Source organism: Lithobates pipiens, unplaced genomic scaffold (assembly GCF_037356315.1).
Source record: "Lithobates pipiens isolate NorthernLeopardFrog02 unplaced genomic scaffold, aLitPip1_a1.2 Scaffold_8, whole genome shotgun sequence".
NCBI classification, from domain to species: Eukaryota; Metazoa; Chordata; class Amphibia; order Anura; family Ranidae; genus Lithobates; species Lithobates pipiens.
In genome coordinates this window covers 254,815,529-254,887,617 of record NW_027507903.1, presented here as the reverse complement: position 1 = coordinate 254,887,617, position 72,089 = coordinate 254,815,529, and the positions used below count along the sequence as shown (strand labels likewise).

The 72,089-nt window shown below is 42.9% G+C and overlaps 1 protein-coding gene across 3 annotated transcripts; it reads left to right on the top strand.

Annotated features, from left to right (window-relative positions):
* Positions 1–16,987: 16,987 nt before the first annotated feature.
* NUDT4 (nudix hydrolase 4) lies at positions 16,988–61,332 on the top strand. Of its 3 annotated transcripts, none has more exons than XM_077470749.1 (5): positions 16,988–17,497; positions 39,549–39,659; positions 50,576–50,620; positions 53,472–53,559; positions 57,680–61,332. In XM_077470749.1, exons 1-5 carry the CDS (start codon positions 17,036–17,038, stop codon positions 57,880–57,882), a joined length of 909 nt encoding a protein of 302 aa, XP_077326875.1. In that variant the 5' UTR covers positions 16,988–17,035; the 3' UTR covers positions 57,883–61,332. The 3 variants fall into 3 exon arrangements, with proteins under 3 accessions (XP_077326875.1, XP_077326876.1, XP_077326877.1); XM_077470750.1 differs by having other exon boundaries at positions 16,997–17,497; positions 53,475–53,559; XM_077470751.1 differs by lacking the exon at positions 16,988–17,497 and adding an exon at positions 18,254–18,400.
* Positions 61,333–72,089: the final 10,757 nt, after the last annotated feature.

Here is a 72,089-nt window from a genome sequence, read left to right as displayed (position 1 = left end):
AATAACACTTTTGTGTATCCGCTAAAGGACCGTATGTTTCTGTGGAAGCTATTTTGCATGTATTCATGACACACACAAATGTGAACACAGGCTAAATGTCTCATTTACACTGGTGGTCAGTGTAAATCTTCTCATTACATTGGGGCTTGGTGTACATTCCTTTCATTCACACTAGTGGCCAGTGTGAAGGTCCCCCTTACATTGGTAGTCAGTGTAAATTCCTCTTTACATTGGTGGTTACTGTGAATGCTCCTATTACATTAGTAGTCAGCAGTGGCGTAACTAGAACCTTCAGGGCCCCGGTGCAAAAAATGATGGAGGGCCCCCTTGACCTCTGGGCCAGGGCCCTTCCCACTGATCTCAGAGGCAGCAGGACCTGGATAGAAGGGGGAACAAATCCCCTCCATTTTCCTCATGCAGCCACTGAATGCCTATCAGAGGGAGAGGAGGAGAAGCAGAATTTTAGTGGCTGCAGGAGAAAAATGGAGGGGGATTTGTTCCTCTAAATGCCCCCCCCCCCCATCCAGGTGGTCAGGGGCAACATGTGTGCTATTGCAATTGTAACCCCTGTAGTTACGCCCCTGGAATGAGTGGGTGGCAGCGGTGTTGGTGGGGGATGGGATCAGTGGCGGTTGGGGAGGGATAGGATCAGTGTCATCGGTGGTGGGGGGTGGGATGCGTGGCAGCGGCGAGGGAGAGATGGGATGAGTGGCAGCGGTGGGGGGATGGGATCAGTGGCAGCAGTGGTGGTTGGGTAGGGATGGGATCAGTGACAACGGTGGTGGTGGGGGGATGGGATAAGTGGCAGCGGTGAGGGGGATGGGATCAGTGGCAAGGGTTGTGGTGGGGGGGTGGGATCAGTGGTAGGGGGGATTGAATGGGATGAGTGGCAGAGGTGGTGGGGGAATGAGATCAGTGCCAAGGGTGATGGTTGGGGGAGGGTGGGATGGGTGGTAGTGGAAGGGGGGATTGGATGGGATGAGTGGCAGCTGTGGTGGGAGGATGGAATCCATGGCAAGGATGGTGGTTGGGGGCGGTGGGTGGGATTGAGTGGTGGAGAGGGGAATGGTATCAGTGGCAAGGATGGGGTCAGTGGCAGTAGTGGTCATGGTGGATCAGTGGCAGCAGTGGCAGTAGTGGTGGTGTGGGGGGTATCAGGGTATCAGTGGCAGTAGTGGTGGTGGTGTGGGGGATCAGTGGCAGTAGTGGTGGTGGTATCAGGGTATCAGTCGCAGTAGTGGTGGTGGTATCAGTGGCAGTAGTGGTGGTGGTATCAGGGTATCAGTGGCAGTAGTGGTGGTGGTATCCGTGGCAGTAGTGGTGGTGGTGGTGTGGGGGGTATCAGTGGCAGTAGTGGTGGTGTGGGGGGATCAGTGGCAGTAGTGGTGGTGTGGGGGGATCAGTGGCAGTAGTGGTGTGGGGCGGGGGGATCAGTACAGTAGTGGTGGTGTGGGGGGTATCAGTGGCAGTAGTGGGGGTGTGGTGGGTATCAGTACAGTAGTGGTGGTGTGGGGGGATCAGTACAGTAGTGGTGGTGTGGGGATCAGTGGCAGTAGTGGTGGTGTGGGGATCAGTGGCAGTAGTGGTGGTGTGGGGGGAATCAGTGGCAGTAGTGGTGTGGGGCGGGGGGATCAGTACAGTAGTGGTGGTGTGGGGATCAGTGGCAGTAATGGTGTGGGGGGATCAGTGCAGTAGTGGTGGTGGTGTGGGGGTATCAGTGCAGTAGTGGGGGTGGTGTGGGGGTATCAGTGCAGTAGTGGGGGGGGGTGTGGGGGTATCAGTGCAGTAGTGGGGGTGGTGTGGGGGTATCAGTGCAGTAGTGGGGGTGGTGTGGGGGTATCAGTGCAGTAGTGGGGGTGGTGTGGGGGTATCAGTGCAGTAGTGGGGGTGGTGTGGGGGTATCAGTGCAGTAGTGGGGGTGGTGTGGGGGTATCAGTGCAGTAGTGGTGGTGGTGTGGGGGTATCAGTGCAGTAGTGGGGGTGGTGTGGGGGTATCAGTGCAGTAGTGGTGGTGGTGTGGGGGTATCAGTGCAGTAGTGGGGGTGGTGTGGGGGTATCAGTGCAGTAGTGGTGGTGGTGTGGGGGTATCAGTGCAGTAGTGGGGGTGGTGTGGGGGTATCAGTGCAGTAGTGGGTGTGGTGTGGGGGATCAGTGCAGTAGTGGGTGTGGTGTGGGGGATCAGTGCAGTAGTGGTGGTGGTGTGGGGGTATCAGTGCAGTAGTGGGGGTGGTGTGGGGGTATCAGTGCAGTAGTGGTGGTGGTGTGGGGGTATCAGTGCAGTAGTGGGTGTGGTGTGGGGGATCAGTACAGTAGTGGGTGTGGTGTGGGGGTATCAGTGCAGTAGTGGTGGTGGTGTGGGGGTATCAGTGCAGTAGTGGTGGTGGTGTGGGGGTATCAGTGCAGTAGTGGGGGTGGTGTGGGGGTATCAGTGCAGTAGTGGTGGTGGTGTGGAGGTATCAGTGCAGTAGTGGGTGTGGTGTGGGGGATCAGTGCAGTAGTGGGTGTGGTGTGGGGTATCAGTGCAGTAGTGGTGGTGGTGTGGGGTATCAGTGCAGTAGTGGGGGTGGTGTGGGGGTATCAGTGGCAATGGTGGTGGTGTGGGGATCAGTGGCAGTGTTGATATTGAGGGATGGGTGCCACTCGCTTGCAGATCACTCTGTTCCCCTTCCTTGCTGGGTCTTGCTTGGATGAGCAGTAGCACTTAGCAGAGGGGATAGGCGGGGCCTGTGAGTGCAGGCAGGGCCAAAGAAGATGGGCGGAGCGGGCGGGGACTGTGCCCGTGAGTTCAGGCAGAGAGTATGGGTGGAGAGGATGGGCGAAGTGGGCGGGGACTGTGCCCCTAAGTGTGGGATGAGAGGATGGGTGGAGAGGATGGGCGGAGCCTTGCAGTGTGCCCGTGAATGCGCTCGGTAAGGATGGGCGGATCGGCAGGAGAGGATGGGCAGAGCGGACTCCCCGTGAATGACTGTACACCGTGAGTGTACTGTACTTTCTCCCAGGAGGCGGCGGCGGGCCCCCCTACAGTGGCGGAACCAGAGGGCCCAGTCGCCAATGCGACTGGTGCGATCCTGGTAATTCTGCCACTGGTAGTCAGTGTAAATCCCTATTACATTGGTAGTCAGTGTAGAAACTCCTCTTTATATTGGTAATTGTTAAAAAAATATCCAAACTTGCATTTGTGGTCAGTTTCGAATCCTCCCTTACATTGGTGGTCCATGTAGAAGCCCCCTTTAAATTGGTGGTGAGCGGAAATCCCCCTTACGTTGCTGGTCAGTGTAGAAATCCCCCTTTATTGTCTGTTAATGTAAAATCCCCCATTACAGTGGTTGTCAGTGCAAATTATTCATAACATTGGTGACCAGTGTACATTTCTCTCTACATTGTTGCTAAGTGCAGAAATCCCCTTACACTGGTGGTCAGTGTAAATCCCCCTTTACACTGGTGGTCTGTGTTAATTACCCCTAACATTGGTGGTCGTGTAGACCTCTTATATTAGGAGGGCGGGGCCACCCGTCACCTGACCCCGCCCCTCTGACGCTGGAGAGGGAAGCCAGGGGTTCCCCAGTGACGCGTGGGTGACCCCGCCCCCTCTGATGTAACGCAGGTTTCCGTTACATCAGAGGGGGCGGGGTCACCCATACATCACTGGGGAACCCCTGGCTCCCTTCTCCAGCGTCAGAGGGGCGGGGTCAGGTGACGGGTGGCCCCGCCCTCCTAATATAAGAAACGTCAGCGCTGGGATCTCTGCAGTGTCTCCGGAGTGGAGACAGAAGAAGGATGTATGGACAGCGCTGGACTGAGAGATCCCCCGTCGCTGGATATGATCATCCATCGCTGGACCCCGGAGACCCGTCGCTGGATAGCAAGAGTGGATTAGCACCGCTGGAATCTTTTTTTTATTTTTTTTATTTTTAATAAAGGAATTTTTCAAAAGTGTGTTTGTCTTATTTAACCATTTTGACACTTTCTTTGTGAAATGGTAGGGGTACTTTTGTACCCCCTTACCATTTCAAACAGGGGGGGGCTGGGATCTGGGGGTCCCCTTGTTAAAGGGGGCTTCCAGATTATGATAAGCCCCCCGCCCGCAGACCCTCACAACCAACGGCCAGGGTTGTGAGGATGAGGCCCTTGTCCTCATCAACATGGGGACAAGGTGCTTTGAGGGGTCACAGACCCCCAAAGCATCCTCCCAATGTTGAGGGTATGTGGCCTGGTACGGTTCAGGAGGGAGGGGGGGCCGCTCTCTTGTCCCCCCTCTTTTCCTGCGGCCTGCCAGGTTGCGTGCTCGGATAAAGGGTCTGATATGGATTTTTAGGGGGACCCCCACGTCAATTTTTTTTAAAATTTGATGCGGGGTTCCCCTTAATATCCATATCAGACCTGAAGGGTCTGGTTATGGATATTTAGGGGGTCCCCCACGTCAATTTTTTTTTTTAATTTGACACGGGGTTCCCCTTAATATCCATGTCAGACCTGAAGGGCCTGGTAATTGAATTTAGGGGAACCCCCTCGCTTTTTTTTTTTTAATCAATGAATGAATGAATTGTCGGCTAATGCAGAGAACACTCATTGAGTGTTCTCTGTATTACGGGACCCGACAATAGCCGCAAGTGATTTTAAAAGACTTTTTTTCCTGCACAAATGACACTTTGTGCAGGGACAGTTCTAAGCACCAGAAACATGCGCCCCTTCACAGACATACTATAGATACCCCCCAGCTACGAAATTTAAAAGAATATTACACTTTTATTGTTTCACTTTAATCATTATTAAAATCACTGCTCCTGAAAAAACGGCAGTTTTTTAAACTTTTTTTTGCATTGATCCATATCCCCTGGGGCAGGACCCGGGTCCCCAAACACTTTTTAGGACAGTAACCTGCATATTACCCTTTAAAATTAGCACTTTAGATTTCTCCCATAGACTTGTATAGGGTGTTCCGGCTTTTCGAATTTGCTGCGAACAGCCCAAATTGTTCACTGTTCGCTGAACAGGCGAACAGGCAATGTTCGAGTAGAACATGAGTTCGACTCGAACTCGAAGCTCATCCCTAGTGGAGAGTGACATTTCATTGAAGTGGGGGCCCAAGGAAATGTTTGCCCAGGGTCCAGTCAATATTAAATACGGCCCTGACAATTGACTTCAAGCAAAGTCCACCCAGGCTCTCAACCCAAACACAGCTGAGGCCTCTAGAGCAGCTGTACAGTCCATGGGCTGCTTGAAGGCACCAACCCTTCTGGCTTTGGAACCCTTCTGGGGAAATGGAACCCAGCTCTCCAGTGCTTCAGACTATTTATCAACATTCCAGCCCCCTTCAGAACATTCTTCCCCAGGGACTGTCTGGAACCTGATAAATATTCAGGCCGGTTGTTTTCGACGGAGCAATCCCCACTGAGCAAGCAGATGTCCACGAGGCGGATCATCACTGATCCATCTCGTGTGAAAGAGCCCTTAGGCCCCTTTCACACGTGCAGATCCAAGGAGGATCCATATCCAGCCATCCGCTTGCTCAGCGAGGATCGCTCCGTTGATCCCCACGGAGCCAGCGGATGACTAGTCCGACTCTGCACACTGTGCAGAGAAGGACCGGTCAGATCTCTGCTTTCCTCTAGGAGGGAATCAGATAAAAACAGACATGTGTGTGTCCCAGAAAACAACGGGGCCATTCACAAAGCGCCACGCTACTCGCGCATGCGCAGTAGGACACGGGCAGTGAAGCCACAAGGCTCCACTGCCTGTTTCCCTTTGTTAAGATGGAGGTGCCAGCAGCCGATCTGATGGACGGATCAGCCTCAGGGAAGCCGACATCGCTGGACAGGTAAGTGTCCTTATTAAAAGTTTTAAGAAAATTATTCTTGGCCGGAACACACCTTTAAGAAAACACTACTTCTATGGGAGTTTTGCATTTTTTTTCTCCTGCCTGTAGAAGCAGCCCAATGTTAAACGTGGTATTTAGGAGCTTTGGCTTTTTCAAGTGCACATTGAAAAATGAGCAGAGGGGAATGTTTTGGGCAAAAAAAAATCGCTTGTAAAAGCAAATGCCCATAAACTCTCCTAAACTCTTGTGCAATATGAGCCACTACAAGCATTTTTTCTGCTCCTAGTGTGCATGAACCCTGAATGTTCCAGGGCGGCATCTAGACTTTTCACTTCCACATTCTGCTTTGAGGATGTTGCTTTTTTCTTGTATTGCAATAATACAATGTACATCTAAAAAAAATACACAACAAAGCAGAAGTGATTAGTAATAACAATATATGTATAAACACAGAATCAGTTGGTTAAATAAATACAGCAGTGAAGGAGTGTACCGTGTGCGGTCACTATCTACTGACAAATTATTTATTTAAGCTGCACTTCCCAGTATGCCTGCACTAGTACAATATTAACGGACCTGCAGGGGTAGTAAAGAAAGTGTTAATAAAAGGTAAGGATTACCCATATCAAATAGATCATTTGGAACTTGAGTCCTTTGTCTCATTTGTTTATTTTGTGGTGATCAGTGTATTGTTGTGCACATTTTACTTGCATCCAAATGGCAAAAGGTATTTAAAATCTCCTGTGCAGACCATACATGTGATTTTCTGTCAATTTTCTCCCCTTTTAATTAAAATTAGAACAATACATCTGCTACCATTAGTTTCTACCTAAACCATGCCATGTTTGGTTGGTTTGATCTATTTGGCCATTTCATGCAATTAGCTCATAAAAGCCACTGGTTTCATTTGCAAAAGATTGTTGTGTGTTTTATAGCAAGAAGTAGGCTATAAGGAAATAACACAAAAGGTAAAGGATCTTAAAACCTATAACAAATATGTTAAAATCCGATTGTACAATTGACTTGAGGTCTACTAAGGCTCTGTTTCCACTACTGCGAGTTGTTGTGCGACCTGACAACATGTGAAGTTGCATAACAAGTCAAAATCCATGTATTTCAATGGTCCCCATTCTAATTGGTGCGACTCAAGTCCGAGCTAATCCAAAAAAAAAAATTGCACTACTTTGTTCTGATTTCTGTGTGACTTGTTCGCCATAGAAAGTAATTGAGTCGCAATTAAGTCGCAGTACATGTATGTCACCGCAACTTTAAAGTGGTTGTAAACCCTTACAGGCCACTTTGACCTACAGGTAAGCCTACATTAAAGCGGAGGTCCACCCTAAAGTGGACCTTCCGCTCATTGGATTCCTCCCCCCTCTGGCGCCACAATTGGCACCTTTCAGGGGGGAGGGGGGTGCAGGTGCCTGTACAGTACAGGTATCTGCACCCACTTCCGGGATAGCTCTCTGCGGAAAGGGTCCATCCTTATTGCGCAGCGCGACTCGCGCATGCGCAGTAGGGAACCGGGAAATGAAGCCGAAAGGCTCCACTTCCTGACTCCCATACCCAAGATGGCGGCGGCAGCACCCGAGAGACGATCGAGAGATCGGCTTCGGGTGCCGACATCGCGGGCGCGCTGGACAGGTAAGTGTCACTATTTTAAAAGTCAGCAGCTGCAGTATTTGTAGCTGCTGGCTTTTAAAAAAAAAAAAAACACGGACTCCCGGCGGACTCCCGCTTTAAGGCGTACCTGTAGGTCCAAGAAATATCTCCTTAACCTACATGGTTTAGGAGATATTTGCCAAAAGACAGGCACCTCTGTCTACGGCACATGCGCCGTAGACAGCGGCGCACAGGCACACTGAGCATGCCGCTGCTAACAGTGATATGCTGTTAGTGGCGGCTCCCGTGCGCATGCGCGGGAGTGACGTCATCGCGGCTCCGGCCAATCACAGCGCTGGAGCCACGATACCTGGAAAGAAAATGCACGCTCTGTGGAAGAGGGGACAGCAGTGACATCGCTGGCTCCGGTGTCAGGTAAGTGACACATAATGGGCTACTATGCGATGCACAGTGGCCCATTATGCTTTACCTTTGCAAGGAAACAAAGAGGAAGTAAACCCATCAGGGTTTACTTCCTCTTTAACAGTCTAAAGCTGGCCATAGACAATTCAAACCTTGGCCGCTTCAGCAGGAATCAGATGTAATCCTGCGTGTGGGCAGGCTGAATGTACCAAGTTGATTGATTGATCGACGGAGCGATCCCCGCTGAGCAAGCGTATATGTCCATGGGGCGGATCAGCATGGATCCGCCCCGTGTGAATGAGCCATATTGGGGTTTTTTTTAACCAAAAATATGTAGCAGAATACATATTGGCCTACATTTATGAAGAAATTTGGTTTAAAAAAATAAATAAATAAATTATTGGGTATGTTTTATAGCAGAAAATAAAAAAATACAGTTTTTTTTTTTCAAAATTGATGGTCTTTTTTTGTTTTCTAGCACTAAAAATAAAAACCTCAGAGGTGATCACAATACCACCAAAAGGAAGCTCTATTTATGGGGAAAAAAAGGACAAAAATTCTATTTGGGTACAGCGTCGCACGACCACGCAATTGTCAGCTAAAATACCGCAGTGCCGTGTCTCAAAAAATAGCCTGGTCATTAAGGGGTAAAACCTTCCAGGGGGCTGAAGTGGTTAAATGAAAATCGTACGATCTGCTGATTTTCGTGTTTGTTCTTTCTGATAATTTTGGATGAACTGTCATAATCTGCTCTGTGTACTAATGATCAGATTACCGCACGATCGCTTTGAAAGCTGTATTTTTCGTACGATTTTCTGATCGTGTGTACTAGGCTTTATTTACAGTGTTTTCTTGCCAAGGTCCACATATTTACACGCCCTCTCTTTCTATATGCTGCAGCTCTCCCCACTGTCTACACTAGCCTCTGTCACAGTTGATTATGTATGAGCCTGTTCTCACCTCTCTCCACCCCAAACTCCTCAATGCATGATGTATTTGGCATGGTTCACCCTTTCTCTCTCAGTCTATATACTGTACAGTACTTTGTAGTGAATCCTGCAGCTGCTGGCTTATTTCCACCTTTGGACTTTGGATTCTGTGATCAATCTTTTCCATAATGTTGTCATTCTGTATCTGCATGCTATCGCTACTGTTGCCTGGCTGCCATAGGGGAGATTTGGTTTTGTGAATGTTGTAACACATTTTAGATAATGTTTTATTTGAATATTAGAAAAAGAAACCCGGGTTTAAAAGTTTTGGACAGAAAAAAAAAGAATAAATTATTTACTCTAAAGTTCTCAGAACTTTTTCTCTCTTCCGCTACTCTATCCCATGGAAATAAAACAAAAGGTGCTTTCATGACATCTTTAACTAATTGGTTATGATGCTGCTATGTGCACATACAGGCCTTAGTGATGTAAGCCTTGCTGGTATAACTGCTTTATAATAGTTCTTTTAAATTAGTATGTAAGCCAAGGTACTTACTCCACCCATCGGAATAAGTAATGTACGCCAAATCAAATTCATTTTCTTGTACTTGCCCATGCCAAACCCCAAACCCACTTGCTACTGGTGGTAATATCAATTAAGTCAATTAGAATACTTTACGCACACTACAGTATTACCCTGAGATAAACAACACCACATGTGCTCATCATTTTCCCCCTCCCCTCTTCATTCACATGGAGCAAAAATTTCCTGTTCATGGATCCCCCTCTAATCCTGCTGCCTGAGGGCTGTGTGATTGTTCATGCAAGTCCAACCATTGTACGTAGGTTGGTTGACAGGGACCTGAAAACAGGGGAGGCTGGTAAACGCTAGTCTGCAAGTCATTAAATTCCAATAAGCATTAACAAAGTTTTTGAACCCTTTGAATTATAACTATAGGCAAAATAAAAACTATTTCCACTAAAAAATCACAGTGAAAAACAGAAAAAGGAATTATTTAGGGCTGGTTCACACACTGAAATTATCCAGTGCATTTTTATTCTGCATCAAAAGTGTTTAACATGGATTCTAATGGCCAGGGGATTTCTCAGTAAATAGGTACTGTAGCTCAACCACGACCCCCTAAAACGCCTACACCCCTCCCCCAATACACACACTCTACAAACTGCATTAAATAGTGGGTTAAAGGGGCATTTAATACAAGGAGGGCATTATATACAGAGTGCAGAATTCAGGGGGCTACACACAGAGAGCAGGATGCAGGGGTGTGCTATGTACAGAGTTCATGGGTGCATTACATACATAGCGCAAAGTTCAGGGGTGCGCTGCACAAAGAGTGCAAAGTTCAGGGATGCACTGCATAAAGAGTGCAGAGTTCATTCTTCTTCCACAGCTGCTTATGAATCCCCATCCACATCTCACTTTTACCCTTCCTCAGCTCTGACCTCTCCATGCACCCCCCACCCACCTCCACTGCTCCCATCTTCTCCCCTTGCTCCTTAAAAGCTCCATCATCTTCCATGTTTTACCTCTGTTGCTGTATTAACCCAGCTGGCTCTAGTGTCTCTTCACACACACTGTAGGTGGCTCCACCTCTCTCACTTGCAGGCAGATCATCCAATGGGGGTGTTGGTATCCGCATTGCACCCCGGGCACCTGCATCTCCCTTGTCCCCATCCTGCACTAAGTGGGAGCCAGTCAAGAGATCAGATCTGTGTGAGACATTGGGTGACAAGCTGTCACTTGTAAACATAGAAGCCAAACTTCTGTGCTTACAAGTAATGATGCTGAGCAGCGAGCAGAGAATCTAAGCCAGAGGTGGTGGAAAAGTTCCAGCTGAAAAAAAGCCCCGCCAACGGCCCTAGTTCACACTAGTGCACTCAACAAAAGTAGAACATGTTGCATTTTATCTGTATGGAACACATCTAGAATGTAGCAAACCACATCAAAAATGCATTGTCCTAAATTGAGATGAAGGAAAAAAAGGGTAAAAAAAAAGCACAGCAATGCATCAAAAACACACTAGAAATGCATCTAAATTGTGCATACAGAAATGCATCCGGAAACAGAAATTGTGATGTGACCCTAACCTTAAACTTATAATTTTATCTTCTGTCTGTTTTTAAGGATCTGGTGATCCTCAGAATGCACTGCTTCATTACATAGGTAGAGAAGGTTTATCAAATTTGTCAACACAGAAAATCCTCCTCCTCATTGCGGATGCTGACAACGTCTATCTTTTTTTCTGGACCTTGTAACTGACAGCATACTGCTATCCATACCTCCTAGAGTGAAGAGTGATGCTAATGACACAGGATGCCCTCTTCCATCTTTCCTCCCAGATCAAGAGGCCAGAAAATTGCTGAAGCCCCAGGCGATACTTTGCCCCAAGTGACATGGAGGTCTGTGGGGGGAAGCACTGACAAAATCAGTGGACTAGGAGTTCGACATTTCTCCGAGGACTTCATGGAAAGATTTTTCCTGAACAGAGTAGTGTTTGTATGAACAGTGACAGAAGTAGGTATATTTTCTCATCTTGCAAAACTTCTGACTTTACTGGTCTAATTGCTTGTCTAGGTCAGCGACTCAAAGTATTGCAGCCTGTGAGTAAGAGGCAGAAAAATATAATTTTCAGAAAGAGATCAACAATAGCAGCCTTTATATTTGGAGTCATGACAGGTTGACTTTCAACACTGCTAAAAGTTTGCTAAAGGCTTCTAAAAGCTTATTTAATGCTACAATCCACGCCTTCACTATGATCCTTGATCCTTGTTCAGAACACTAATATGTTTCTTAACCCCTTGCCGCCACTGGCTCCCTCTGCTGTAAATCAAAGTCAATGAGCCAATAAGGAGAGAGAGGAAGCGGGTGGCGAGCCACGGCTCCATGTCGGAATGGACACACAGGGCTCTAGTGCCCTCATAACAAGCTGCTTGCTGTGGGAAAGCTTGGCAGGAGGCAGGGGCCAGGAGCTCTGGCGAGGGACCTGAGAAGAGGAGGATCTGGGCTGTTCTGTGCAAAACCACTGCACAGAGCAGGCAAATATAACATGTTTGGTATTTTTAAACAAAAAATAACAATTTACTATCACTTTAAATGAACTAGCAGGTTTAGATACACTAGCAGCTTGAAACCAAACTCTAGGGCCGCGTACACACGCGCGGACTGTTCGCCCAACTTTGTCCGCTGAACAGTGTTTGGGCGGACAGTCCGCTCGTGTGTGGGCTTTCAGCGGACAGTTTGACGAACAAGGTTTTTCGGAAATTCCGTAAAACTGTCCGCTGAAACCTTGTTTGAGCGAACAGTCCGCCCGTGTGTAGGCTTGTTCGTCAAACTAAGTTCCGCGCATGCTCAGAAAGGATTTACACGCCGAAAGTTATAATGCAGTGTATAGGACGTCGTATTTTTCGTCCCGTCGTACGTGCCGTTCACGTCATCGCACACGGTTTCAGCAAACTGTTCGTTCGTCGTGTGTGGGCATGTCCGTCCATGCTAATTTTGAGCGGACTGTTTGCCGAAACTGTTTGACGGACAAAGTTGGGCGAACAGTCCCCGCGTGTGTACGCGGCCTAGCTCATACTTTCTAAGTAGTTACAGCAAACAGTTTTTTTCTGTTTGGGATAAAGGTTTTGGACGAAAAAAAAGCTGATCATTTTAATCATCCCGCCAGTGTCAATTGGTTTGTTCAATCCATGTAAACTGATACATTCTGCTGGAGAGTGTGTGCTGTAAAAAAACAAAAGTCTTGCTGGCTAGATTACCAGATGAAAATAGAAGAAAGAAAACCTAAATAGGGGAACTAAGACAACCATCACATCTAAGAATTGGTAAGCTGCAATATAATAAAAGTTTGGTTTTGGGTTTAATACTGCTTTAAGCTAGTGGGCCAGCATCACCAACAGTTAAAATGGTTGTAAACCCTCTGGGACTACTTTAACCTACAGGTAAGACTAGATTAAGGCTTACCTGTAGGTGCAAGAAATATCCCCTAACCTACACGGTTAAGGAGATATTTTTCAAAAACCGGGCACCGATGTCTACAGTGCATGCGTGCTGTAGACTACGGCGCAAGCGCACTGAGCATGCCATTAGTGAAGGCTAACATGCCGTCACTGATGGCTCCCGCGCGCATGCGCTGGAGTGACGTAATCGCTGCTCCGGCCACTCACAGCACTGGAGCAGCGATACCCGGAAGGAAGATGGACACTTTGTGGAAGAGGGGACAGCGTTGACATCGCTGGCTCCTGTGTCAGGTAAGTGACACATAATGGGCTACTATGCGATGCATAGTAGCCCATTATGCTTTACCTTTGCAGGGAAACAAAGAGGAAGTAAACCCATTAGGGTTCACTTCCTCTTTAACTAGTACTTTTAGGCTGGGTTCACACTGATGCGAATTGAATGTGGTTCCAATTTGCATGACAGGAGACTGTGAACGGCTCTCAATGGAGCCAGTTCACACATCTCCGGGGCAGCCGCGGAGCGCACTGGAAAAGGGTCCTGTGCGTCTTTGGCTCCGTTTCAGGTGCAAATTCAGGCAAAAATTGGGAACTGATTCACACTTGAAAGACCCCCTGCTGTGACCCGCGCGCCACAGCAAGTGTGAACCCAGCCTTAGAAAGAGGCCAGCAATGGCGCCCCTTGTATTTCTATCCACAAGTAGACAGTAAACAAATTACAGTCCACAACTAGTTTTGTGTATAATCTTCTACACTAAAAACATTTCATTTATTACAAGTCTAAACAGGGCTTGTCTTTAGCAAACAAAAACAATGTAATAAAATGAAATCAGTTCATCACAAAAAAAGAAGCCTTGCAGATAAGAGGTAAGAGACCCTACAAACATTAACATATAATGGCTTTGCCCAGACTAAAAAGTCATTTCTTCATTTACTTACAAGGAATAGTTTATTCTGTGGCACCGTTTAGTTATATAGCTATCGCAAGTAACTACATCACACGGAGGCCACTATTTACAGTTGTCTTTGTTACCTGCTTTACTTATCAATCATTAAAGATATCATATCATCGATGGCTATTTGCTTAAGTTGTTACATGTTTACTATTACTAATATCAATGTAGCGGTCATTCTATGCTCTATAGTAGATTTTGGATATTGTTACATGCTGAGAACTACAAAATACTTCAACATAAAAACATTTTGAAAAGCCTGATAAATGTACACAATCAAATGTTGTTTTGGGCTGGAATAAAAGTTTTTGGTATGTGTACATGTCTGCTTAGCCTTAGGCTATGTTTCCACTATTGCGTCCCCAAAGTCGGGCGATTTTACCACGATTTTTTGTCGCGACTTGAAGCAATGCCTGTGTATTCTTGAGGTCTATGGACCTCAAGTGGCATCAAAGTGGGATCAAAGTAGTGCAGGGACTACTCTGAAGTCGCACAGATATGAACGGTACTCATTGGAAATCATGGGGTACGACTTGTTAGCGACTTTTCAGTCCAAAACGCATGAAAAGTCACACTAGTGGTAACCTAGCCTAAAGCTGGCTAAACACAAATAAACTTACATTTGAAATTTTCCATTTTTAGAATGTTTGTTTCGATGTAAAAAAAAAAAAATAATAATAATAAAAAAAAAAATGGGGATATTTATTATAGCAAAAAGTACAAAATATAGTTTTTTTTTCAAAATTGTTGCTCTTTGTTTGTTTATAGCGCAAAAAATAAAAAGCGCAGAGGCGATCAAATACCACCAAAAGAAAGCTCTGTTTGTGGGAAAAAAAGGGTCTCAATTTTGTTTGGGTACAATGTTCCACAACTGCGCAATTGTCAGTTCAATCGACGCAGTGCCGAAACGCAAAAAATGTCCCGATCCTTAAGGAGAGAAATCTTCTGGGCTGAAGTGGTTAAGAGACCTCCTGTCACCAGAATTATGCCCCATACACACGATCGGACATTCCGACCACAAAATCTGTCGGATTTTTTTCCGACGGATTTTGGCCGAAACTTGTGTTGCACACACACAGTCGCACAAAGTTGTCAGAAAATCCGATCGTTCTGAACGAGGTGACGTTAAACACGTACGTTGGGACTATAAATGGGCCAGTAGCCAATAGCTTTCATCTCTTAGTTTATTCCGTGCATGCGTGGCACTTTGTCCGTCTGTCTACACACGATCGGAATTTATGCGATCAGATTTTGTTGTTGGAAAATTTTAGATCCTGCTCTCAAACTTTGTGTGTTGGAAAATCCAACGGAAAAAGTCCGATGGAGTCCACGCACTGTCGGATTTTCCAACAACATGATCCGATCGCACATTTTCCATCGTAAAAATCTGACCTTGTGTATGGGGCTTTAGTGTCCTCATTGGAAGATTTTCCCTCTATTACTTTTCTGGGGATAACCCAACATGCGGTAAAATGAAAAAAAAAAATCGCACTAGAATGCACATAAACGCACCGGAATATACATGTCCCCATTTAAGGTGAAGAAAGAAAAAAGAGGGGGAAAATGCACCAGAAATCTTCAAAATTGGAGATGCAGAAATGCATCCGGATTGTGGTTCTGTGGTGTGAACTGATCCTTAAAGCGATGCCATCGCCTCCACCCGGAGCTGAGGGACCGGTTGGCTTCGGGTGACGACATTGCGGGATCCCTGGACAGGTAAGTGTCCTTATTTTAAAAGTCAGCAGCTGCAGTATTTGTAGCTGCTGACTTTTAATTTTCTTTTTTTTTTTAGGCGGAACTCTGCTTTAATGCACAGAATGCTTTCCCCTGTTATGCCTCGTACCCACGATTGGACATTCCGACAACAAAATCCCATTTTTTTTCTGACGGATGTTGGCTCAAACTTGCCTTGCATACACACGGTCACACAAAGTTGGTCTGAAATTCCGAACGTCAAGAACATGGTGACATACAACACGTACGACGAGCCGAGAAAAATGAAGTTCAATAACCAGTGTGGTTCTTCTGCTTGATTCTGAGCATGTGCCTCGGAATCGTGTACGCACGATCAGAATTTGTGCCAACGGATTTTGTTGTCTGAAAATTTTAGAACCAGATCTCAAATTTTGTGCGACGGAAATTCCGATGGAAACTGTCCGATGGAGCCTACATACGGTTGGAATATCCGACAACAGGCTCCCATCAAACCTTTTCCGTCGCAAAGTCCAACCGTGTGTATGAGGCATTAGACAAAAAATACTTACCTTAGAACAGAGCCCTCCAGCGGTGTGCTGTCACCGCTGACAGGGCTTCCACCGATCTTCCTTCTGGGGCTGTGTCAGTGGCCAGAGCCATGATGACATTGCTCCCACGCATGCGTGTGGAAGCCCTCGTTTCCTCTACAATGCTCTGAAGGTCCGGTATAGTGGGACCAGGTCCCGTTGTCTGTGTCAATAGACGCAGACAGCGAGGCTCGGGAGCTCGCTAGCACAATTGCCCTGAGAGAAAGCAGCTTAATACCTCCCTCAGAAATGGACTTGGATGAGTCAAAGCTTGGTCCCCCGCACAATAGAATGATCCGTTTTAGTGCATGCGATAGCGTCCATTCTGCATGGTTGGTGCTTTTGTGCGCTTACAATGCACAACACTGCTGACCTCTTTTTTTAAAACTTTATTAAAATTTTGCAGTCTCTCACATTTCTTGCCAAGTGGTTGTGCCGTGTTTTTACTCCCCACCTCCCAAGTTGTAAAGGATAGGAATGTACTTTTGATACAAGCATGCAGTCTTGAGGGTTTTACAGTTACCTCACAGCCCTCCTCACTTCCTGTCAGCCACATGTGTAAACCTTTGTTTAGCGGAAGGAGCCATTGTTTTATTTACTTCCTGGCCCGTGAAATCCACCTATCCTACAACTGAAGGAACAAAGCTATTATTTTAATATATCCGAGCTCATGAAGGCGGCTTCTCTTTTCATCTCCGCCCGATACTATGACACCACTCTGCATGAGCTCAGTATAGTCTCATAAAGAGAAGCGCGCCTACAGCGACAGACGGCAAGGTGTGTTGCGGCATTTCCCTACTCAGGAGAATGCTCCTCATTGGTCGGTTGCCCGGGTAACACTTGTAAGAGAGGGCGGAGCTCCCCTCCCCTCCTCTCCCGCAGCACGAGGGACACACGCGCACACTGCCAAGGAGGCGTGGCTTCCGCAGATAGTGGAATGCGCGCGCCACGCCCTGTACAGTCTCGCGGAGCGCGCGCGCACACGCGGAGTGTCCATTGAGCAGCGGCTCGCGGCCGGTTTCCAGCCCTCCCCCGCCCTCGACAGCGCGCATGCGCGATTCTCGACCGCTACAGGAGGGTGGCGCGCGCTGGAATGCTACCTTAGCACTCGTCTGGTGGGAAGACGGGCCGTTGCGCGCGCAAGGGGTGGGAGTCACGGGGGGCCGGGTGAGAGAAGGCGGCGGCGGTGAGGGGGCCCCACACCACAAGAACGGACACACACTGGAGAAGGTCCAAGTCCATGGAGAGTCGCGTCTCCCCCGTAGCGTCACTGCTCTCCGCAGCCAGCAGGCTTCTCTAACCCCGGGCCGGCTCTCCTCCCGCACCGGGCGCTCTCGGACGTGTAGCGAGGATAAACGAGCGGTGACAGCAGCAGCAGCACTCGGGGACGTCGGAGGAGCAGCCGCCGCCTCTATGATGAAGTTCAAGCCGAACCAGACTAGGACTTACGACAGGGAAGGCTACAAGAAGCGGGCGGCCTGCCTGTGCTTCAAGAACGAGAGGGAGGATGAGGTGAGACCTGGGGAGGGAGGGAGGCCTGCTGTGTCACTGCTACCCCCGCCACTGGGGGGCACCCGACATCACTGCCACATGTGTGTCTCCGGGGTGGGGGGGGTCCACACCACTCTGATCACTGGCCCCGGAACAGGCATGGCCATACACAGGGGGAAGTTGCTGTATTCATGTCTGTCTTCTCATTGTGTGTGTGTGATCATAAGTTTGTCTGGGTGATGTGACACTTGTACACCTGTGGTGCAGAGTAGCCAAGTTCAATCATCCATAGCAGACTTATAGGGTTGCCATGGGTTACCACACATCTAAGCCCCACTTCCTCTTTGCCAGCTGTAGCCGGTGATGCAACTTTGCGAATTTTACTTTCCATGAAGATGTTACACTAGAGTGGTCTTCTGGTAGCAGGCTCTGATTTCCCATCCTCTGCTTTCAGTGTGCTATAGATTACATAAAAACATGTATGACCGCGGGCTCCGAGGGCACTAGTTTGAATGCTGCTATTTTTTCCAATGTGCAAGTTCATGGTGCATGTTAGTGTGCCCAGTGTCCCCTACCAGGAGGGAGATGTCTGCTTGTGACAAGGAATGCTCCAGAGATGTCACCGGTAAACATAGGAAGGCGCAGATATAAAAGGCACAGCTTACTGGTATTACTGAAGCCTGCCATGCACAGATCACATTTCTGCCCATTCCTGCTGAATCAACTGGAATTCAAGCCTTGGGTGACCCTGTCAGGACCACCCAGCTCAGGAAAATCAGTTTTGTCTGTTGATTTGAAGAAGCTTGGCTGGTATTGCGCCCAAACAGTGACTGCATCCAATCGAGGGACAAATCTCCTGTACCGGTCCCTGCAGATTTACCGTAGCAGGGGGAGACTTGTCAAACTGCCCTATTATCGAAGATGGTAGGATCACATTCAGGTTTTTTTTTTTTTTTTCCCTTTAAACTCAAGGGCTGAACTTACAGTGTGCAGGAGTAAGGTTTGCAATATATTATACAATTTTTCTTTAGATTCACCAAAACGTACAATGTGAGGTCAAAGAAACACTTTCAATTTGTATGCAGTCAGGCCCTTGTACTGCATAGTTGAATGTAAATCTAAAGGAAATGAAATAATATTATACAATGTATGGCCAGCTTAAATTCCTTCTCTGGGCGGTCTTTGTACTTTGCAAGGATTTTTTTAAAAATTTTGCACATTCCTTTTTTTTATTTATTTTTTTTTCTGAAAAAGCAGTTTGTACCCATGTGGGAAGTGAATCTAATGGGAGTGATTTTATAATTATCAGTTAGCTTCTGCACTTGCAGTGTTCTTAGGAAAGTGGCAAGGTCTGCTTCCCCTTTTTAGATGTGATCTCACTTTTGGAGCATCTACAGAAATTGCATTTTTGTTGTAGGGAATGCCCAAAATCAGATTTTGTATCTTAGTGCAGACTTCTTGGAAAATTAGCCAGTCCCACAAGCAGGAAATTGCATATCTGGGGGGTCTTCTGTGCACCATCTGTGTACAGAACACCTCCAAGTTGTTGTTTTGCATGTTACTGAAAAGTAAGGATGAGTTCAGGTGTGTTCGCGAACAGCACATACAGACCCCGCCAGGAAGTCAGCACATCGCTAATCACAGGCAGTGAGACATTTCCTAATCTCTGGTGCCGCGCATCGGGGCAATGTCTCACTACCTGTGATTAGCGCTGTGCAGTGCTGACTTCCTGGCGGGCTCATCCTTACTGAAAGGTACAGTGCTGCCAATTGAAAATGGGAGAATTCTTAACATTCAGTTACGCTATAACTGGTGGCAATTGTTTATGGCATATTACGTTTATATACCATAATAAATTTATATTAAGTTTTGTATATTCTGTTTGTTAACCACAAAAGTAGAGCTACTCTTTGACATCCTGAGAAGTCTTTTTTTTTTTTTTTTATATTTAGATGTAAAATTGGTTGTACATGTATTTATTTTTACCATTTAAGAAGTTGCCTGGCATATTTAAAAGGTCAATATTTTCTAAGTTTACAAAACAAAATGTGATCTTCTGTTCTGCAGATTGCACGCAACTTCGTTTTCATTTTTAAGTTTGGTAATGCAAACTGTTGAAGTTGAGGCTTTCAAAATGCTTTGCAAAGTTCTCCTGCTGTTGTAGTCTGTATCAGCACTAGATTATTAATAAAAAGTTTGCCAGTACTACTTAGAATCATTCATGAGCTTTGTGTTGGCCATTTAATTGATTTGCAGAGAAAACTAAGGACTTGGCATTGTAGTGAAGAAATCCCAGATAGCTGCACTCTAATGCAATCGCCTTTATTGGTACAAAAGACAGTCCATACAGTATAAGGAACAGCTGTAGCTAGCGCATTTGACACCCTCACTGGTGCTTAGTCATAGCTTGGCTTGGTAGATGACAGTGCAGTGACTTTTTAGTAGAACAGCTTATCGCAGTGCACTTACAAAACAATTGTTGTCCATGTGCCCTGGCTGTAACCTGTACTTCTCCATTGCAGGGAAAACACAGTGACTGAAGCCTGGAGTGCACTCACTGGCGGCTGTACCAGAATTGGGCACAGTTTACCCCCTTGTTCTGGTTTGTAGTGTGAGTTCTCTGAACCATGCCCCGGGAACAGTTAAGTGCATCCTGCCCCTTGGGAGAGGTGTTCCTGGGCATGATCCACTTGTGGTTTGGAATGGGTTGCTTCAGCATGAGCGAAAACTTTGCCTGGGCATGTAACGCCACAGATCTCTGACCACAGAAGCAGGGATCGCTGTGGTCTGGTGACACAAGCGTGCCCGAGAATACTTATTTTAAAGCAGAGGAGAGAGGTACAATCAAATTCCAGATGGTTCAGTTCAACTGCGCCCTTGTGCAAGTGCACCTTTTAGGCTCGATTCACATTAATGTGTTTTTTTGATGCATTTTTCAGAAATGCTGGAATTTTTTTAACACGAGTTCCTAATGAATTTTTGTGCTTATGTGTTTTTGGAAACAATCAGGACTTTTTTCCCCCACAAAATGCAGCGTTTGTAATGTACTAAAATAGACCCACATCCAAAACGCAAGTACCAAGTTTTTACTGTGATTTTGCTCTGTGTGGGTGTGTTTTTTTTTTTTTTTTTTTTTTTTTTTAGGTAAGCTGTACATTCACTGTGTATATAACTGGTTACTATGGAGGCGGACGGGAAGCGGGCTGCGGCGTCCTTAACCGATGAGTCATCAACTGTCAGTGGACCCCGCTGACAGCTGCTGACTCATCGGTTGTCACTGGTGGTGGCAGTTGGTCAGTCCAAAAAGTGTAAAAATAACCCCTGTCCCCGGTAGCTCGCGCTCAGGAGCGAGCGCAAAGGTAAGTTCCTCCCACATATGTGAACGCCGCTCAAACCACCCGTGAGGTATCTCTGCGTGCGTTAGAGCATGTGCAACAATTCTAGCACTAGACTTCCTCTGTAACTCTCAGCTTGTAACCTGTAAAAACAATTTTTAAAGCGTCGCCTTTGAAGATCTTTAAGTAATATGTGCACAATTTTAAAGTGTGACGTGTTGGGTATCTATTTACTCGGCGTAACATCTTTCACATTTATACAAAAAAATTGGGCTTACTTTACTGTTAGTTTTGAATTCATGATACTGTTCTTTTTTTCCCAAAAAAAGTGTTTCAAAAATTATTATTAAATACTGTGTGATAAAGTTGCAATGACCGCGATTTTATTCCCTAAGGTGTCTGCTAAAAAAACATATGTTTGGGGATTCTGAGTAATTTTCTAGCAAAAAAATTATGATTTTTACATGAGGGCACTTTCACACTGCCAGCACCCGGAGATGGGTTGGTAAAGCACCACTATTTTTAGCGGCGCTTTGCCATAGTTTTTGCCACTTTTATCTCTAACTCCTGCTAGTGGCTGAAAAAGGGTTAAAACCTCCCCCAGAAAACGGGGCTTTGTGGGCTGTTTGGTGCTGCCCATGAATTTCTATGGGCAGGGGTGCTTTAGTATTCACCGCTCCTAAAGCACTGCAAAGAAGCTGCTTGCAGGACTTTTTGTGAGGTCCTGCCAGCACAGCGCCCCAGTGTGAAAGTACTCAGACTTTCACACTGGGATTACAGCTGAGGCTTTTTTCAGGCGCTATTTTTAGCGCTAACACGCCTGAAAAATGCCTCCAGTGTGAAAGGGGGTCTAAGGCAAAATACAGGGTGACTCTCACCAGCAGAGACACAATCTGCCCTAAAAATCTTACAGGTGCTCCAAGTAGGACACGCCCTGCATTGGGCATAGTGGACCACTGGAGACCTGGGCTACTACACTGTGTGAAGCAGCAGTCCGACTCTCCAGTATTCCCCCTAGCAAAATGAATATTTCAGACTGTGTTGCGGCACAAAAAAAATGAAATGAAAGAAACCTATTTAGTACTTTATATGCAGCCTGACTGCGAGGGCCATGTTTGCCCACATTTATGTTAATTGGGAGGCAGCAGCTGCACACACAACCGCTGCACCCATTGTGCATCAGCGTAACTTTCACATTGGGAGAATTGACTGTATCCTTACAGCTGCTGCATCCTAATTGACATGATGCAGGTCTAGCTTCCAAATGTGTAACCACTGTGACAGCCAGTCAGTGCTCACGTGATCGGGCAGAAGTCATTTGAAGGTACTTTTTAACTTAAAGTGGTGTTGCCACCAAAAAAACAAAAATGGCTTAAAATTCATAAAAAAAACAAATTGGCTTTTTTTTTTTTTTTTACTCCTAAATGCCTGTTGCTAGGGGGTCCCTCGTCTGCCTCCTTCAGTGCCCGGGCTGGTGACATTACTTCCCCCTCAGCGCTGCACAGTCATCTGGGACCTGTTAGTGTCCAAGATGACTGTGCAGCGCCGCTCGCGCATGCACAGTGGGTGCCCAGTTGTGAAGCCATAGCTGGGTGCCCACAGTAAGAATGCCAGCGCTGCAGGGAACGAGGGGGGGTGGTCTTCGTTCCCCCACATCGCTGGACCCTGGGACAGGTAAGTGTCCGTTTATTAAGTCAGCAGCTGCAGTATTTGTAGCTGCTGACTTTTTTTTTTTTTTTTTTTTTTATTTTTTTTTTTAGGGGGCACCCCCACTTTAAAAAAAAAATAGAATATAATTCTTTAGCTTTTTTTAAACGTGTATTTAGTGTCATTTTATAGGAGATTTGGTTTACTTTTGATTTCCTGAAACTTCAGAGCATCTCTGTGAATTGTGTGACACGGCAGAGCATAGTGAACATGTCACGGAATTTAAAGTGGAAGTCCAAACTAGATCTAATGAAGTTTAAAACTGCTTACCCCAGTGTTTAAACTTCAAGATTGAACATATTAAGTAGGATTAGGCTAGAACTAATTGAAGTTCAGTGTGGAAATATAGGGTTTAAAGAGGAAGTAAACCCTGATGGGTATACTTCCTCTTTCATTCCCTGCAAAGGCAAAGCATAATGGACTACTATGCATCGCATAGTAGCCCATTATGTGTCACTTACCTGACACAGGAGCCAGCGAAGTCGCCGCTGTCCCCTGTAGTCCGCCGCATCCATCTTGCTGGTGGCATCTCGCAGCTCCGCCGCTGTCATTCGGCGAAGCCGCGATGACGTCACTCCCGTGCATGCGCACGAGAGTCGACACGCGCGGCAGCTCCATTCTTGGAAATGCCGCGCTCAGTGCGCTTGCGCGCCGCTGTCTACGGCGCATGCGCCGTAGACAGCGGTGCCCGTTTTCGGGCAAATATCTCCTAAACCATATAGGTTTAGGAGATATTGCTTGGACCTACAGGTAAGCCTTAATCTAGGCTTACCTGTAGGTCAAAGTGGTTTGTAAGGGTTTACAACCACTTTAATATTTTTATTTTTTACAGTGGATCCATGACTCTTCCAGGCTGTAGTGTATTTTGCTGGTACAGATGCACGTGGAAACAGAACTGAATTGGTTGTATGGTGTGATGAGTAAGCAGGTCCATGAAAACAGGAATTTAATGCCCCATACACACGATCCGAAAATCGTACGGAAAATACCGCTTTCGAAGCGATCGTACGACAATCGGATCGTTGGTACAGAGCTTTCGAGAGCCGATTAGGACAGTTCATCCGATATTATTCTATCGGACGTGCACGGAATTTTTTTTCGTACGATGCCAGATCGTACGATTTTCGTTTAATCAGTACAGCTATCGTTCGAAAATGCAATACAAACGCATTACAACACGACATCACTTCCGAATTTTTTTTCTGTCGTGCGGGAATTTTCGTGACTTTACTAAAAAAACTCATCAGATTCGATCTGAGATTAGCATGCAATAAAAAACGGACGATCATTCGTCCGATAATCTCATCTTGTGTATGGGGCATTAGTAACCGGTCTTGAGAGAAATGTAGTGGTTGTGAGTTCTAGGCTGACCTTAAAATGTGAGTTGCTTCAGTGCTTTGAGACACTGTTTCTGCACCAGAAGGCAGAGAATACATTAAGGTAAAAAAAACTTCTGCCTTTTACAACCACTTTAAAGCTAGTATGTGTCAGTAACGGCTAGTCCACTAGCATTTTCAAAGGAAGCTATACTTTGTGTCAATCCTGATCCATTGTATGGTATCATTCCCTGGCATTTAACAGGGAAAAAGTGGTGATCAAGCACAGATTCCCCAATTGACAGTTTAGGGAAGTGTACATAAGCCTCTGGCTACTAACACCACAGAGCGATAAGTGTGTAGGCATTTACTAAAGGCCTCTAAGCAAAATAATTGCCATTGGAGCCTACAAGCTGTTGCGGTCAATTTATGTGTAAGCTGTTGTGCTAATTATCAGTACTCATACCCTACTTGTTGGTCTGCCCTTCATGTGCATCAGCCTTTATATGCTGTGCTGTTTGTATCATTTGTAGCACAAGTACTGGGCACAAGGTGATTGTAAAGAAGCATGGTTTCTAAACATTTGCAGAAAGTCTAAATTCTTACTTCACCTTGGTTTTGCATAGTCCGTTTTGAATCTCAGCAAAACCTTTGCCGTTGGCTACACTGGATTGCAGGCTTAGAGTTTGCAAATGCGTACAAATACCAACTGCAAAATTTCCCTCAATGAGGCAGTATTTTTTTTTTTTGCTACATGTACAAGGGTGGTTGACCCATGTACTTGAAATCCCAGAGTTGATACATCCAGGAGGCACTGGTACAGCATCCGGCCCTGCAGCCTGTCAAAATCTGATAGGCTGAAATAATGCAGTGGCTGGTCGCTACTGGTGCTTAGGACAGCAATCACTCTCAATGCCTATGGCCCTAAGTATAAATACTGCATGGTACAGCATCAAGCTGTGTATTCCAGCCCATCAAAAACGGACAGGCTGCTGGCAGCAGGACTGGTCGCTGCATTCATGGGTCCTGAAAACCCTTGAATTTGACACGCACACAAAATTTGTAAATTTCTTGATAAACCTACCAGTTTTTGGATAACTGTTGGGGTCAATAATATAACCAATTCGTTTACATTGCCAGTGGAACAGAATCAAATATGCAACCAAGGACCTGTCGCACATACATATATTATATTATATTATATTATATTATTAAAAAAAATAAAAATTGTCGTCCACCAAAGCTAAATGATGGACAACCCGTGGTTTTGAATGAGCTTGTCCAAATCCAATTCGGTCAACAGATGTATGAGAGATTAGTCATGTGTCTGCTTGTCTGACGGATACCTTTCATTCCTTTGAGGACCACATGTAAGGGAGATGCCTTGCATGCCTTTCTAAAGGTGGCCGTTATTGACAAGTGATTAGTGCAGCACATCATGCTATTGCACATTGGTTGTGGATGAAAATGAATAACATTTCAAGAGCTGGAGATTAATATTACAAATGCTCATTGGTAACTGGGTCATTTTAGAGATAAAGATGAAAGGGTCCCAGAAGTTTGACACTTGCTGTTTTATCAGTTGAGTCTGCTGAAAGGGCTGTATTTTATTGATTTGTGCAGTATAGCATACATAAACTTTTATGTGCCTTTCTCACAAGATTTTTTTTTTCCCAGGAAATATATCTTGCATCTGTTAAAATTATATATAAACCCTCACCTTGTAAAACAACACATATATTTTAAAATAGAAATGAAAGGCAAAACATTTGTGTGTTATTAAAGACCTTTTTTTTTATAAATGCCCGCCCTACAATGGGAGCCATTTGAGGTGGTGAGAAAACGGCTCATGAGATAAACTCTAAAGATTTTTTTTTTTTTTGAGACATTAATGCTTTCAGTAGATGAATGTTTATTTCATGTGAAAAAAGTCACGTGTTTGTCACAGCTCTATACAGTTTAGAGCTACAACTAATATATTGAGTTGGTAAAACTTAAAAAAAAAATAAAAAAAAATTCAGTACAGTAAATGGTGTACAATTTAGTTATCCACTTGACCGGAATATTTACCCTCTTCATGACCAGGCCATTTTTTGCGATGGGACACTTACTTTAACTGACAATTGTGCGGTCATGCAACACTGTGCCCAAATTTGTCGTTTTTTTTTTTTTTTCCCCCTCCACAAATGGCTTTCTTTTGGCGATATTTGTTTAGCGCTGCTTTTGCGCTATAAACCAAGCTGACAACTTTTGAAAGGGGAAAAAAACGTTTTTTCTACTTTCTGCCATAAAACATCCAATAAAAAAATCGACAAATTTAGGACAATATATTGTGCTATGTATTTTTGGTAGAAAAATATTTACTAATTACTAGTAAAAAAGCTTGATTTAAATCATAATTTTTAAACTGTCATCTCTGTCCCACTGCGGCGGCTCCTCCTGGCCTGCTGTTGACTCACCGAGCCATCCCATTCACTTTAATGGGACGGCTGGTGATGTGGCTGTAACACAGCGAGGTGAGGGACATTGCAGCAGCAGGCGAGTGGATGCCCGCTGACAGGTACTGCCATGATGGATCTGAAATGACAGGTGCTCTTTAAATGTAAGGACTTATGCCGAGTACACACGATCAGAATTTCAGCCAGCAAAAGAAAGATGAGGGCTTTTCATTGGAAAATGCGACCATGTATAGGCTCCATTGGAATTTAGCTGACCAAATTCCCGCCAGCAAAAATTTGAGAGCATGTTCGCAATTTTTCCTATGGAAAAACTTTCTATCAGAAATTCCGATTGTGTGTATACAATTGCAACACGCAAAAACTCACGCATGCTCAGATTCAACTAGGAGATGGAAGCTACTGAGTGTTGATCTTCCTTTTTCTAGTCCCATTGTACGTGTTGTACATCACTGCGTTCTTGACAGTCGGAATTTGGTGTGACCATGTGTATGCAAGACAGCTTGAGCAAAATCCTGTCGAATTCCGTCGGGAAAACCATCGGGGCTTTTTCCGACCAAAATTCCGATCGTGTGTACGCGGCATAATTCTTGCTGTTAGAATGTTTAATATTTGACAAAAGATGGAATAAAGGGTTTCCTATTTAAAAGAAGCTGTCAGGTTAGTAAAACTGCGATTTCAGAACCGATTCAATCATACAGTTTGTAGTGTACATAGAGTTGCAAAACAATGGGATAAAGGAATATTCCTGAACTCTGTTATCTCATGATTACTGTGAAGTTGTGTGAATGCATCAATGCAGTGCATGTTAGCTCAGCTTGCAGAGCTTGAAATCATTGAAGGAGTTTACCAAAAATGTAAATATTGCACAATATACAGTCTCTTGCTATGTAGCTAAGCTCCATTTCATGGAATAAACAAAATGATGTATCATAAATACAAGTGAGAAAATGTTTCATTCATATTCTCTGAAAAATGGCCAAGAAATCGTACATTTTGCCAGGATATGTAAACTTACGAGCACTGTAACTAAGCGGTGTTAGTGCGGCAATTGTCCCTCATTGTGCTTTTCAGAAAACAGATTGATGCTGGAATGCCATTAGCTGCCACCACTAATCAGATGCTGGTTTTCCAGCATGCCCGTTCAACAGAAGTTGGTCAGGCTGCTGTACACACTGGCTTAATGTTGACCTGCTGATATCTGGCCCTTGTGTACTATCCTTAAACTCGAGCATGACACAAGTATGCAAATCAGAAGTTCTTTACTTTTAATTGCATGCTGCTTCTAGATCATTGACGGAAAGTTCTGTAGCCAGAAACAGCCATGCAATTGGCTAGGAATTTATAGGCTAGGGATAGCAGCCTGTTCTCTCAGTATTAGGTGTTCTTTAGGGCACACTTTTTTCAAGCTTTGTGGAATATTTTTAAATGAGTTTGCTGTAATGCACATACACATGCTACTTTTTTTTTTTTTTTTTTTTTTTCAGTGCAGCACAGGTCATGTTAGTGCAGGTGTCTTGGGGTTCCATTCAGTGCAGAGTGGTGTCACTCATTTTTGAAGTTTGCATTTTGCATTGCTGCTCAATATGATGTGCCTCTTACAAAACGTTACCACAATGCACTAGTATTTGAATGAGCCCTTAAGCTGGAAAGTTCAATGAGGCTGCAGAAACTACAGCACTCTAAGTGATTTGTGTACAAATCTCTAATGCAGTTACCATATTGGGGAAGGACAAGCATTTAAAAATGTGGAGAGGGAAAAAAAAACACCTTCAATAACTTATTGACAATGTGAGCCTGTATTTTGCTCTTAGTAGGGACGATAACCGGTTCTTTTTAGAGGACTTGACTAGCTGAGCAAGTTGAAGCGTAAACAATACTATGGGGGTTATTTACTAAAGGAAAATCCACTTTGCACTTGGAAGTAAAGTCGCTGTAGATCCGAGGGGGACATGCAAGGAAAATGGCATTTTAGCTTGCACAAGATTGGATGATAAAATCAGCAGAGCTTCCCCTCATTACAGATCTACCCCTCAGATTTACAGTGACTGCACTTCTTCCAAGTGCACTTTCGTTTTTGTATATAAATATAATTTATAAAAAAAAAAATCCTTGGTTTAGGCCGATATGTATTCATATTTTTGGTAAAAAAAAAATCGCAACAAGCGTGTATTGATTTGCGCAAAAGTTATAGCATCTACAAAAAAATGGTTATGAAATTTTTATGTGTGTGTATATATATGTGTGTGTGTATGTATGTATGTATGTGTATATGTGTGTATATATATATATATATATATATATATATATATATATATATATATATATATATATATATATATATATATATATATATATATATATATATATATATATATATATATATATATAAAATATTAATTTTTTTCGCGACATTATGTGCTGATGTATATCAGCGGTCGGCAAGTGGGTTAGAGTGATTGTAAAACTGCAGATTATATTTTAAATAAACATGTTTATCCTCTTCCCGCCATGCATACGCAGATGTGCGTACTCTGCTTTCGGGGGTTATACCGGGATGATCATCCCGGTACCGTTGTTTAGAGCGGGCGATGCGACTAAAGGCGCCGGAGGGCCGATCGATGATCCAGTGGCTAGTGACAGTGGAACAAAGCCATTTCCGGTACTTGTCACCACCTGTTACTGTCACAAGGGATGTTTACATTCCTTGTGACAGCAATAAAAGTGATTTTTTTTTTTATATAAAATAGAGAAACATTTTTCAAACTGCCCCCCGTCACCGCGAGCTCGCGCAGCAAACGCATACGGAAGTCGCTCCCGCATATGTCAACGGTGTTCAAATCACACATGTGAGGTATCGCCGCGATCATCAGAGCAAGGGCAATAATTTTAGCACTAGACCTCCTCTGTACTCTAACTTGGTAACCGTAAAAAAAATTGAAAGCGTCGCCTTTAAGTACCAGTTTTGTCACCATTCCACAAATGCGTGCAATTATAAAGCGTGACATGTTTGGTATCTATTTACTCGGTGCAACATCATCTTTCACATTATACAAAAAAATTGGGATAACTATACTGTCTTCTTATAAAATGCTTTTCTAGTTTGTAAACATAATCTTACAAGGCTCTCAGGAACACAGAACTGTAGTGGAACGAATTCTCTATGCATTTTGAATATGCACAGCGGTTTCACCTTTCACTAGAAGTTTGCTGCTGGAACTACAAACCAGGTATTCTGTTAGGATGTCAGCAATTACTCTGGCCTAAGGCCTCTTGCACATGATACTCCTGTTTCAAGAGGCCTAATACTACTGCCATTAGTGGAAAACCTTCACCGAGATCTTAAAGGAAAAGTACAGCCACAGCTTGTTTGTCTGTACTTCTGTGAATCACAAGGGTACAGTTCGTTCTACACTCCTATGACCCATTTTCAGCACGCAGTGGGCTGAAGTCGTAGAGCAGGCTCGAGCAAGATCGCGACAATGGAGTCTGGATCCACCCACCTGCATGGACTGGCACCTGGCTCGGCCTCCTCAAGCTGCTGAGATACTTAGCTGGCCAATCCTTATCCCATCCCCTCTACCACTCAGTACTCCAGTGAGTGGTGGTGGGGGGGAGGGGGGGGGCAGAACAAAGAGCTGCTGACAGTTCTCAGCTTAAGGAGTTGTGAGAACCAAGTGATCGACAGTGTTCAATTGCTCAGTTCTCAGTGTTCAGGCCGCTGTGGGGAAAGCTGTAGCATTCGTGGTGCTGAGGGTTTTGAGGAAATGGTCAATAAAGGCAACATCCCATTTTTGATATCCTTATTCTTCGTTGGCAGTATAACTTGTAGTCTGTAGACATGCATACACCATGTGATTTGTCCATGAACGGAACACAAATTGGTGTAGATTCCAAGCAGTGGATAAAAGGAATGTTTAGAGAATAGGCAGTGCACACAATATAAGGCATTTTTGAAAGTAAACCTTTTTTTTTTTTTTGACACTGACAAATACCTATTGTTTGGATTTGATATTACATAGCTGTTATAAAAGCAAAGTATATTGTGCACTTTGATCTCATTTTAGGGTAAGGCTTCAAGTTAGGCTTAATTTTAAAGATTGGGTTAGTGTTCCGGTTAAGAGTTTAGGGATAGATGACACAGGCACATTGTTAGATACTGTTTGAATTTATGGTTCGCAAGAATTCTATATACATTTATAGAATGTAGCTATACTGTTTGCAAATGTATTATATAGTAGTTTTGCACTGCCTGAGGACTTCAATAGACAAGCCCCCCAATGCAGACTAAACAACCAAAATAAACTGCACCCTCTAGTGGCTGAAGGGGATATTCACTCTTGTAGGGAACCTAGGTGTAGCAGCCCCATTGGCTTTGAGTAGGGCTGAAACAACTAATCGATTAATCGACACCTAATCGATTATGAAATTAATCGATTACTATTTTCATAATCGAGTAATCGGCCAGGAACATAATGGGGGTTAAAAAAAATGAGCCTTTAATAGTACAAAAATATAATCCCTACTGTAAATATTACTTTCACTGTTATACGGTAAAAAAAATTAACCCCACCCAGTAGTGATTATCTGCTTTTTTTGTACTATAAAGGGCTAATTTTAGTTTTTTTTTTTTTTTTAACCCCATTATGTTACTAAACGCCTTAGACCTGGTTCACATCTGTGTTTATTGGTGGTTTTTGCAGAAACGCAATACAGTTCATTTTGCATGGTTTCCTATTTCAGCCGCTGCATATTTGGAAAGGGGCGGGGACTTTTAACGCAAAATTGAGATTTTTTGGTTCAATATACTTCAATGGAGAAGCTGCAGAAAAGAATGTAATGTGTTTTAGCAGCAATTTTTTTTTTTTTTTTTATCTGCCCAAAAAAAAATGCAAATTGTAGTAAAATCGCGTGCACAAAAATCAAAACGTACAGCAAAAAGCACTGCAGAAACAGATCAAAAGCAAACTGCATAGATGTGTACCAAGCCTTATGCTGACCACACCGATCAATTTTCAGGTGAGAATATTCAGATGAAAAATCTTTGTACATTCGCTGAATGAAAGAATTTTGTTTGAAATTTTCACTTCATTTCTGAACAAAAACCACATACACTGTCTGAAAATTCCTTTGACCAAGAAGTTTTCTATTTCCATATATTCCCGTTCTATGGTTGAAAATGAATGTCAATTTGACCCACTTTTATTTTTTTTATTTTTTTATTAATTAACCGATTTAATCGAAACAATAATTGGCCAACTAATCGATTATGAAAATAATCGTTAGTTGCAGCCCTAGCTTTGAGTAAATAACGAGAGGAGAGCTTCTGATGGGTGCAGTGCATTTATTCTTTTGCTTCAAAGATGTGCATTAAGGTTGAACACCACAGAGGTTAATCTTTTGACTCAAACACCATAATCGCTATATGCACGAATTGCACCATATACACAGTGTAAACTGTAAAATGACATACAATACATTAGTTTACAGAGATCACCATAAGGGGGTTACAACAGAATTACAACTGTGGCGTTACAAAGTGGTGGTCCATTATCTATACACATACATCTAAATTAACATTTCAGAAAGCATGACTATGTTCAAACGTGGATTGTCTACAGCATATCTTTTAACTAACAGCATGGACTCCATTTTATACCTAAAAACATATACACTGACAATGCACCTTTTTACTGCATACCTTGCTCTGCTTGCCAAGGGGTGCAACTTTTAAACTTTAGAAAACTTCCATAGACTAGACTATCTCCTTCCCACAAGGTACTGCTGCATTGCCTGGGCTGAATGAATGAGAGAGCCCCTTGCAAAACTAGCGGAAGCAGGAAGTGCCTGGCGATTGTCTTACTTTTGTTCCCCTAGGGCAGGGATCTGCAATTAGCGGACCTCCAGCTGTTGCAGAACTACAAATCCCATGAAGCATAGCGAGACTCTGACAGCCACAAGCATGACAGCTAGAGGCAGAGGCATGATGGGACTTGTAGTTTTGCAACAGCTGGAGGTCCGCTAATTGCAGATCCCTGCCCTAGGGAATGTTTTAAAGGTTCCACCTGTGATTCAGTGCTGAACAAAGATTTAAATTGACAAGTGGACAGTTAAACTAGGTATTCAGGGTTTTATCTGTGTATATTGGCATTCCTGGAGCGATCAAGTGGAGGGCTGCTTGTTTGTAGGGGAAATCTAGGTTTAAATAACCCTTCCTGGCCTTTTAAATCAAAACCTTTGCCCATCTCTTGTTAAAATTGGCTTAAACGGAGAATGATCTTGGATAACGGCTAGTTGGATCCCAACTTTCTTTTTGCTATCTTCCAATGCAGTTTTGAATCTGGCTACTTGTAAGGGGTTGAACCGTTTTTTTCCTTTTTGTTTAAAGAGGAACTGCAGCTCACATAATTTGGAATAAAAACATCTTTGCCATTCTGAAGCTTCCCTCCAACACTTTGTGTGTATGTATGTGTATAGATCTAGATATAGAGAGAGAGAGAGAGAGATAGATTCTGTACATGCCAAATATGCTGCAAAAATCTCTAGCTCTGCATTTCTCTTTACTTGCAAGAGTATGTGTTTGTGAGCTGTGACTTGGCACCCATATCTCCCCCCCCTTCTCACTAGATGGGAATAACCGCAGCGGAATCCTTATTTACCTGAGATGAACTTCACCTTTTTGTTAGACTTTATGTAGTTCATTTGGACCAACTTGGCCAGAAATAGAAAAGGTTTCAAATGTTTGAGTTTTTAGGAAAGAAATGGGTAACTTTTGAAATAGATGGTATCAAAACATCTCAAAGTTGGAACAGGACAACAAAAAGCTGGCAAGTTAGTGGTACTAACAAGGAAGAGGCGGAACAACAATTTGCAACTAATTGGGTTATTGGCAGCGGTTTCAGTAAACTGGTTATAAAAAGAGCATCTTAGAGAATCGGTGTCTCAGAAGTAAAGATGGGCAGAGTTTCACCAATCCTGAAGCTGCCTCCAAAATTTTCTATTGCAGAGTAATGTTTCACAACATAAAATTGCAAAGACTTTAAATATATCCTCTACAATACATTAATCTCAAAAGATTTCGATGGCAAAATCTCTGGGGACAAAGCTGAAAAGCTGGCACATTGGATGCCCATGTTCTTCGGGCCCTCAGATGGCACTGCATTAAAAGGCAGTTTCTGTGATCGACATCACTGCAGGAGCTCAGAATTACTTCCAACTGTCTTTGAACACAATTCGCCATGCTATCCAAAAATGCAAGTTAATGCTCTATCTTGGAAAGAAGCCACTTGACAAAAGCCTGCATCTCTGATGGTATGGAGGTACATTGTGTATGGAATAGAGAGCTTGCACATCTGGAAAGGCACCATTAATTGTGTAAAATATATTAAGGTTTTAGAGCAGCATATGGTCCAATTCATCTTTTTCAGGGAAGGTCTTTCATATGTTAGGACAATGCTAAACCACATACTGCATCTAAGACAACAGTAGATGAGTATGGATGCTTAACTGGCCTGCCTGCAGTCTAGACCTTTTCATCAAATGAAAATATTTGGTGCATCTTGAAACAAAAAATACAGCAACGACCCAGGACTGTTGAGCAGTTGGATGCCAATATCACACAAGAATGGAACCACATTCCTCTCCCAAAATTCCAGCAACTTGTCTTCCAGTTCCGAGATGTTAACAGTGTTAAAACAGTGGGTGCTACACCATGGTGAACATGGCCCTGTCCCAACTTTGAGATATGTAACTTCAAAAGGAGGACATTTTGAAATGGATAGCAGTAACTGAACTTTCAATTGCACTTTTTGTCAGTGTTGCAAAGCAATCAGTGGTGGCTTCGATGGACCACAAGAAGATGGGAAAAGTAGAAAAAACGTATTCCTTTTGAAGGGAACTGTATTTACCCATACCCCCCCATTTTCAGTTTGATCTGTATTGAAATGTATTGAAGCTGTCTAGTTTTATTAAACCGTTTTGACTTCACAATCTGTCCATTAATTCATTAATCTGCGAATTAAATTCAAAATACTAACTATGTACAAAGGCATCCTCAATTTAGTCCCCAGCTCTATCCTAGCCTAGTATCTAAATACTAACCTACTTGTTCTCTTCGTTCCTCTCAAGACCTCCTGCTCTCTAGCTCCCGCGTCACCTCCTCCCATGCTTGCCTCCAGGACTTTTCCAGAGCCTCTCCAATCCTATGGAATGCCCTACCCCAATCTGTCTGCTTATCTCCTACTCTATTAGCTTTTGGATGATCCCTGAAAACCCTTCTCTTCAGAGAAGCCTATCCTACCCACGCCTAACAACTGTACTTTAATTTTTTTCCGTTAGCTCACCCCCCACAGTTGTTTTTTTTTTTTTTTTTTTTTTTTTTTTTTTTTTTTTGTCAGTTACTTGCAACTGTATTTGTGATTCCTAGTGGCTGGAAAGTGGTTTAAATTGACAAAATGTGGTGTATGCTCAGCTTTTTTTGTTCTCCGAAAAAGCATTATAATGGTATCTGAAGCGTTCAGACAAATGGGCTTATTTGTATGCAGAATTGTTACTGATCATTTAAGTTAAGCTTGTGCTGTGATTCTTTCTAGTCTGATGTTGGTTAAGAATGTTAGGCAGCCACTTTACATTGCCTGGATCTTTGGAGCAATCACTGTTATAATCAGGAATGTTAATGGCTATGTGTTGCTGCATAACCAGGCACCGGCTCATGTGTGAGCAGTGTCCATACAAGTTTGTTTAAATACTCGCACTTCTTTTGCTGTTGGATTGTAAAAACACGAGAGCATATCTAGGAATATTTCTTGTTTTTAAATGAGGCCCCCGTCTTTTTCAAATTTTCAGCTGTACTATCCTGAACCAACGACTGCTTCCTTATATCTTTTGCGATCACTTCATTAATAAACGCTGTCTCTAATTCAGTTTGAAATACTGACATTTGCCAGCACGTGGCAGTGCATGGCACTTTTACAAAGTCTGTAGAAGCTTAGGGAACTATTAAAGGAGTGTGGGTTTTTTCTATAAATGTTGGTAATTCTCTTTAAAATCTGATATGGCATTTGATGCCGGTTTAGGATTTTTGTCTTGCAGGAAAATTGAAGCTAAACTCTGTGCACCTCATTTTGATCTTTCAATGTGTTTTTATCTTGTACAGTGTAGCTATTCATTATTACACTGTGGTTGAGTGCATCACACCAATGGCATTGTAACAGGCTCTGCTTTGTGAATGGGAAAGCTTACGTGGGGGGGGGTCTAAAAACTGACACCAGCACTGCTGTTGATCATAGTTGCTGTGTTGGGGTAGGTGGAAGTACATCAGAAGATGTACCAGGTAACACAAACTATAAGCTTCTTTTTTTTAATGCTAATTCAGTAGAGCACACCCTCTCACTCACACTGATTTAGATCCGCCGGTCAGTTTTTCAGGCGGATCTGATCAAAGGCTCCATTTTAGTATATGGGCAGGCGATTGTTTGTTTACATCCGCCTGCCCATATACTAAAATTAAGCTTCAACTCAGATGCTCCTGAAATGCCAACAAGATGATTTGATCAGGAGTGCTTGTGTGAAACCTACTTGAAGCTTGCGTATTCCCCAAAGTCTATCTGGATCTGAAAGTTTTGCGGCCTTTCTGCTTCTTTTGGACCGAAGTGTGACTCATCACAGGTAAAAAAAAAAAAAATAATCAGATGCGCATCCTGCTGCATTCACCTGTCTATAGATCGAACATGAGTCTGTTTCAAAATTGATTATTTTACTATTCACTATTTTTCAGTTTATTCTGCACAGAAAGGGTGTCCATGCTGAGAGACTGCAAGTGTTGCATGTATACATTCTTTGCTCCTTTGTCCCCCCACACCATTTGACATGCAGTAGCATATTCTCATCACGGTTTATCTCGAGGTAAAAAATGTTCACCTCTAAGGCCAGCCATATATGTACCGACATTTGACTTGTTCGGCAAGTATTGAGTTTCGATCCAAGCATGGGCTAAGTCCTTGTACACAAGTCTACTGAACGATTTCTGTGCAACGATCATTGCTGTTGGCAATACCTGCTGTGAGAATACAAAGGCTCAGCAGGGAGGATTCCTCAACCCACAAATTCGAGGTGGATTTGGGGTTGGTTGTGGGCGTTGGTGTTTTTTTACTAGTTAAAAAATGAAAATGAATCCCGTATGGGCTACTTTAGCCCTTGCTGCTGCCTACTGTGACCTGGTCACCTTCCGTTTTGAACCACTCCTCCTTCCAGTAGTCAGCATCTCAAGGTCCTGGCATTGACGGCTTGGAACATTGTCCCTACATTGCTTTGTCCAGTAATTGACCAATTCAAATTTTCCTAAATGCCACATAATTGGGTACTTAAAGAAGATATGACGACTGCTTACACCTCCTCCATTTAATAACCTCCGCATTGTAATAGCAATAAAAAACAATCATAACGTTTGATAATTCCATATAAGCTTATTTGAAAAATCTTTTACTGTTGAGGTGGGCTGACCATCTCCACGATTTCCTGGATTCCCTGAATGCTTTGCTGCTTTTTCCTCTGCTCTTTACATTCAATTTCTAATGACCCCCATTTCCAATTGAACCTTGCTGCCTTCTAGCATTAATTCCTCTACTGCAGGGATATGCAATTAGCGGACCTCCAGCTGTTGCAGAACTAAAAGTCCCATGAGGCATAGCGAGACTGACAGCCACAAGCATGACACCCAGAGGAAGAGCATCATGGGACTTGTCGTTTTGTAACAGCTGGAGGTCCGCTAATTGCATATCCCTGCTCTACTGGCTCCACCTTCTTAAACTCCTCCTCCTCAGGACCTCTGCTGTCTTGGCTCTGACTTCTGTGATACAGCAGTGCCTTCAAGATCAGAATAGGAGTAGGCTACAAATGCACTACATTGTAGAAATAGATATTTTTTTTTTATTTTTATTTTTTTTTTACATTTTTATCATGACAACTTTAATGTAAGTGCTTACCAAAGTGAGAAAAATAACATTTTAGTTATAAGCAGCACTGTAATGAATTGAAATCATCATTCACATGTGGTGAATCCGTAGGAGAAGACCATCCACCCATGGACTGATGCATTTTGACCCTCTGCTGGGTCTTAATCCTAGATCAAGAAAAAAATATTTGGGTCAGCAGTGAGGCTTCAACTAGTGGAAATTGTGTAAGGATGCCCCATGTGTACAGTTCATATAAAGGATCTATTGAAAATGTACTGTACAGTATTTGTAGTTCAGCGCAGACTTTTTTTTTTCTCCACACACTTGTATACATTACAATATTCACATATTCTGTATATAAGCAATAAATCAAAAAAAAGTGTGAGGTAACAGGTAGCTACTGTTTTTAGTGTGTGTGTTAATTTAAAAAAATATATAAATTGCGTGTTGTACTTTCGGTGGTGCCTGTGAGCAAAACCCCCCCCCCCCCCCCCCCCCACACCACCAACTTCTGCAATTTCACCTTTTTGCTTGTGCTCCGACTATACTCACTCATAGACTGACTGCTGCGTTTTTAGCCATGATGGTTATTTTTCCATTCTGTAAAATCCCCAGTATTAAAGATTAACTGCGCTGCTGGCACTTGCACATTTTTATGCATTCCATGTTATCATGTTTACATGACTCAGAATGCAGGCTTATCTTGGTTTGGCTGGAGACTCAGGTTCAAGGCTCACAATTATGAATTGTGCAGTGTGTAAATGATTGATCTGGAAGCAAAGCATGCAATTGGTTGTTTTGCGGTATTGAACCAAACTCGGCTATCAATTTTTATTTTATTTTTTTTCAGCCCTGCTGATGTGAATGAAGGAAAAACGACTAGTGTGTATGAGGCTTTAGGTTGGGCTCATGCTTGAGCGATGCAGGAACTAACGCGATTCTTGTGGGTTTTCGCATCGCACCTGAATCGCGGACAGTTGACACTGACGTTTGTGAACCGCTGCGCATGTCAATGTAAAGTTAATGACACCCCCAGATTGGACCGCGGTGCGAACTCTGAAATTATGCTGGTATCGGATTGCATAGGTGTGAACACCCATGCGATCCGATTCCAGTGTGGACTAAAGAGTCTTGCACCGTTTTGGTGCAAATGTGAGTTCAGCCATACAGTTTGTATGGCTGAAGTCACATTGCACAGACAACGCATGTGATCTGCACAGCAATGCGGTGCGAATTGCATGCTATGTCTGTCTATGCCTTAGAGTTGCATGTGATTTGACATCGGTATGTGATTTTCTGCTGAGCATGGTATGGGTTTCCTTTGGTCATCACCCAGAAATCCAGAGGCAAGGGATTTTTTTACAGGTTTAGAGTAGTGACATCTCTAAAAGTGTGTGGACAGCAGAAGATCCTGTGCACATAGGCATCTTACTGTTCGATCAATGCATTTATGTAAAGTGTCTGATGCATGAAGTTGGTACATGCCCACAGGGCAATTGCTCATTATTGTAAATTGGGTATGTTGTACATAAAGATCTGCAGAGCGATTTGCCCTCTTTTTGTGAACCTAATTTTCTGAGATGTCTGTCGAGCTTTGCTTCCTTAAGCCGGGTACACACTATTCGTTTTTTTTTTTTTTTTTTTTTTTTTTCCCGTTCAACCCCGCGGGTTGAACAATAGAAACTATCGTCTTCGATCGGAGCCGCTGTACTAACCATGCAAGGTTAGTTCAACAATCTCCCCTGCTGAGCTGTTGTGTTCTGATCAGGGGTATGCCCCCCTCCCCCACCAGAACAGTCCGATCAGTGCTCTCTGCTACTGGCTGAGTGTGTTGATTAGGAGTCAGATGGATGCTGGTTTTCCAGCATTCACGTCTGACAGAGGCCAGCCAAACTGAATTTCGACTTTTTTTTTTTTTTTTTTTCCCATCCGTCTCCCGACATTTGCCCTGTATGTACCTGGCTTTAACCTGCACTGTCCATAACAAACATTGTGTAACCCAGAAGTGAATGGTAGCTGTCCAGCTTGATCTAATTACCCTGGGTCACAAATCTACTGTATCTGGCTTGCAAGCTTCCCTGAATGAGCAACTTTGCAGCTTTACACAGCTCTTACAGGAATACTTTATCAATGCATGTTCAGTACATCAACAATCGCCTTCATATGTTTTTCCTGATGATGGCTTATATAATAATTATATGGATTGTGATTCCTTTTTAAAAAAATACATTTTGGAGCATGTTGCGCTCCTTTTTGTTTATATAAAAAAAAAAAAGACATTAAGTATTTGTTTTGTTTTACTGCAGATACTCTTAGTCAGCAGCAGTCGTTACCCTGATCAGTGGATTGTTCCAGGAGGTGGAATGGAGCCGGAGGAAGAGCCTGGTGGAGCTGCAGTCAGAGAAGTGTATGAAGAGGTAAAATGGATGCTTTTATTTATGCTTTTAACAACTTAAGGACTAGCCTCGTTTTTGAGATTTTGATGTTTACATGTTGAAAAAAATCTTTATTTATTTTTTTCTAGAAAATTACTTGGAACCCCCAAACATTATATATTGTGTGGTTTTAATTTTTTAATTTTTTCTAACACCCTAGAAAATGGCGGGTTTTTTTCACATCGTTTTTGCCTTACAAGCGCACTTTTTTGGGGGGGGGGAACACTTTTTTTGAATAAAAAATGATGGTAAAAATGTATCTCGATATAGAGAGAGAGAACGTTACACCGAGTAAATTGATACCAACATGTCACTATTCAAAATTGCGCGGTCGTGGAATGGCGACAAACTTTTACCCTTAATCTCCATAGGCAACGTTTAAAAAAAATTCTGCAGGTTGCATGTTTTGCATTAGAGGCGGTCTAGGGGTAGAATTATTGCTCTCACTTTATCGATTGTGGCGATACCTCACGTGTGGTTTGAACAGTTTTTATATGCGGTCACTACTCACGTATGCGTTCGCTTCTGCAAGCGAGCTCGGCGGGACGGGGCGCGTTTAAAAAATATTTTTTATTTTTTGCCTTTTTTTTTTTTTTTTTTTTTACACGGTTTAAAAAAAAAATTGTCACTTTTATTCCTATTACAAGAAATGTAAACCTCCCTTGTAATAGAAAGCATGTCAGGTCCTCTTAAATATGAGATCTGGGGTCAAGTCTTCAGATCTCATATTTAGACTAAAATGCAGTTAAAAAAAAAAAAGTAATCTTAAAAAAAACTTTAAAAAAAAATTGGCCCTTTAAGAGCTGTGGGTGGAATTCACATTTTGACGTCACTTTCACCTAGCAATTGTTTGGAGATGGGTGGGGGCCAACTTCCTCTTACTTATTTCCATACCAAGCAGGAGACAAGACTTGATCGCCTCCGCTGCCGACGGCTCCAGTAAGCGGCATTGGGCACCAGATTATGGCGCGGGGAGGGGGTCCCCCCTGCCACCGATAAAAGCAATCTCACAGCGATTCCGCTGCAGAGACCACTTTTATCTTGTAGTGGACCACCCGCTGAAGGGGGGGGGGGATGCCAGGGTTATGGCAGCTAGCTGCTGCCATAACGATATCCTCCAAGCAGCCACCGTAAAACTGCGGCGGGCGGTTGGTAATTGGTTAAAGAAACCTGGGTTGAAAATTAGCCTTCATGTTAATGTCAGCATAGATGTCTTTTCAGGGAGCCTTTTATGTGTATATTGTATTTTACCAGTTGGCTTTCTTGTACCACCATTATAAGTAAGTGGGGAGACTTCAAGAAAAACAAAATGGCTGTGTTAAAGTATAACTAAATTAAAAAATATTATTATTATATGGTACAGGGCACAGACTTGATAGTCATAGCCCCTGGGTTATAGGCTTGTACCTTCAGGTAATTGCCAATGGCAAAGCTTTTGAGGACATGCCCCCCCAACGCGCCCCTCTTATAACTCTACTCCACTCTGAGGAGTCCATTTTATGCTAGTGTTCTAGGATGGACAACTTCTCCCTTACGGAGAAATCACTCTTGCCTTAACTAGTTTTAATATTTTACTTTGAATTATTCAATTGGCTCTTCATTGTCTTTCAATAGAAGCAATTAATCCAGATCCATGTATTTTGGATATGGTAAAGAGGTATTCAAACACCTGTGATTTATTTTATTTTTTGTTTTTTTTCGTTTTGTTTTTTCTGTTTCCTCTAGTGGGGAGATTTGCTCTTTGCCCTGGTGACTGTTATTAATGAAAGTGAAAAAATCCCAGCACTGGAATAGAGGGAATAATGTCCTATGGGTACACTAGTTCTGGAGACACCAAGGATTTCTCTAGTTTTGGAGGGATTTTTTTTTTTTTTTCTTAGTTTTTACTGATGTTCACTTGAACTTCAGAATTTCTGAAGGTTTCTCCAGTCTTTGAGCTATTGGTAGATTTTGGTGAGATATAGAAATCCTGAAAAGCTCCAGTTAGCCAAGCAGTATGGGCTGCCAGTTCAATTTCTGTAATGGTGTTCTCTCTTGACAGTCTTGCAGTCGGCGGTGATTACTGCTGTGTTCCTGTTTACACAGGACACGATTCAGGTTAGGGCCAATAATTGTTGAGATTCCTTATGGAGCTACAAGTCCAGAGCTGGTTAGTGCTCCTTATCCTGTCTCTACAACAATACCTAGCAATTTTGTTCAGTGTTTAGAATCTAATATTTTTAGTTACTGATAGGGATGCACCGAAATTTCGGCCGCCGAAACATATCGGCCGAAAATGGCCCTTTCGGCAATTTGCCGAAAGGAAAAAACGGCCGATAATTGAGCCGAAAATGGGGCGGGGCCGCCCCTGGTGCCGCCCATCACGGGAGGTGTATATCGCAGGAAAGCCGCCTCCGCCGTCTGGATCAATAGAGCGCCGGGAACATCACAGCTTTAATTTTAATAGCTGTGTGTTCCCCCGTCGTGCGCCGTCGCCTACAGCCCCTCCCCCTCGTTCGGGGGAACTGATAGACAGATCACCCGTCCAGATTGGACGGGGGATCTGTCTATCACAGTTCCCCGGACAAGGGGGAGGGGCTATATGCGGCGGCGCGCGACGGGGGAACACACAGCTATTGAAATTAAAGCTGTGATGTTCCCGGCGCTCTATTGATCCAGACGGCAGAGGCGGCTCTCCTCTCTTTCTGCATCACTGACTACACAGGGGACACAAACACTGGCTGCACGAGGGGGACACAAACACTGGCTGCACGAGGGGGGACACAAACACTGGCTGCACGAGGGGGGACACAAACACTGGCTGCACGAGGGGGGACACAAACACTGGCTGCACGAGGGGGGACACAAACACTGGCTGCACGAGGGGGGACACAAACACTGGCTGCACGAGGGGGGACACAAACACTGGCTGCACGAGGGGGGACACAAACACTGGCTGCACGAGGGGGGACACAAACACTGGCTGCACGAGGGGGGACACAAACACTGGCTGCACGAGGGGGGACACAAACACTGGCTGCACGAGGGGGGACACAAACACTGGCTGCACGAGGGGGGACACAAACACTGGCTGCACGAGGGGGGACACAAACACTGGCTGCACGAGGGGGGACACAAACACTGGCTGCACGAGGGGGGACACAAACACTGGCTGCACGAGGGGGGACACAAACACTGGCTGCACGAGGGGGGACACAAACACTGGCTGCACGAGGGGGGACACAAACACTGGCTGCACGAGGGGGGACACAAACACTGGCTGCACGAGGGGGGACACAAACACTGGCTGCACGAGGGGGGACACAAACACTGGCTGCACGAGGGGGGACACAAACACTGGCTGCACGAGGGGGGACACAAACACTGGCTGCACGAGGGGGGACACAAACACTGGCTGCACGAGGGGGGACACAAACACTGGCTGCACGAGGGGGGACACAAACACTGGCTGCACGAGGGGGGACACAAACACTGGCTGCACGAGGGGGGACACAAACACTGGCTGCACGAGGGGGGACACAAACACTGGCTGCACGAGGGGGGACACAAACACTGGCTGCACGAGGGGGGACACAAACACTGATCACTTTTATCATGTCGCCAGTCTCTGGCCACCTCCTGTATAAATTTTTTTTTTTAAAACAGTCATTTTCGGTATCGGTGCTGTTTCGGTTTTGGTTTCGGTTTTCGGCCTAGTGTATTTTTCATTTTCGGTATCGGTTTCGGCACCAAAAAACCCATTCGGTGCATCCCTAGTTACTGAGGCTACATATGTGGTCTTGGCTAAAGTGGCAAAATGGCCTTGGTTGTTTTGTCACTGTACCCTGTGCACGTGGAGAGATGGCTGCAATTTGCTTAACTGTTTCCTGGTTTTGCGATCCCATCATTTTCTTGTTGGGACTCAATGTGGGCAACTTTATTAAAGTGCTGGCCTAATGAATTATTTTATAGAGTGCTTATTCTGCATGGTTTTTGAGGGACAGTGTCTCATCAAAATAATTCTGGATACTATCTGTCACTACATAGGTAACCCCAAAGATTTGGTATGGTTATCAGATTAACTTACATTCATTGTTATGCTTAACCAGATGAACAATAAGTTATTAAAAAAAGTTATCAATGTTCATGCATCTGTATGAATGAAATTCAAATTAGTCAATGAGTGGGTAATATTTTGAACCCATAGCTGTCCCTACAACCTGCAGGAAAACAGTTTTTCAAATTCGAAATAATTGAATTAGTAGGTCAAGTAAGAATTAAATTGGTGAGCCATGCTCTATTAGCAAGGTTTTGCCAAACGGCATTATTACTGACTTTGTGAGGGATAATGGTACAAAAACTTTCTGCTTCCAGTGTAGCCAAAATACCGTTGGGGAGAAATGGGCCCCATTTGACTCAGGATGTGAATTATCATATTGGAGTCCGTTGGATAGAAGATTGTAGGGAAAAGTCGCTATCCGCTGCAAGTGGTTGCAGTAGAAATCCATGAGCTGTAAAAAAAAGTTTGAGTGCTTATAGATTTCAGTAATGTGTATATAATTGGAATTTGTGGAAGAGAATGTCCAATTTGATTATAAGAAATCCTTTAATTTTAGTGCCTCTTGTTTTATACTGTATTGTGGAATCGGAAGTAAGCTTACTAGTACTGTGTCCAGATTTTGGTAGAACAGTTTGATCGGACTTTACCAGTACCAGTGAAGGACTTTTTACAACATAATTATAAGTATTCTTTATTACAAAATAAAAAAAAAAAAAAATCTTTACACATTTACAAATGAGGTGGTATTAAACAATCTATCTCTATATCTACTAAGTCGGGAGGTCTCAACCAATCCCTTTGTGTTTTATATGTAAATGTGTAAAGATTTTTTAAATTTTTTGTAATAAAGATGATAATTGTAATTATGTTGTTGTAAATGTCTTGTACTGGTAAAGTCAGATTAAACCAATCAAAATCTTCTATAATCTAGGGATGAGGTACCCACTTAGCCCATCAATCCTTATATGTCCATTTTGGAAAGTTTGTCAATGTATTTTTTTCTTCTATAGAATGACCCGAGTAGCCCCATTTAATAGTGTTTTCTTTGACCAACTTCCTCAAATTAGTCCTTTCAGCTTTGGAAAATTGTTTCATTGTGCCATCCTTTCAGGCAATCAACATATGACTGTTGGATGAAATAAATGTACTGCATTGGGTATTATAAAAGTATCAGCTGTATTTTTTGGTTTATTCTTCCCTGAGCGCTAGATTTCTATGAAATTTAACGGGTCTGTCTGGATCTCCAACTCTTTAAAGGTGAAGTTAACCTTTGTAACATGTTACACCCCTATTTTAGAATGGAACAGTTAACATGTTCCAGCTCGCCCCCCGATCCCTCCCTATGACAGCAGGTGATGGTTCTCCCTGGACCTGCTGTCTAGCTGAAACAATCGATCGACAACTAATCGGTTATGACAATAATTGTCTACTATTTTTATAGTCGATTAATCAGTCAGCCCATTAGTTGGCCTGCATACAGACTGCATTATTTACCTATCCGGAAATACAGTGCAGCACACATACAGCTTTAGTACACCGTCCATACATGTCAGTAAGTGCCTGAGAGTGAATGTGTGAGGAGGAATGCCTCATGGAACATGTAGTCCTGGGCAGGAAGTGAGTGATTCTTAGACCCCTTTCACACTGGGGCATTTTTCAGGCACTTTAGCGATAAAAAAATAAAGCGCCTGAAAGAAGCCTCATCTGCAGTCCAAATGTGAAAGCCAGAGTGCTTTCACACTGCTGCGCTTGCAGGGCATCAAAAGTTCTACAAGCAGCAGCTTTTTTTTTTTTGGACGCCCTGCCAGTGCAGCACCTCCCCTTAGTGTGAAAGTGCTCAGGCATTCACATTGGGATTGCAGATGAGGCTTCTTTCAGGCGTTTTTTTTTTTTTTTTTTTAAATGCTAAAGCGCCTGAAAAACGCCCGTGTGAAAGGGGTCTAAAGGCAGAAGTTTTTTACCTTCCTATAGGGACACTCTATACGACACATTACAGCTTGCTATTGGGGCACTCTGAAGGCAGGAGGAGCCAGATGCGTCGGTGGGGGACCCCAGAACAGGAGAATCAGGGCTGCTCTGTGCAAAACCATTACACAGTGCAGGTATGTGTAACATGTTTGTTTAAAAAAAAAATCACTTTAAAGAGGCTGATTGGAGGTAATAGAAGGCATTACATTTAAAGTAAACTAGTATTGTGCATTATATTTAAAATCATATCTGACTGCTAGTTAAAATGCTGGGTGTATTTTATCAATTTATATAATACTTTCGCAGTATAAATTAACCCCTTATGGTAGCAATTATCTGCTCTTTTTGTACTATAAAAAGCAATTTTTTTTTTTTTGACAGGTGATACAAAAACAGCATGCTGCTGCTACTAAATGTCTTGGACCTATGCTTATTTATTTAATTTTTTTTCCCCCCAGAAAAGCACTACAGTTAATTTAACATAGTTCACATCTATGCTTTTTTTTTCAGCCACTGCCTATTTGTAAGGGGGAATCTGCAGAAAAGCGTGTAGTGCGTTTTTGCCCCAATTTGCATTTTTTTTTCTAATCTGCCCAACAACAAATTGACCAAAAAAAAGCATATGTAATGCAAAACGCAAATCCCAGGAAAATCACGTGTGCAAAAAGCAGCGTAGAAACAAATCAAATGCAAACTGCATAGGTGTGAACTAGAGCTGCCACGACGAGTCAACGTAATCGATTACGTCGACGTGCGTGCAGGGCGTCGATGCGTCACAGTGGTTAGTATCTACCGATGTCCTCCGTGCCGCCGTCCCCCTCTCTTCTCTCCCCTTCCGTGCCGCCGTCCCCCCCTCTTCTCCCCCCTCCGTGCCGCCATCCCCCCCTCTTCTCCCCCCTCCGTGCCGCCGTCCCTAGGGGTGCAAAGGATCGTCGCCGATCCGTGATCCCAACGGGTCACCCCGCTCGGATCGGCACATGCCACGATGCGCGGAGCGCTCCGGGGTCTCGGCCTTAGGAGAGGCCGCGGCTAAGGCCTAGCTCCGAAGCGGCGGCCATCTTTCTACACCCAGGCATTTACAATGTGATCGCTCAAACGGAGCGATCACTTGTAGGTTTCTCTCTCCCCTCTCTGAACTGATCTGTGTAGTGTAGGGGAGAGGTCGGATGGAAGCAGCCATCCCTCCATACCCTGCCAATACTCTGCCAGCCCATATGCTGCAATGCAATACGCTGCAATGCAATACTCAAGGTTATCCAACGGATTAATTGGCTAATCAAAAAAAAAAACACTAGATTCATAAAAAATAATAATAATAATCGGATAGTCGCTGACTAATCGAAAAAATAATCGATAGATTAGTCGACCGACAAATTAATCGGTAGTTGCAGCTCTAGTGTGAACCGAACCTTATACTGGCCATACACGTATTGATTTTCAGACCTGAATATTCATATAAAAAATGAAGGAATGTTCTTTCAAAATTTCTCATGCTTTTAACATTCAGTTTTAAAGAGGGATTCCACCTAAAAAAAAAAAAAAAAAAAAAAAATTAAAAGCCAGCAGCTATAAATACTACAGCTGCTGACTTTTAATAAATGGACACTCGCCTGTCCCGGGTTCCAGCAATGCCGAGGCCGATCGATCGGCTCTCGGCTGCTGCCGTCACCATTCTAGGTGAGGGAATCAGGAAGTGAAGCGAATCGGCTTCACTTCCCGGTTCCCTACTGCACATGCGTGAGTCGCGCAGCGCAATAGGAATTCTCCGCGCTGTCACTGGGACCCGTGTGTGTCCCAGCAGACAGCGCGGCAGGACAGGAAATAGACTCCCACGGGAGTCTATGCCCGGAAGTGGGTGTAAATACCTGTCTGACAGGTATCTCCACCCCCCTCCCCCCTGTAAGGTGCCAATTGTGACACCGGAGGGGGGGAGGGTTCCGATCAGCGGAAGTTTCACTTTAGGGTGGAACCCCGCTTTAAAATCAATGTAATTTCTGAAAGAAAATCACATACACTGTCTGAAAATTGCTTTGACCAAGAAGTTTTATATTCTGCTCCTTCTAATTTTCTCATCACTGTGGTTGAAAACGAACACAGATTTGACCCCACTACCTATTAGAAAACAGAATGTTCTTAACCACTTAAGCCCTGGACCGTTTTGCTGGCCAAAGACCAAACCACTTTTTGTGATTCGTCACTGCAACGCTTTAACTGACAATTGTGCGGTCGTGCGATGTGGTTCCTGAACAAAATTGTCCCCCCCCCCACACACACAAATAGAGCTTTCTTTTGGGGGCATTTGATCACCTTTTTTATTTATTTTCATCAGTTTAGGCCAATACGTATTCTTCTACTTATTTATGGTTTGCGCAAAAGTTATACAGTTTACAAAAAAGGGGATAGTTTATGGCATTTTTATTTATTTTATTACTAGTAATGGCGGTGAACAGTGATTTTTTTTTTTTTATTGTGACTGTGACATTATGGCGGACAAATCAGACATTTTTGGGACCATTATCATATATACAGCAATCAGTCCTATATAAATGTACTGATTCCTGTGTAAATGACACTGGCAGTGAAGGTGGCAGTGTAGGGGTTAAGTGTGTCCTGGGGCGTGTTTCTAACTGGGGGGGGCATGGCTGTGCGTGACATGTCACTGATCTCTGCTCCCGATGACGGGGAGCAGAGATTGGTGACACGGTCATTAGGCGTTCTTCCTCCCTGGGAGACTATCACAGGTATCCCCGCGGTGATAGTCCGCGGGACCCGGGATCTGACTCGCGCAATGGCATGGCAGCAAATTTAAAGGGACTTACCTGTATGCCCATTTGCCTGTCCATGCCATTCTGCCGACGTACGTCGGTGTGCACCGCTCGGCAAGTGGTTAAAATGAAAGTTTGTTTTCTCTCAAAGACATTTTTGTATGGCCAGCATAAGTGACAGCAGACGCAGGTAGCTTTTATCAATCCAAGGACAAGGGAGTCCGTCATACATAATTTTACAGTTCTGTATAGTATATTAGTTCTGTCTGAAGATCCACAAAACAGTCTTTATCATTTTTTAAGAAAAAAATGTGATCTCTAAATCTGATATTTACCAGATTCAAGCCCTAATGGTATATACAGTATTAGGGGTGCAACGGATCGACACCAATCCGTGATCCGAATGGGGTGACCCGTTCAGATTGGCACACGCCGCGATCCGCAGAGCGCTCAGCGGTCTTGGCCTTAGGAAAGGCCACGGCTTCGGCCTAGTTCTAAAGCGGCGGCCATCTTGGTGCACCTGTCGGTGTATACAATGTGAGCGATCACTTGTAAACAAACCGGCGTCGTGATGATGCCGGTTCCATTCTCCCCTCTGTGTAAGGATCTGTACAGTGAAGGCGAGAGATCGGATGGCAGCAGCGCTGTGGGCTGCATCTGTAGAGCCCACAGCGCTCCTCTGTGACAAGTGCAGTCACAGCCATCTCTCCATAATCTTCCAATACTCTGCCCATGCCCCGCCAATATTACAGTGGGGGAGGTGTATATTACAGTGGGGACTATATGGTGGAATTTTCACAGGTTTTTGCAAATTCAATTATTTGCTGATCCGATCCATGACTCTGAGCCGAACCGTGAACATTTTTTGATCCGTTGCACCCCTATACAGTATACATATTCTGTCTGCTCTTCTCGGAGTGGATTCGAGATTTTGTTTCCTAACCACATAGTTGCTTATATTTACCACTGTGAAGATAGATATTTAAGAATAAATTGCCATTTTTTTATTTTATTTAACCACTGGACCATTTTGCTGGCTTAAAATCAGACCACTTTTTGCGATTCGGCACTGCGTCACTTTGACAATTGCGTGGTCGTGCGACGTGGCTCCCAAACAAAATTGACGTCCTTCCCCCCCCCCCCACAAATAGAGCTTTCTTTTGGTGGTATTTGATCACCTCTGTGGTTTTTATTTTTTGCGCTATAAACAAAAATAGAACGACAATTTTGAGAAACACGCATTATTTTTATATATTTTTGGGGATATTTATAACAAAAAGTAAAAAGTTTTCCCTCCCGTTTAGGCCAATACGTATTCTACATATTTTTGGTAAAAAAAATCGCCATACGCGATTGGTTTGCGCAAAAGTTATAGCGTTTACAAAATAGGGGATAGTTTTATGGCATTTTTATTATATATTTTTTAATTTTTTTACTAGTAATGGCGGCGATCATTTTTTTTTTTTTTTTTGTGTGTGACTGCGACATTATGGCGGAGTGTATATGTGTGTGTGTGTATGTATATGTGTATATGTGTGTATGTGTGTGTGTATATATATATATATATATATATATAATATAATATAATATAATATAATATAATATAATATAATATAATATAATTTATTTATTTATTTTTTTCCTCCATATCGGGGTTGAGATGTACTTAATGCATTGCCATGGATTCATGAATACTGTTTGCACTACTTTGTGTTTTCTATTTTATTTTATTTTTTTCCAGCCATAAAGCATAGCAGGCTTTTGGTAAACTTCAACTGCTTTGTTTGGAGGGTGGGGAGTTAAGAATCTTTTGACAATATGTGAAAAGCATATAATTGGGTATTCAAAGGAATTTGGTTTGTATATTATTGGATAGAATATAGTCAATATTTACCCCTTTTTTTTTTTTTTTTTTTTTTTTTTGAAGATTCTCTGATGTTTAAATCTGCCTCAGTGTTTAAGCACTTTGCAATCTCTCTTGTGGAACTTTGCCACTGAAATAAAGATATATATTTATATCTAGCTATGCATGTTTGTGACCTTGGGGAGGGATGGACATCCAGGGTAGGCTGTCTAAATAAATTTATACGTCTATTTTTAATAACTTTATTTTTATTTTTCTGCAGGCTGGAGTAAAGGGGAAGTTGGGAAGACTCCTGGGAGTTTTTGAGGTAACTATTTTACGGTTTTGATTTCTTCATGCCCCAAAAATCTTCCATAGAAGAAGGCAATCGCATGTCCTTTCCATCAAGATCCTGGGAAAGCAGAGAATACCAATCTTGTGAATGCTCAAGCACTGTGCATGAGTCTTTTTGTTGGTTTTGCATGCCACAGTTTTCCAGAATCTTGCCATAAGACCAACGACACCCTTGCCCAGGTGTCGTGAGGTGAAAATATATAAATGGAGAATTTTTTTATTTTTTTTTAAGAGCTGCATGCTTCTGGGGAAAAATAAGAATCGCGAATTTTGCTTAGCTTAAAGATCGCGATTCTCACGGCATATCATTCACATTATACAGAATTGGGCTAACTTTACTGTTGTGTTTTTTTTTTATTTATTTTTTTTTGGAAAAAAAGATTTAGACACAGCTGTGCAAATACCATGTGTGAAATATTGCAATAACCACCATTTTATTCTCTAGGGTATCTGCTAAAAATGTTTGGGGGTTCTAGCAATAAAATTATTTTTTAACTTGAAACCAATGTGTCAGAAAAAAGGTTTATTTTTAAAGTGTTACTAAATGCACAACAGTAAAATCAGTTTGTGCATGCAGGAAAGCATGCTTGTTATACTCACTACCTAAGGGGTTAACCCTCTGCATTGTGTATAAAGTCTGTGATCCTGTCTCTGATCATCAACGGTCTCCAAAAAATAACCTGGTATTTAAAGAGCCAGGGGATGGGGCTGCACATGCTCAGATTAGTGTGTATTGCTAGAGTGTTTGTTCTTGTGCGGGTGCATGTGATCAGCAAAATCCAGACAGAGGATCAGGGGAGAATAAAAACTCCTACAAGCTTTACTAGGAACTGATAGAAGTCACAAGGCTGCTATACGCTGCTGAAGAGTGTATTTATCAGTTTTATATTTACTAAAATGCATTTCCATGTTCTGTGGGAGACCAGTTGTGTGCAGGTTCTGAGTTTAGTAACACTTTTCTCTTTCGTTCATTGACTGACACAGTTCCTTTAAATATTGACCTTAGGGTTATATCGCCACCTTCAGGAGAGGACTGGCAGAACATGTAAAAACTGCACACCACTGCCCAGGGGGCGGTCCCACTGGCTATAACCGATCACTCTGCTTCCTCCAGCTCCGTTTTTTTTTCTGCCTAGTGTAGAAGGACCTGACTCCCTGAGGGGACCATTGGTCCTGGGAATTTTTTTACTTTGTCTGCAATTTTGATCCTGTGATCTACAATAGACAGCCGGGCTGGGTAATATATATCCTTGTAGTCTCCCCAGCCTGGTCATCGAGCATGATCAGACCCTAGCTACGTGCTGGGTCAGCCACGACATGCCCCTTTCTGGCCCAGGGGGAGCCGGTGAGCTATATGCTCCGGGGCACACATATGACTGGGCTACTGCTGTCCATGTCAGTGTGCCGTGGCAGACAGCCACCCTGTACTGCTTGGGTGATGGGTCTGTGGTGGAATGCGTCCAACAGTCCCGATAGGAGGGGTAAGTATGGCTCCACTTGCCTCGGCAGGATGCAGCAGCTGGGCATTCCCTGGGAGGTCGACTAGGGGGTCTCTCGCTTTCCCTTCTCTCCCTGCCCCTCATTTCCTCCTCCCCATACTGGGGCAGCTGTGTGACTGGGCATGAGGTGCGGTGCATGTACCTGGCCGGGGAGGGCTGCGCTGGCTGTCAGGGTCCGCTCCTTCTTTCCCTGTGTTTTTATTATTTTTTTTCTGGCCACAGTGAGGTGTTCAGGCTGTTTGCCATGAGGGAAGGCCACCCCGCGGTCTGCGGCCATTTTTCTGTAGCCTTAGTGTATTACGGTCAGCCATTTCCTAGAAGGTTTGGCGGCCATGTTCTCAGAGTTTTTTTTGGTTGATGGCCATTTTCTTGTAGCCTCATTGTGGTTTACCTCTAGCGCTGGTGACTGTATGCTTCCAGAACTAGGTTTTCACTCGGAACACTTTGTAACTAACACAGGGCAGAGCGGACGGTGGCAGCGCAGTACTGGGTCAGGGTGGTGAGTCCTGCCCGTTCACACTTTCACTCAATTTTACTAAGTTGACATGGGCGCATCTTCGGATGCTTGCTTTGGCCGCAAGGTTTTGCAGGCGGCTGTGTAAGGTTGCAATTCACTTTCATTTAAGTTACAAGATTGTTGTGAACACCTCTTCGGATGCATAAGTTGGCCTGAGGTTTTGCTGGCGGCCGTTTAAGTTGGCAACTCCTCTGTTCAGGAGTTCCTTTGTGGGTGAATTTATTGCTGTTTCCACTCCTCATTTTTGACACTGCTTGGGGACGTCCCTAAGGTTAAGATTTTAAAGGAGCTGTGTCCGTCAATGAACGAAAGAAAATAGGATTTTTGTACTCGCCTTAAAATCCTTTTCTCTGAAGTTCATTGACGGACACAGCACCCACCCCTCCTATTTATGTTTGTACTGCTTTTTGACAAACTGAGCAGCAGGAAGACGAGTGAGGGGTTATAGCCAGTGGGACCTCCCCCTGGGCGGTGCTGTGCAGTTTTGCTGGTTTTACATGTTCTGCCTAGTCCTCTTCCAAAGGTGGCGATATAACCTTAACCTTAAGGTCAAGATTTAAAGGAGCTTTGTCCGTCAATGAACTTCCGTGAAAAGGATTTTACGGTGAGTACAAAAATCCTATATATATATATATATATATATATATATTTTTTTTTTTTTTTTATGGTTATAATTCGTGCTGCTTTATCACATGGGGTGCTAGGTGGTCTAAAGTCTGTTTTCTCTTTCTCGCCATATGTCAAGAACAATGGGTCTAATTTTTAATGTGTATATTTCACACTAAAGATGTGTATTTTTCCCATTTAAGCAGAACCAAGATAGGAAACACAGAACATATGTGTATGTTCTCACAGTAACAGAAGTGCTGGAAGACTGGGAGGATTCTGTGAACATTGGTAAGCTGTTTAGATTTATTGTGGCACCTAGGAGAAATGGTGTTTTTCTATACTGTATTATGCTGTCAAATAGTAATGTGTAGCTGCAATATTTTACTTCTAGCGAGAGAGCGCATTTTCCCTGGTTAAGGGCCAGTTCACACCATAGAAACAGTCCGGATGCTTTTTTGCATGCAGTTTTAGCTTCTTTGCGGTGCATTTATATATTTATATATTTATGTTATACATTTTTTAATGAGTTTTGCCGCACTTCAGTACAGTTCAGAAAAAAATGCAGCTTCTTCTTCCTTTTTTGTTTGGCTACCGCCTGAAATGTGGTAAACTGGGTGTGCTGCTTTTTCTTGGCAATGCAGTTTAACACTGACAATAAATGTCTTAACAGGTTATAGAAAGTGATACGTAGGTCAACTTGGACACACAATACGCCTTTTGACATTTGCAATTTTAGAGCGATACCATTCAGTAAAATGGAATTTGAACTTTCTGGTCCCTTATTCTTATCTCTGTATATATAATTATTCTGCTACATTACCTGTTCCTCTGGCAGTCAGATGTGGGTATCCCCTTGAACAACCATTGGACAGAGTGCTATTAAACTGTTTGAATTTCCTGGATTCAGTTTGTGGCCTTCATATGTTGGGATGCAGTGCTCAGTTTTAATGCTGTATACACAATGCGGCCCATTACAGTGAAGAAATGGGGCATTAGTGTTGGCATTGTAGCACCAGTGGCATCATGTGAATTTGTTTTCATTGGACATATCGATTCAGCCCAGTAGTAATCCAGCACTTCTCTTTTCATAATTGCACTTTTAATCCTATTCTAATGTTGTCTCTTCCATGTCTGACAACAGTACAATGAGTATTCATGATTTATTACCAAAATATCAAGCCGTAAAACATTTTTGTTTATATAGATCCTGTTAATCTCGCAGGTAAAATTAATGGACGTGTTAAAGTGACTGTAAAGTCTTGTTTTTTTGTTTTTTCCCATTAAAAATAGTAAACATATTGCTTACCTGCCCTGTGCCATGGATTTGCACAGAGCAGCCCGGATCCTTCTCTTCTCGTGTCCCTCTTTTGTGATTGTGGCCCCTCCCTCTTCAGTGCCCCCGCAGCAAGCAGCTTGCTATGGTGGCACACAAGCTGAATCACCGCTCCCCTGTTTCCTTTCAGAGCCCCGACCCAACCCCACCCCTCCCCTAAGTGGCTAGATAACTTTGACAGCAGTGGGAGCCAGTGGTGCATCGCTGCTGTGTCTCAGCCAGTCGAGAAGGAGAGTCTTGGATGGCTGAGAACACGCACGGACATCGCTGGACAGAGAGGGCTCTCAGGTAAGTATTAAGGGGCTTCTGCACACAGAAGGCTTTGTATCGTAATGCATAGAATGCTTTAAGATAAAAAAAACCTTAGAACATTTTAGTGGTTTAACATCGCAAACACCCAATAAGTAAGGCACCACATCCCTGAGAATTGAAGCATAAATCAAAACCTAGGAAGGGAAATAGGGATTTTAACGGTGCGGGCGTTCACTAGATCATAGTAGACATTATTGAACTGATTACAGAATTGTATTACAAATATTTATTCAAAATTAAATTTCATTAACAATTACATTAATGAAATATTGTACTGTCCACCGTTTGTTTTTATATTTCATTAATGTAATTGTTAATGAATTTTAATTTTGAACTAATAAATATTTGTAACACAATTCTGTAATCAGTTCAATAATGTCTACTATGATCTAGTTCACGCCCGCACCGTTAAAATCCCTATTTCCCTTCTTAGTTTTTGATTTATAAAAAAACCTTGCCTTTACAACTCCTTTAAATTTTGGTTAGAAAGGTGATGGTCATTGTCTGGCTTTAATCATTACTTAGATTCTTACCGCATTAACAGGCTGTTGTGGCACTACCCTGCTCGTCATGTGAGAAGCTGATCTTGTGGGCAGTAGTGGATTAAGTACACCTTGCACCCTGGGCTTGTCAGCCCACCTCTGCTAGCCTGGCCAGCCTATAATCCATTATCTATATGCTGGGGGTGCCTGCAGTACTTTGTATAAAGTGATATTTTAGTCTTTATGGTTTTCCTATGTTTTGCGAAGGTTAACTTGCTTACTTGCTTTCTGAAGATCTCCTACATGGTGGCCCCACTTCCCTGCTTCAGGATGGCTCCTTTGCCTTGTTAAAGCTTTGTTTTACCGCCACGTGGTTGTGTACACTCTTTGTATCTGACCACAGAGCACCAGGATTGACTTCGGCTCTGCCAACGTGCACAGTGCGGGGGGTTGATCAGGAGCCGTTCTCTTAGCGATCACCCCCGGGGAAAAGCATGGAGGAAGAGGCGAGCCGTGGGATCACAGAGCACGGATAACCCGCTGTAACAGCTTGCATTACAATTGCCTCCGTTCTGCTCGCCGTGATAAACAGAACGCCGGTCCAATGCTGGGATGCGTTCTGTCTATCGCAGGCATGGTGTTAGGAGGAGGCAGGGCTCTGTATGACAGTGAGCAGAGGCAATTGTAATGTAAGTTGTTCGGGCGTGCTATCCTGCTCTGTGATCCCACGGCTCTCCTCTTCCCCCAGTCATGATCCTGCCACCTTTCTCTGCCCGGTTGAGGCTGCGCTGAGGGGCTAGGATCAAGTTTTAATTTTTGTAACCCAATTCTGCATAAAAACATTTACATGTAATTTCATGAGATAATTTGAGGATGTGTTTAGGGGCGGGCATGGTAGGGGCTGGGTGGGGCAACTGGTGGCAAGTAATGCTTGAGGCCTGGCTGGTAGCTCAGGACTTGAAATTTTGAGCCCTACAGTCAAGCATTTAAAATCCTAGCTGTTCAATCTGGAATACCTGCTGCCCTTTTTCTGCACCCAGTTCCTATGTTTTCGTGCATGGTTGAGTTGCTTATTCTTGTTTCCACGTTGACGTGTGACATGAAACAGTCTTCCACAACCTCACCTTAGTAGCAGAGTTTGAATGTTCCTCACCCAGTTTTAAGCCTCCTACACAGCTGTAGCTGTTTCTGTTTCAGTTAACAAGTGTTTCAACCTACCCATGAAATTGATTATCAGCACCTGCTTGATATAATTGGTTAATAAAATACCTGGCTCTAATCCTACAAAATCCTTGACATTGTGCAAGTATAAAGGCACATGGCCAGACTTTTTGACAACAAACATGCAAATTAGCAGTTTTAAGGCGACATCCGACCATGTATACACTCCATCGGACAAACTTTTGGTTTTCATCTGACCTTTGTTGGCGCTGCAAACGGACAAACTTTCTGGCAACAAAAGTCTGATGGAGCAAAGTCCGATAGTGTGTACAGAAAACCATAGGACTTTTGTACAAAGTACAAACACGCATGCTCAGAACCAATGCAAAAGATCAGACCACAATACAGAAGTTGACCAAAGGTGGCGGTAAAGAACAGAAAAACCAAGTGATTTGTTGAAAGTTGGGTGAAAAAGTCCTGCCGTGTGTACGCAATACAAGTTCTCGGCCAACGCCCTTTGTACAAACTTTCCTATGGATTTTTGTACAAAGTCCGATTGTGTGTATGAGGCTTAAGAATTGATGCTGGTTTGAAGCCAAAGGCTAGCTGCAATAAATTTAGATTTCGATTTAATCTTTTTTTCTGTTCACTCACCTTGCATTTTCTAAATTGATAAAAATAATAATAAACCATTTAAAGTGATTCTAAAGGCAGTGGGGTTTTTTTTTTTAATTTTTTTTTTTTTTCCTATGCATTAAGATAAGGAGGTTGCTGCACAGAGGTTGTTGTGTTTTTTTTTGTTTTGTTTATTTAAAAAAATATATATACTTTTTAGTATTCCTCTAAATATTCATTTTGGCCTTTTTGAATGCATGAGTAGTATTTGTGTCCTTTTCATTTTCTCCATTTTTTTTTTTTTTTTCCCAGCCTCCTAAAATCCTGTGCATGCACACAGGTTAACATTGGGGGGGGGGGGGGGAAGACTCAAATGCCTGTAAAAAAAAAATCCACTTAGAAAGTTAAGGTTCTAACATGCGTGCCATAAAATTTAGCGTTGTGGCCTGTAATACAGGAATTCGCCAGTTTTGCTTATTACACTTTTTTTTTTCTTCTTCTTTAGGGCGAAAGAGGGAATGGTTTAAAGTTGAAGACGCTTTGAAAGTGTTACAGTGCCACAAGCCTGTACATGCAGAATATTTAGAAAAACTGAAATTGGGATGCTCCCCAACTAATGGAAACTCTGTGGTCCCACCTATATCAGACAACACATCTCTGTATGTAACCTCTGCACAGACTTCTAGCTTACCATCAAGTGTGAGATAAAACTGCACTTTAAGGCATCTTACTTATACAAGTGGGAGGATGCCATTATGTGTTCTCATGAAAACATCCTGATGATTAGACCTGGATCCTCTTGCAAGATGTGCTACAAACCATTTCGTTTGCTTAATTCAACACCTTTTTTTTTTTTTACCGTGTATAATAGTGTTCATCCAACAAAAGCCATATGGATTTTTTTAGATGCCTTAAATGGCCATTCTTCTGTCTTATGTTCTGTAACTACCATTGTAATATGGCTTATGTGCCATTGCAAGTTTTTACAACTGCTTTTTCAAAAGGGCTTTAACTTCCGATGGATGCAAGATAAGCCTTTAATGTGCGGTGTGAAATGCTTCAGGTTGAGAGAGAAGTGTGGCCTTCACTAGGCTCAACTGTACACTGTTATGTCACTGGCTGCTCTGTAACATGGGTGTTGTCACTAAAGATTTCAGTCTGCTCATATTCCTTTAAAATCAGTTCACATCATAGTTTTTTGAACTGGTTCTCCTTTTTTAAAGTATAACTAAAGGCAAATATTTGGATGGAGTAGAGATTAGAACGCTTGTCTTTTCCTCCTTTTTTTTTTTTTTTTTTTTTTTTTTTTTTAGCTTCTGCACCTGTTAGTGAGATTCACCCTCTTAGTCTTGTTTACCCTTTTTATATCCCCAAAAGTAAAAAAAAAAACCAGGGATCCCCTCACTTTAGAGTTTGTTTTTCTCTCACTTCCTGTTTTGGGACAATAAGTGAAGGGAAATCTCCTTAATTGGATACAGATGGCAAACATTTACCTTACAGGGGTTATAACCCTCCCTTGCTCTATCCAAAAAAAAAAATTTTGCTTTTAGTTCTACTTTAATGCCTGCATCAATTAAGTTAATGTGATATTTGGGTAATCTCCCTAAAGTATAGGAGCATAAGAAATTATATAGACAATACGCCAGTTTCTACTGCATAAATGCATCAACTCATGCAATTCTCTGATTATGACATGCTACAAGAGGATGTCTAAACTACAATCCTTTGATAAGTGTTGCTAATAACATTCACATGTAAATGTTCAGTTCTTTTATTGAACTTGACATAATTACATTTATTATGTAGTTAACTGTAGAGCGATTCTGTCAGCAGTCTTGTTTGGCTACTGCCATCTGAGTGTTTTCATACTGTAGAATTTGGAAACCTTATTCACCTTATTTTTGTATGTGTCCTTAAGGGCCGGTTCACACTGTTGCGATTCGAGAACCCTGCAAATCAACTGCGGGTTCCTGCAGCCCACCCTGGGCTGTTCACACTGCCATATGCGAACTGCTGGGGAGTGTCATTATATGTTAACGACACCCCCATTTCAGCTCGCATATCGCACTGCAAACTGACAGTTCAGGCATGAATTGGATCGCATATGTGTGAACACACATGCGATCCGATTCTGGTCCGAACATTAAAGAGGGTCCGAATGCAGTGTGATATCAGCCATACTATCTGTATGGCTGACATCACACCCGCACAGACATTGCATGTAATGTGAACAGCAGTGCGCTGCGCATTACATGCGATGTCTGCCATCGTAATAGTGTGAGCCGGCCCTAAAAGAGAAGTATTGCCTGAGCTTTTTTAGCCATATTTCTCTTCTGTGTCACAGGAGTTCACTTAGTTCAGCACACCTGTGACCCAGATTCAGTCGACGGCAGACCAAAGCTTGCTGATGTCAGAGCTGGTTCAGACTCTGCAGCAATCATGACAGTGTTGGGATCCACCCAGTTGCCTGACGGGAAGCTGGTTCAATCTCTCAGCATGCCTCTGAGAGCCCCGAGCCCGCCGCTCCCACCCCCTCCTTAGCTCGGTACTCCAGAGGGTGCTGGAGAAGCAGAGAGCTGATGATGGGTGGTCACCACTCTCTCAGGGAAGACTGATAACTGAGTGATCAGCAGACAGGTGAACGCTCTTTTCTTGGTCTTGGCGCCAGAGGGGGACAGCTGCAGCATCGGATCAATTCTTCGTTCAGTTATACAGTATGTTGTAATACTTGACTGTATGTTTCACTATGGTCTGTTTTTGCAAGGCTGGCTAAGAATCCTCAGCCCTGCTTAAAAAAAAAAAAAAAAAAAAAAGGGTGTCGTTTTGACATTTGTCCCTGACTAGGAACTATTTTTATCCGAGAAGATTGTTAGTATTCCCCCCCCCATTACTATCATACATGGCTTCTAAGTAGACAGTTCTTATGTCCGTTCTAGCAGGAAACATTGACCCCAGTGACAACTCAATTTCTGAGGTTGTTCACCTGAAATATGTATAGATGTGTGAAATGTTTGTGTGGACCCATTCTTGAATGAAGTACATCCATATGAGTGTTTGGTAGCTACTTGTAGGTAGTTTTATGGTATTTGCAGTCATTGCCTAACTTGCTCAAAACATGCACAGTGTTCAAAGCTGTGGATGGAGTAGCAGCAGTTGGCACAGTCAGCTGTGTCTGCTGTGATGGCGACTACATTTTTGAGGTTTTTAAATGTCTGTCTTGGCAACAGCTACCCAACAGCTCATTTGGATTTATTCTTCTGTAAATTGATTTTATTGGTGGCTTATTAAGTAAACCAACTTGTGTACATATGTGCTATACTTTTAATTGGACAGCACCAATATTTAAACATGCTTAATCTTGGTTTAGTATTCTTTCCAGTTCAGGAAAAATCATTTTATTTTCCAGTGACTGGTTCATTAGCTCTTAATAGGTAAAAGGCTAGTCCACCCAAAAGTGACACTTTAGTACCAGTTTAAATTTGGTGGTCTGAATCAACCTTTTGGCTTATATTTTGGGAACAGCCAACAGTAATATTCTTCCACTATAGTTCTATATTTTCTGTATACTAAAATGACTTGAAAACCCAACATGAGAACAGAAAGAAGCCTGAAGAATGTGCATACCCAGAAACTTGAGAACTAAGATTATCACCACCAAAGACTGTAAGGAAAGTTTAAAGGAACCCGTCAGGAGTATGGGGTTTTTCCACTGCTGACTTTTAAGGTATTGGCTTTAGACTTTTTTCATTTTTGTTCTTGCCTTATATAGTGAGTGGCTGAGCTGGAAAAAGTGCATATATAAATATAAGGTAGTGTCACTACCTAGTATACAAAAGATACCTGTAGCAATGATCGCTCCCATATTTGTCTCCTGGTGGGTTCCTGTTAACTGAATTATGAGCTTGGATGAAATGATTTCAAAGAAAAGTTAATGTGCACGCTGGTATCAGCCAGGATGAGGATGAATGATCCCTACTGAGGAATGTAGAGACTGCTTATTGACAACATTAAACATGCCTGCAAGGAAATTAAACATACATAAGCCTTGTAGATTTTCCATCATTCATGCTCAGAAGGCATCAATGAAAACGTCAAACTTTTTCTTGTGTTCACTTTCCACTGACAGAACAATCCAGAATAAAAATCTATCCATCTGTATGTAGTTTTCCACATGTTATGTTTATACTTGATGTAAATGCATTTGCCACATCGGGTAAACCGCACGCAGATCCAAGAGCCCAGTGCTTTTGTGCAGGATGCCAAAGAAATTTTACATTTTGGTTTTTAAATGTTATACTGGGCAAGTAATCCATTATTCTGCATGGTAATATCATAGTTAGTTTAACCTTTTGGATCCTTGTAGTTTTTTTTTTTTTTTTTTAATGCTAAGGAATTTGAACAGAAGATTTGGATCCTCTACCCATGCACACAGCCACAGCAAACAGTTTCTTCTCTCAGGTTAAATGCCATTTTTCTGTATATAGAAATAGGATATGGTACTTTCTGTCCTCATCTCCTGGTCCTGATATGTTTAGCTGAGTAGCTTTTTCCTTCAGTAGTCTGTCATTGAGGTCTTCATCGGTATATCTGTAAAGTATGTATATGTATTTTCACACATTCACTTTATCTTTAACAAGTTACCTGCCACCTTCTCACATGCTTCCTTGACATCTGCCTATGCTCACACAAGCACTACATAGCAGTGCAAGATCATCCATTGGAATGCCTGTAGTGCTTTGATTATTTCATCTTCACCATGAAAAAGATTCTTTCTGGCTGCTTGGACCTTTGCAGTATCCAGTACATGCACTGTTGAGCACAAGTCAGTCTTCCCATAGGCTGTAAGCAATTACATCAGCTTCTCTACACTCTCTCAGTAGAGAGAATATTATAGTAGTGGCCACAGTTTCGTCCCCACAGATCTTTTACTCATGTAATGACCATCTCTCAGGGCTTTGTCTTAGAATCATTTGTAGCCAATACTCTGAGGTTTTCTCATATAGTAAGCTAAACATTGTGTACCTTGTAACGGTGAATGTAATGTATACAAGGTAGTCTACAGAAGAAAGTGTTTTGATTGCCCTTAGTTTTCTATCAGACGTTATAATCTTAAACTTCACGTAGCAATAAATTAGCTACTGTTAATTTTCTATCGGCAACAAATGCTTTCCTATAGAACACTTTTCATGCAGCAGGTCCCAGATCTGTATGTGACCTGCTTTTGAAGAATTGTTGGACTAAAACCTCTGTAGTCTTGCATCTTTAAGACCGCATCTGAAACAGGAAAGTTTAATAAAAACACATTTCCCAATATAATAATTGAGGCATGGTATAGATATGATTTTTTTTGTATTGTTCCATTTAACACTGGCCCCAGATTGTTCCAGAATAACTGTAGATAAGTTGTAATATTGCTTTCAGTGTTAACCATATATTCTGTGTAAAAATGCATCTTTTTGTAAATAATCAAATCAGTAAATACGGCAAGTGCACAAAGGATTGTTGTAATTTAAACATTTTGTTACTCAATACATTTTTTTTTTTTTTTTTTTTTTTTTTTTTTTAACACAAACTGTGTAAAATGCTGCTATAAATTAAAATCATTGTGAGTGCTGTTACACTTATTTTAGTGTTTTTTTTTTTTTTTTTAGAATGGTGCCACAATTGTTTTGGAAGTTTAAATATACCTGTGCCATATAATTAGATTTGTATTACCTTTTTGAGTAATGTATGTACCAAGCATATTTACTGCTCAATCCTTTGATTCATTTAAGTCTTTGCTTTGTCCAGAGAATAAAAGCTGTAAAACGGTTATTGTTCTCTGGGTATGGTTTAGGAACTTCAGAAGGTGCGGATTGTGGACAAGGGTGTGTAGTAAGTAATATATGCCCACAATTTTCTGATATGCAGCTTCAGGTTCCTGGTTCTAAAGGGCTTCTTATTCTAGGCTTCCCTAATTCACAGATTCTGGGTTTCTGTAGGGTTACCAACTTTTATTGGAAAAGCTTTATTTAAGTTTTTTTTTTTTTTTTTTTTTATCCCTCCCACTGTTGAATGTAAATTCTGTAATAGGTATTTAGCAGGAAGGGGAAGAAGTGCAACATATCCATACGTTTTTAAAAGTAGCCTTTAAAATCTACATACAAAATGACAAAATAGTTTATGAATATAACATCCTCCTAATGTGGTGGTCCAAACCTGATTCCTAAATCCCTGAATAACCTTATTCATGTTTAAGGCATCTCATGCAGGCACCACATTGATCTTATGTGCAGTATTACAAAATGTAGAAAGGAAAATTTGGGCTCTAGACCAACCTGCCAAATTAGCCAGTTAGGTTAGCATCTCTACAGCAGGAGTTGATTTCAGAGAGGAGGAATGTCATATTTTGCAAAAAATAATTCTGAATATGTGGTTCATAGTGTGCGTACATTTCAGTAAGGAATCTGTGCCTGTAGCAAGAACTTACAATATTAACAGCTGGGTGTTTTTATTTTCTAATTTACCAACAAGCCTTAAGTGTATCTAGAGCCAAACTTTTTGCTTTTGGATATAGCCTGGAAGTGTTACAACTTCTGTAGGGTTTTAATATCGTCTGTCCTCTCTGGGGAAGTTCACCCCTTTATATGACCTGGTAACCTTGTTGCTGGGACAGCTTTGTTGCTGATGCGAAATGCAAGTTTTTACAGTTGTCACCTGAACAGAAGTGGAGGAGTAATCTTCCAATGATGAAACGGGTGTCAAAAATCCCCTACAGGGGAGTTAACCATTCCCTACTGTATACAAAATGGCATTAGATATACTTTATGTACCCCTTAAATAAGGGAACTTTTGGTAACTTTCACAAAATGTGTAAAATGTTTAATTCCTTGATATTTGAAACTTGAGATTTGTTACTGTTGCATGCTAATTAATATCTTTAAACCATAGGCTGGCACATATTTAATTAAAAATGTATCAACTAAACATTTTGAGGGTTGTTTTACTAAAGGAGTAAAGCAGGCCATACACTGTTCAAATATCACCTGGTTCAGCAGGAACCGTCAGATTCGAACTATTAATGAGCAGGCTGAATGTACCAAGTTGATCACTCAACTTGGGTACAACCAGACTGCCGGATTTGCTTCCAATTATCGCAGGCAGCTGCTATAGCAGCTGGCGCTAATCGCTGTCTACTCTCAGAGGGGATGGATTTCCCCACCTGCCTCCCCACTGGAAGAAGACCATATCTTAGCAGGAGGAGTTCCCCTGTCGGTACTTTCACTGCTGATGGGAGAGTTGTGAACCGGTGGCTGCAGGAAATTTGCACCATCTATGCCTGGCCTAAGGCTTGGCTTGTAAGTTGAACAAAATAAAAACCTGACCCCCACATTGTTAGACTGGCTTCTGTTGAAAAGACAGCTGAACCGGCTGATTTTCAGCCTGTGTAGCATGGGCTTTAGACTGGGGAACACATGGGAATTTTTTGCCCAGCTGCTAACCGCTACCAATTGCTGCACTTGTGTAGCAATGGACAAATGATAATTTCTACATGTTCAATACAAATTGTGGCATTTTGCTACCAATTACAATTGATACTGCATACTTCACTCAGTAGTTGCCTATGTGTGGCAATTGCTAGTGATTAGTAGTAGTAGGTGTTGATTTGTTGTAGAAAAATTTTCTGGTTCACATCCAGCCTTGAAATTCATTTATGGAGGGTATAAGTGGCTTTGACTGCCTCAGCTTATAAACACACATTCTAAATGATTCAAAAATTGCTTAAAAACGGCTATTCCTACCATGGCAGAAGCTTTTCACTGTCAACACACATTAGCACTTCATCGCGAATGCAAAGGGGAAAAAAAGTGCGGTAATGGAGCACCAGCAGAGCACTGATGTAACATCCCTGTAATTCCAGGGTTCAGAGAGGGAGAGCTGCTCTGTGGATATTTTTAAGTTTGGCTGTCCTGCAGACAGCATGGCTTGTATCATTAAGGGACAGTTCACACCAGATGCAGTTCCGTGGACCTTTTTTATGCACTGAAAATGCATGCACAGTGTGTTCCATATATTCCAATGTCTCTAGTTCACACCAATGCAGTCAGTTTCTGCATTGGCAACTGCCTGCACTGGTGTGAACTAGAGCCATTGGAATACATGGGAAAACATACCACATGTGTTTTTAGGACCAGTTCACACCACAAAAATGCATTCTGGATAAGTTCTGGATCAGTTTTTACTTACCGTTCACATCACATGCAGTTCCAGTGCATTTTTGATGCAATTTCTTAGGTTCTAGTACAGTTCTGTGCAGAAAAAAATGCAGCATGCTCTACTTCACCACTACAAGGGAAAAAAAATGCTTTTCATCTGTGGATTAAATACATGCTATATCTAGGTTGGTTGGTGCTTTCTAGAATGATGGAAGTGCAGTTTTCCGCTAATGAAGATGTCACATAAGCATTATGAATAGCACAGGTACATAGAAATGTTTCAGAAAGTACTCGGGTCAATGTTTGACAAAATACTGCAGTCAGACGCTGTCTATCCTAAATGGCCTTACCTAAACTATATATGCTGCAATTATAAAATGCCTCAAGTTCTATCAAGGTATTGGATATTGTACATATGTTAATGTAGTCGGAGGGCTACTGTGGAAGGGAATGCTAATTCCTTTTTATGTCACAATTGCCCTTTAAGTAGTAGTACCATAAGTCAGCTTGGATATTTATTTGTGCCCTTTAGAACATACTTTTTACAGACCAGAGGAATGTTGACGTGAGCACATACCTTTTTTTTGTCATCACACAAACGCATTCATGTTTTAATACTTTGCACCAAAAATGCCACCTCATTCTCCCAAGATCTGCAATGTCATTTAAAGCAGTCAATAGTTTTGTTTGCGATTCTGTGTAAAATGGAATTGAGTAATGTTGTGATAAATGTCCTTAGAGTTTGTACTGCATGGTTATTTAAAAATATGTATTCTGTATTTGATGTAAAACATGTACAGTATTGATGTATCATAACTTAATGAGCTGTACATTCTTTTTCACTGGAGTTTTTGGGTAGGCCTATTAACCACTTGCCGACCGCCTAACGCCGATGTACGTCGGCAGAATGGCACGGGCAGGCATAAGCACGTACATGTACGTGATTTGCCTCCCGCGGGTCGGGGGCCCGATCGGGCCCCCGCCCGGTGCCTGCGGCGGTCGGTTTTCGTTCGGGAGCGATCCCGGACGAGGGGACGGCCATTCATTCATGGCCACCCCCTCGCGATCGCTCCCGACGAATAGAAATCCCCGGTGACATCACTTCCTCTCCTGTAATGTAAACACAGGAGAGGAAGTGATGTATTCTCTCCTCCGTGTCGGTATTTTTCGTTCCGACACGGAGGAGAGCGGATCAGTGAGTTGCACCAACACATCCCACACACAGTAGAACATGCCAGGCACACTCACACCCCCCCTTTACCCCCCGATCACCCCCCCAATTACCCCTGCCCCCCAGTCACAGTGACACCAATGTCATTTTTTTTTTTTTTTTTTTTTTTTTTTGCATTGGTGTCATTTGTGACTGTAATAACTGTTAGGGCAGTTAGAGTTAGCCCCCTTTAGTTCTAATGTACCCCCCTAACCCCCCCAATAAAGGTTTAACCCCGTGATCACCCCCCGTCGCCAGTGTCACTAAGGCTGGGTTCACATTGCAGCGGTTTATGAGAACGAATGTGATTCGCACCGCACTGCAGTGCAAATCACATCCGATCTCTGTGCGATTCGAGTTCAGCCATTCGCCGCACCCGCCGCACCCGCCACACCCGCCGCACCCGCCGCAAATTCGCACGGGACCCTTTTTTTGGCCCGCAGCAGAATCGGATCGCATGGGTGTTCACACCATGCGATCCGAGTTTGCAGATCGCACTGCGATATGCGAACTGATCTGGGGGTGTCAGTAACATTTCACTGACACTCCCAGCAGTTCGCATAGGGCAGTGTGAACTGCCGCCGGGAGGCATGCGATGCGGGAACCCGCCGCGGATTCGCGGCGTTTCCGCATCGCTCCAGTGTGAACCCAGCCTAATAAGCGATCATTTTTCTGATCGCCGTATTAGTGTCCCAGGTGACGCTAGTTAGGCAGGTAGGTATTTAGGTTCGCCGCAGCTTTTTATAGCGCCAGGGACCCCCATATACTACCGCATAAAGCCCCCTGATTGCCCCCTAGTTAACCCTTTCACCAGTGATCACCATATAACTGTTACAGGTGACGCTGGTTGGTTAGTTATTTTTTTATAGTTTCAGGGCACCCGCCATTTATTACCTAATAAAGGTTTAACCCCCTGATCACCCGGCGGGTGTCATTTGTGACTAATAACTGTTAGGGCAGTTAGGGTTAGCCCCCTTTAGTTCTAAGGTACCCCCCTAACCCCCCCAATAAAGGTTTAACCCCGTGATCACCCCCCGTCGCCAGTGTCACTAAGGCTGGGTTCAGATTGCAGCGGTTTGAGAACGGATGTGATTCGCACTGCAGTGCAAATCACATCCGATCTCTGTGCGATTCGAGTTCAGCCATTCGCCGCACCCGCCACACCCGCCGCACCCGCCGCAAATTCGCACGGGACCCTTTTTTTGGCCCGCAGCAGAATCGGATCGCATGGGTGTTCACACCATGCGATCCGAGTTTGCAGATCGCACTGCGATATGCGAACTGATCTGGGGGTGTCAGTAACATTTCACTGACACTCCCAGCAGTTCGCATAGGGCAGTGTGAACTGCCGCCGGGAGGCATGCGATGCGGGAACCCGCCGCGCATTCGTGGCGTTCCCGCATCGCTCCAGTGTGAACCCAGCCTAATAAGCGATCGTTTTTCTGATCGCTGTATTAGTGTCACAGGTGACGCTAGTTAGGCAAGTAGGTATTTAGGTTCGCCGCAGCTTTTTATAGCGCCAGGGACCCCCATATACTACCGCATAAAGCCCCCTGATTGCCCCCTAGTTAACCCTTTCACCAGTGATCACCATATAACTGTTACAGGTGACGCTGGTTGGTTAGTTATTTTTTTATAGTTTCAGGGCACCCGCCATTTATTACCTAGTCTCACTAGTGTACCCCTAAATTTAGGGGTGTCTACTTTCCAAAATGGGGTCATTTGGGGGGGGTTTGTGCCATCTTGGCATTTTATGGCCTTCAAAACTGTAACGCCCTTAGAAAGCCTGAAGGCGGTGCTTGGTTTTCGGGGCCCCGTACGCGGCTAGGCTCCCAAAAAGTCCCACATATGTGGTATCCCCGTACTCAGGAGAAGCAGCAGAATTTATTTTGGGGTGTCATTTCACATATGCCCATGGCATGCGTGAGCAATATATCATTTAGTGACAACTTTGTGAAAAAAAAAAAAAAAAAAAAAAAGTTTGTAATTTTCCCGCAACTTGTGGCAAAATATAAAATATTCCATGGACTCAACATGCCTCTCAGCAAATAGCTTGGGGTGTCTACTTTCTAAAATGGGGTCATTTGTGGGGGTTTTGTGCCATCTTGGCATTTTATTGGCCTTCAAAACTGTAATAGGTAGTGAGGAGTGAAGTCAAATATTTACGCCCTTAGAAAGCCTGAAGGCGGTGCTTGGTTTTCGGGGCCCCGTACGCGGCTAGGCTCCCAAAAAGTCCCACATATGTGGTATCCCCGTACTCAGGAGAAGCAGCAGAATTTATTTTGGGGTGTCATTTCACATATGCCCATGGCATGTGTGAGCAATATATCATTTAGTGACAACTTTGTGAAAAAAAAAAAAAAAAAAAAAAAGTTTGTAATTTTCCCGCAACTTGTGGCAAAATATAAAATATTCCATGAACTCAACATGCCTCTCAGCAAATAGCTTGGGGTGTCTACTTTCTAAAATGGGGTCATTTGTGGGGGTTTTGTGCCATCTTGGCATTTTATGGCCTTCAAAACTGTAATAGGTAGTGAGAAGTGAACTCAAAAATTTACGCCCTTAGAAAGCCTGAAGGCGGTGCTTGGTTTTCGGGGCCCCGTACGCGGCTAGGCTCCCAAAAAGTCCCACATATGTGGTATCCCCGTACTCAGGAGAAGCAGCAGAATTTATTTTGGGGTGTCATTTCACATACGCCCATAGCATGTGTGAGCAATATATCATTTAGTGACAACTTTGTGTAAAAAAAAAAAAAAAATTTTTTTTTTGTCATTATTCAATCGCTTGAGGCAAAAAAATAAAATATTCAATGGGCTCAACATGCCTCTTATCAATTTCCTTAGGGGGTCTACTTTCCAAAATGGGGTCATTTGGGGGGGTTTTGTACTGCCCTGCCATTTTAGCACCTCAAGAAATGAGATAGGCAGTCGTAAACTAAAAGCTGCGTAAATTCCAGAAAACGTACCTTAGTTTGTAGATGTGACAACTTTTGCGCAAACCAATAAATATACAATTATTGACTTTTTTTTTTACCAAAGACATGTGGCTGAATACATTTTGGCCTAAATGTATGACTAAAATTGAGTTTATTGGATTTTTCTAATAACAAAAAGTAGAAAATATCATTTTTTTTCAAAATTTGCGGTCTTTTTACGTTTATATCGCAAAAAATAAAAATCGCAGAGGCAATCAAATACCATCAAAAGAAAGCTCTATTTGTGGGAAGAAAAGGACGCAAATTTTGTTTGGGTACAACATTGCATGACCGCGCAATTACCAGTTAAAGCAGCGCAGTGCCAAAGTGTAAAAAGACCTCTGGTCATTTACCAGCAAAATGGTCCGGTCTGAAAGTGGTTAAACTTTGGCTGTTTGTGCCAAAGTCAGTTACTACACAACCTCTCTATGCAACTTGAGCGCATATCCTTGAAGGCTCCACAGATGAACACTGGCATTTGTATATAACTTTTCAGTTTTTCAAAAGCTTAGATTGAGTGTAGTTGTCTGCTTATGTTGCCTTTTGAATTTGATTTCTGTATTTCTACATCAGATCTGCTTTCACCACCAGTGATTCCATGACAGACCTGGAAATTTGGTTGAATTTTTTTTTTTTTTTTTTTTTTCCATGCGTGTTGGGCTGATTTTAAATATGGGAATGTTGATGGAAATTTTCATATTTTGTTGCTGAAACTAGCTGACTCCATTGCTAGATTTGTAAGAATTCAAGACTACTATAATTGTTGCAAAAAAAGTCCCACTAGCAATTTAAATTCACACATATGACTAAAGCTGGGTACACAGAATTATATAAGTGATGCTAATGCAGTCATCTCTCCTGCTGAGACATTGTATTCTGACAGGGGGCTGCAAGCTCTGATCGAATGCTGGTCTTCCAGCTTGACCGTTGGAACCAAGGTGGTTGTTAAATTGGCTTCTGTTAGACAGCTGTACACATGGACCAAATGTCAGCCAGTTCCTGCTGAACTGATTTTTTTTTTTTTTTTTTTTGATTTTTTTTTTTCCCTCAGCCTGTGTGTACGGGCTTTAATCCAGCCTTTTCAATGCTGATGCAGCTTCTAGGATTATTCTTTGATTAGGAAATTTAGCACAAATTAGATGATATCCTGACCCTTTGGCAATGTGCTTTAACGACTTAAGTGATCTGCTGCAGCTGGAATATACCACATTGATGTGTATGATTTGTATGTTACTGATGTAAATAATAACTAAAGACAATACAATAATTTTCCCATATGTCAATGGGATTTTTTTTTGAGCCTGTGTGCCATACATGCTGAAATATCAATCCAGTTAACCAATATTCTTGCAAATGTTTAGTCTAGCAATTTACTTTTAACTTATGGAGGTGTTTGATAGGTTTTTCTCCCCAGATCAAGTTTCACATTGGTGTTTTTAGGAACACTGCACTTTGATGTTTGCAGAACAGAAGAATAGAAAGACGGACATAAAATGTGAAATGCTTGTGTCATTCGTTGTCATTATACAGGTATAATGTGTATAGCACATGGGAACATGTATATATTTCAGTAACCCATGTCTAATGTACAAACTTTTCAATATACAGAATGGGCTGTACATATCTTTTTTTAGTGGAACAATGAAATGTTATTCAGCTATTGAATTTGTTTATTGAGAAATAAATCCATCATTGAAATTAAAAAAAATGATCAGTTGTGCTCTAAGTATTTAAGCTGTTGCATAAGCCAAATTTTTCTTTTGTTTTTTAATGTGTGCCCTTTGAATCTATCCTTTGCGGAGTTATGTAATGCAATGCACTGTTTGAAAAGAGGGATGTACAAAATTCTGAAGGTTTAAAGGCTGTGCGTGTATGCTCAACCATTTCCCTCTTAGGACATACCCGTATGCACTAAGGTTTCAGTGATTACTCCAGGTTCATAGCTACAGTCATGATATATATTTTTATTCTATTTTTTTTCTCACAAATATACCCCGCATGTTTTTATAAATATTTGATCTTTTCGTGTGACGATACTGAAGAAATTACACTTTACTTTGTAGCAAAGTAGTGAGTGTACCGCTTGTTTTAACAGTGTGCTATCTTCTCAAAATAACTCAACACACAGCCACTAATGTCTAAACTGCTGGCAACAAAAGTGAATTCACCCCTAAGTGAAAATGTCCAAATTGGCCCAAAGTATCAATATTTTGTGTGACCACCATTTCCTTAACCCTCTTGGGCATGGAGTTCACCAGAGCTTCTCAGGTTGTCACTGGAGTCCTCTTCCATTCCTCCCATTACAACATCACAAAGCTGGTGGATGTTGGAGACCTTGCACTTCACCTCCGTTTTTGAGGATAACCCACAAGTGCTCAATAGGGTTTAGGTCTGGAGATGTGCTTGGCCAGGCTGTCACCTTTACCCTCAGCTTATTTAGCAAGGCAGTGGTAGTCTTGGAGATGTGTTTGGGGTCGTTATCATGGTGGAATACTGCCCTGTGGCCCAGTCTCCGAAGGGAGGGGACCATGCGCTG

Bases quoted from the DNA above. Each gene is read 5' to 3' on its own strand.
- NUDT4 (XM_077470749.1), top strand. From the start codon at position 17,036: ATGCGCGATTCTCGACCGCTACAGGAGGGTGGCGCGCGCTGGAATGCT. The intron at 50,621-53,471 runs GTAACTATTTTA...TTCCCATTTAAG, and splicing joins GACTCCTGGGAGTTTTTGAG to CAGAACCAAGATAGGAAACA. The intron at 53,560-57,679 runs GTAAGCTGTTTA...CTTCTTCTTTAG, and splicing joins GGAGGATTCTGTGAACATTG to GGCGAAAGAGGGAATGGTTT.